This window comes from Rhipicephalus microplus, chromosome 3 (assembly GCF_043290135.1).
Source record: "Rhipicephalus microplus isolate Deutch F79 chromosome 3, USDA_Rmic, whole genome shotgun sequence".
Lineage (NCBI taxonomy): Eukaryota > Metazoa > Arthropoda > Arachnida > Ixodida > Ixodidae > Rhipicephalus > Rhipicephalus microplus.
This window is the reverse complement of record NC_134702.1, coordinates 192,986,923-193,059,011: the sequence shown is the minus strand read 5'-3', so window position 1 is coordinate 193,059,011 and position 72,089 is coordinate 192,986,923. Positions and strand designations below refer to the sequence as shown.

At 45.5% G+C, this 72,089-nt stretch overlaps 1 protein-coding gene and 1 pseudogene across 1 annotated transcript; one reads left to right on the top strand and one right to left on the bottom strand.

Annotated features, from left to right (window-relative positions):
- Nucleotides 1–30,235: 30,235 nt before the first annotated feature.
- On the bottom strand, nucleotides 30,236–52,282 carry LOC119169244 (uncharacterized). Its single transcript, XM_037420361.2, has 5 exons — nucleotides 52,166–52,282; nucleotides 44,037–44,194; nucleotides 40,906–40,979; nucleotides 32,760–32,843; nucleotides 30,236–30,495 (listed from the first exon to the last, which is right to left on the bottom strand). The coding sequence occupies exons 1-5, from the start codon at nucleotides 52,280–52,282 to the stop codon at nucleotides 30,371–30,373; spliced, it is 558 nt and encodes a 185-aa protein (XP_037276258.2). The 3' UTR covers nucleotides 30,236–30,370.
- A 16,178-nt stretch (nucleotides 52,283–68,460) lies between these two features.
- On the top strand, nucleotides 68,461–69,478 carry LOC142803082 (uncharacterized; annotated as a pseudogene).
- The last annotated feature ends 2,611 nt before the right edge of the window (nucleotides 69,479–72,089 follow it).

Below are 72,089 nucleotides of genomic sequence, written 5' to 3'. Positions count from 1 at the left end.
AAGTAACCAGAAGAATAAGAATGGGGTGGAGCACATTCGGCAGGCACTCTCAAATTATGACAAGTAGATTGCCACTGTCCCTCAAGAGGAAGGTATATAACAGCTGTATCTTGCCGGTACTTAGCTACGGAGCAGAAACCTGGAGACTCACAAAGAGGGTTCAACTTAAATTGAGGACGACGCAGCGAGCAATGGAAAGAAAAGTGGTAGGTGTAACCTTAAGAGACAAGAAGAGAGCAGAGTGGATTAGGGGACAAACGGGAGTTAAGGATATCATAGCTGCAATAAAGAAGAGGAAATGGACATGGGCCGGGCATGTAGCACGTAGACAGGATAACCGCTGGTCATTAAGGGTCACCAACTGGATTCCCAGAGAAGGGAAGCGGGGTAGGGGGAGACAGAAGGTTAGGTGGGCAGAGGAGATTAAGAAGTTTGCGGGTATAAATTGGCAACAGCAAGCACAGGACCGGGTTAACTTGCGGAACATGGGAGAGGCCTTTGTCCTGCAGTGGACGTAGACAGGCTAATGATGATGATGATGATGATGATGCACGCCCCCCCCCCCAAAAAAAAAGAAAGGCCACTAAGTGACCTGTACACCTAAAGCCTCATCAAGATCAATCTCAATAGGTCGCGAAAGTCGGAACGAAAAGTGGTCTGAAACATAGTGCGCCCGACATCAGCAACCACGTGACGATTGAAGCGCGACTAGGTGAGGGGGGGGCACAAATAGCGAAAGCTATATAAAAACGAAACATTCATTTTTCAGTTTTATTTTATTTTGTACAAACATTTAGTAGACTACTATAGTAAAGCTTTCCTCTTTCATATGTTGTTCAGCACCCAAACTTTTTTGTTTGGTTTCAGAAACAGCCGGCATATGCAGGCGGTCAGGTCACATGGGCCAACGGGTTTTAAGGCGTATTCAGGCAATATGCTATCAGAGCTTGTGCTTAGTTCAGTGTGCTCTTCGATTCGGCGCATTACCGGGTCAATGAGGCATCGCTCACTTTTCCGTGGTGGTTTCGGACATACCTTAAGTAGTTTACTTAAATTATGTGCATTTATTAGCTCAACTAGCTCGCAGAATATGTAGACAGCCGCTCCTCTTACTGCAGGCTGCTTTCGCTTGCGCACGGCTGGCGTGCCCTCACCTTCGGTGACTATCAACGTGACAGGTTAAGCAGCATGACGCTATAATCTACGGCTGCCAAAGTTATATTTTCAAAACTGCTGTCTTGCTGCAGTGGTTTTCAACAATTGGGCAACATGAGTTCTCAAACTAATATACTATTGTGCCCATGAACAGTTGTCTCACAATTGCCTCTGCTAAGTTTTTTGTGCACATTGAAAGTACGTCATTTGGCCAATAAAACAACTTTCTTTCCTCAATCTTCGTTATTTTTTTCTTTTCTCTCTCTCGCATGCAATTAGTGAGACACAATAAATCGCAATAAAATTGCGTAATAATAAAGGCATGTAGCAGGTCAGCAAATAAGAAACATTTCTATTTCGCACCATATAGGGCAAATGCGCGACGTTGCCACCGTTTCCGGTTGTGTCATCGTATCTTAATTATTTTTTTGCCGTTAGTTGTCCCCTCCTCAAGAAGATGGCGACGGTGGCAACGAACCGCCGATACTGAATCCAGGGACTTTAATGGAAACTATGCTACCAGTTTACACATACCTTGGACTCACGCTGAGTTGTTTCACGAATTTGTGTATCGGTGCCACGACGTTTTGGTAGGGCTCATTCTCATCAAGGCTCCCTCGAATACGTCTGGTACTGCGGCAACGAGCGTATTGCTGCAACTGACTCTGGGTTGAAACCATGCGCGCTGCACTGGCGATGGCAGATGCGAGTCACCTGATGCGTTTACTACGTTACAGCGACAGCATCGCTGGACTCTCGTGTGCTCACTCTTGCTCCCAGTAACCTTTGGCTGTTCTCAAGGCTTCGAAACTTTAGCACGTTTTCGTCATCTATAGCGACATGATGCGTTGATCTCACGTTTGGTAGCGTTGGAAACGGCGGCTCTGGCGTCTTGTCGAGCGCCACCTCCACAGAGCATGGTCTCTGCTGCGCGCGCTTATCAGCCTCCTGGTTCCGAAAGCCATAAAGGTCACTACACCCGCTGCCACTACAGCGTTTACGAACGGAACACGCTGCTCACACACGGAGAACTAAGAATTGTGACAGTCGTTTGGCTTGTCCTGTGCATGGTTCTGCGTTCATTTCGAGCGTCTTTTTTCTGGTTGAAGAGCGTGCTTGAAAGACCAACTCCGACGATTTTTCGATGTCAGTGAATCTGAAACAAATGTACTGGGTGCATTCATTTGCACGTTTTACCCATTCATGCCTAATTGCAGGCCTGAGTCTTCGCAGATTTTTTTGAAATGAGTTTTATAGCTTGCTTCCAAACGCTCACATCCCTTGCCAGAATTATTGACAACATTGTGTGTGGGACATTGAGTTTTCTCTGGCGAAAGTGACGGAAGTAATACGCCACTGCAGCGTCTGCTTGTCTGCTATAGATTTTGTGGGTTTCGCCGGCGTTTCGTTGGTTGAGCGTGCAATTTCCTTTTTCGTTTTGGTGGGAGTGTGATAGCTGGCAAGCGGTGTTGCGTTGCTGGCCGTATATGATTCACCATACATTCACCATAACAGCGTAATCGTCTTAGCCGATCTCCACAGGGAAAAAGTGTGACGGCGCGGACATGTAGTATCATCTGGCTCTCACTATTGCCATTTAATCAAATTCTGGTACATACGTCACATGTAAATGCACACTTGATGGAGTTTTGGTTTTGGTATTGTGGTATTTTGCTAATTAAGCATTATTTACAATTTGTTGAGTATTTCAGCTATTAGGCGCTTGATAAGAATGTCTCAAAAACATTAAAGCGCCATTATCTTAACATAATAAAAAATGACAAGAGTTGGCTTTTCAAAGAAAACTCTGGCGTTTTTGCGACATTCACCAATTCCAACAAAATTTAGAACTTGTGTTCTCGTCGGTACCGTGGTGAAATGTGCCAATATATACAAGCATGAGTCATTTAGTTATTTAGAAGACAAATTTTAAAATATGCTAGCTGATTCTGGTATCACACTTGTAAACGAAGGCCATCCTGTGTATGTGACGAATGGGCCTACTCTTCTTCAAGACCCTGCCTTTCCTAGCAGACGGATGCAGCGCGCGCTTTCTTCTACGAGACGACGACAACGCGAGCACAGTTCACTTTTGCCAGATGCCCACAGCTTGCTATTTGTCGTTGACGCCAGGTCTTACAATATTTAACAACGAGGAAACGAATTCAGGGCATGTCAGATTCTTTACGCGCCGGCGGGTTAAAATTAAAAAGCTATGCTTCTCCGCTCAGAAAGTAGCTGCAATCATCGCTGAACTTGTCAGTGGGGAGTTCACACGAGCTTGCACAGCTTTAATCAGCGTCGGATGACATCACCAACTAGCTTTTTGCACGTCAGAAGAGAAACGTCAGCTATGTTTACACCCTGGCCAGCCGGGGCGGTGTGTAGCAGATTTCATGACGCCATCGGTGACGGACTCTCGTGACGTCATTCGATACCCACCGTGGATAACGAGCAGCTCCTTGTTTTGGTTTCTGTTCTGACTGACCGTCCATTGCTCAATTAAAATGATCAAGGAGCGTTGGTGAAAAATGAACCCCACTAGTTTTTGCAAGACTGTCAATATTATTTAGAAACAGCATTGTCTCATTGCGCTCACAAATGCCCCGGAGATCCCCTTTGAGTGTCCTGCTGTGACTGCTGTTAGTCGACGCTCGTTCTGTGCGTGCTCATTTTGTATCTACTTTATACTTCAGGTGCGCGCTGCAGGTTTTGAGCTACTCGCCATTTTTCGCGTGAGCTTACAATGTCTTTCTGTAGCATGAATTCCTCCGCCCTTGTGATAAATATTACCAAATAAATGTTCAACTACCACTCCGAAGATACGTTTCACTGTCGTGTTACACCGGATCCCAGAAAGAAGAATCAGCCAAGCTCTTTTAAGTATTTCTAGTCTATTATTTTAAATTCCTTGTATAGCAGATATTGGATTTCACTATTAAAAGTAGGGCCTGCCTACCCGTGGCCAATGCCTACGGAAACATGGTAGTTCATATCCCCCAGCAGAAGCTGACATTTTACACCTTTAGCTAGTTACAGAAATACGGTTACCAAATGAGGTAAGACAGTACGGTAGCGCTTCTGCTTTTCAGATACAGTTTATCTCCAGTTTACAGGTGTCTCAATATTGATCCGTACACTCTAAAAATTTCTACACCCATAAAAGTGTATTTGTTTCGTTCCATGGGCAACACTTCTTTAGTGTGTCTAGGAACACCCTAAACAATAAGGTATTTAGCAACACCCTGAAACTGTAGGGTGTAAAGAAACGTTACACTCTACTTTAATAGGTGTTTATAAACACCCCTAAACTATAGGTGTTGGATGAAGCTACACCCATGCGAGTGGGGTGTACACTGAATACCTCCTTAAAACGGTGGCAGTTATATGGATGAGCATACTTGATCAAATGAAGCGCAATCAACAGGCAACAAAAGCAGAGACACCGGAGGTGACGCTTAGACTTGCGTGTTGAGGAGAGCCGTTCACAGCACTTCATTCCATCAAATATGCATCACCAACTGGCCCAAGCCTCCATTGTTCTCAGGGAGAAGCATATATGAACCTCTCTGTGGCTGAAAGGGAAGAAGGAAGATATTGGTGTCTCCCAGTGCACTTATACCTGCATGCATTCAGCTGATAAAATAAGGTGCCCTGGTCTTGAATGAGCTGCATGAGACCAGCGTATATATGAGTACGTAGACTGGGCCGTAAACGACAAAGACGTGGAAGGCCCTTACGCACGCACGCACGCACGCACGCACACACACACACACACACACACAGACACACACACACACACACACACACCACATCACACCACACCACACCACAGTAGTGCAAGCAGTAACCTGTAGCATAAGGTCCAACCGAACATAACGCCGAAGCAAAAAACAATTAGGCTCATATGTGAACATCTATCTGCCTTTATTATAGAGAAACTGCAAATATGACAAACAAGACTCGGATGGCATTCTGCAAAATCTTGAAATATATCACGGGACCAAGTTTCTTTCTCTATATACGAAAAAATCATTGTTTTCAATACAATAAATCTCCACAACTTTCAAAACATTTGCGCTAGTCGGGCAAACGACTGAGACGTATGGCGTTTGATTGACACCTATAGAATAGAAGAAAAAAACACGTAAAAAGAGTAAGCGAGTTTCTGGAGTCACATTTACAGCCTATTACATCTCGCAGCAAAAATTTCGACTTTAAACAAGAGCACATTCAACAAGGCAGTGTAATTGGGGTTGTAATAATGTAATGTCAGTGTTGATATACTTCTAACTGCAAAACCACTCGTCACTGCTGCTTGCACAATCATCTTCAGCTGCTGAAATAACTGGTGCATTCGAGAGAAGTGGGGTGAAGCTCTTCTTTCTGTACAGGAAATTCAATCCCGGAAACCTAAAATAAATACACAAGAAACAGTGAATATAATTTCACAAAGAGTGCAACATAGAGTGTGCACCATGCATAACTAACTGCTTTCTTATGTGTAAGTATAAAGTGAGTGCATAGCAAGCATATTCAGTGGCATCGGGCTCCACTGCAGTGGGAAATGCTAGAAAAGGTATGCTGACCAATAAACGCCATAAATAGCGCGCTGTGGCTGAATCAAAATACCTTTCGTGCCGTAGATATGAACTTTAGTTTATCCTTCCAGCTTGCTCGCGCAGGCAAATAAAAAGGTTCTGCTCCAAGTGGATAATGTTCCATTAGCTGCATGCAACGACCAGTCTAAGTGAATGTCAAGTTCTATGCTTAAGTATGCATCAACACAGCTGCACGTGTATTTCTGCAGATCTACAAAGGTACTCATTCGATTAGTTTTTTAAAAGTAATACAGTACAACGCGCAACAACATATACATATTTTATCTGTATTGCACAAAAGCACAATGCCACTGAGCATATATGACGGTATGCGCATTGAGAAGGTATTCAGTGTAGGTAACTTGTAAAATTAGGTACTGTACAGTTACGTATTAAAATGCGAATGATACTAGTGTTCTTGAACTGGCTTACATTGACACGATTATACAATGGAAGAATTGGCTATTGGGTCGTTCCACATAGGACGTCCCAGTCATTTTGGTTACTACCGCAAATGTATTCGAAAAAAAATATCGCAAAATTTTTGCTGCTATAAAAAAGGTAACTGCTAGAATACTTTGCAGACCAACAATTTATTGGTGACGTGACTGCCTCCTGAACTTCCCGGAATCTCGTCTGTATGTTTGTGAAAAAAATTATTTCATAAGTATCTCTTCTTCCGTGCCAAATTTTGTCTACAAGTTAAGGGCTTGCGTAAAGTTTTTGAAGCTCAGTAATAATATTACCATTTTCCGACCACATATGCCTCAAATGATTAAGCCGAAGTGTGCTATATCTGCATTTATCTATATCAATACTGAACAATGAATGAATATCTGAGGAGTGAATGCTTGATCCACTTAAGGTATAATTGGAGGAAAAATATTTTAGACGTCTCAACCTGTCAAACTCTACGAGAAAAAATCGCAAATTTCACAAAATAATTGTTTTGTCTATTATGAGACGCAACTTGCGCCATGTGGTGGTTGAATTGAAATAGACTTTGTACCTAAATCGAAGCAAATAAACTGTTCTTTTCATGTGCCAAATTTTGTCATAGCAATTTAGGTTTTGAGAAAAAGATCACAGCATATTCACGGAGTGAATAATGATGAGTGGGGCGTAGCGTTCGTCCGACCGGACGCACAAACTGATGGACAGACAGTCTGACGCCAGTATGGACGAACAGAAAAACAGACGGACTAACGGACAGACTGACACACGGAAGCCCGGACGGATGGATGCACAGACGAACGGACGAAAGCACAAACGTACGGATGAACGATTTGCCCCACGAATCATCAATTGGTCCGTGTATATGCTGTGAGAACCACTAACGCCATTGTGGAACTCATCAAGTGGCTACATAATACTAGTACGACTACAGAGGAGGGAATAACCCATGGCCTCGAAAGCTTTGCCCCTATATGATTTTTGAAGTTCCAAGTTTCCAATTCGCCATTTGGTCATACAGCAGCCGACGCCTCAAAGTTCCCATTGCCGTTGATGGGAAATTCAAAAAAAAATATTTTATTCCTTGAAATAGAAATTGTAGTGATGAAACTTGTCACATACAATGAACTGTTTCTTTGCTTTCAATTTAGGTAAAAGGTGATATTCAATTGGACCACCATATGGTGCAAATTGCGTCTCAATACGGACAAAAATGACAATTCTGTGAATTGAGTGATCTTTTCTCGTAGAGGTTAACAGCTTAAGATGTCTAAAAATAATTTTTTATCAAAATATCTTTTCTGTGAAGTAAGTAGTCACAGCTCAGATATTCATACAAAGTGCAGTATAGCAATGAAAAACGGCAATTATAACACACTTTGGCTAAATTCTTGCAGATGTATGTGGCCGAAAATTCATATTAATATTGCTGGGTTTCAAACACCTTACATAACCCCCTTTACTTAACATGTATCAAAATTGATATAAAAAAGATGCGGTACTTGTAAGCTATTTTTTTCACAAACAACACTCAAACAACAGTCTGGAAAGTTTGAAAGGCAACCACGTGACCAAAAACTTTTTTCTCTCCGAAATATTTAAGCACTTCACTGTTTTCAGTGCATTAAATCAGCACGATTTTTTTTCAAACACATTTGCCATAGCCGCAAAATTGCTGGGAAAGGTGAAGTACAGTGACCCCGTTACCTTCACTCAATGAAAATTGCATACTGCTAACTTAGGGCCATTTGTTTCAGTCATGCTGTCAGGCTGAGAAAGAATAACTCCTTCCTGATGCAGCGTAGGCTGTTCAGTGGCTGTGCGTGTTGTGTTCCCAGATAGATATGCTGCCCAGTCTTACATTTTGGCTGCAACACATGCTTAGATACAGTTTGGTATGTATAACATCAAAGTGTTTTTGTGCAACAAAAAAACTAATAATACGCTTCACATAGCGAAAATCTGAAGTACTTAGCGAAGTTAAACGCCAAAGCGAGGCGATGGAAATAAAACTCTAAATAACAAGAATATTTTGAAAGTTACAAATGATGGAAACAATATAAATAAAATGTGCTCGAACGTTAGCAGTTATGATCAAACAAGCGTTTGCGCTGTTCAGTAGGCAATTCGACCACACACAGTGACTAATAGTCTGTTCAAACAAAAGTCCAGCTTCAGTGCTCGATCCGCTATATAGACACGGCTGTAGGCAGTGTCACGCTACGTTGCGGGTGAACTAAAATACCGGTGAAGAAAAATAACGAAATTGAATATATTAGCAAGTAGGCAAACTTAGCGAGGCGCAGCTAACGCGAATCAATATGCTGTGTTCTCACCCGATGCATCAAGCTGAGTTATCACGGTAGTCTTACCACACAAATCGAAAAAGAACCGAAAAGAATGACATGGACACCACGCCCTTGTTTTCCGTTCTCGGTTTTTTTGTGCAATAGGAAAAAAAAAGAAAGTAATTGAACTACCGACATGCCCAAGCATATGCGTCTTACATACGGTTGATGCTTAGAGCTGACAGGCGCCGTCCCCACACATTTATTAATTAGTAAAATAAAATTGATGTGCAGCACGAGCGGGCCCTGGTAAAAACGGCTGCCAACAAGGGCACCGCAAAATCTGTTCAATTTCTTCGCTCAACCTCAGCGGCGCACGCTCACTCTGCTTTGTACTCCAAACAATCCAAACAAACAAAAAAAGTTGCCTACAATCACACCTCGCCATCATCCCCGTGAAACAGTTCGGACAAATATTCTCGCTAAGTAAACAAATGCTGATTTCTCATCAACTAGCTGAAAACAAAATTGTTTGAAGGCGTTATTCTCGTGGTCACGCAGTTAACAAAGCGCTGAACGGAACAAAGTGGGAGCGGTACTCACTATTTCACTTCGAGTGCTCCACAATATGAATCCACAGGTCCAGTCTTCAGGATGGTGCGCCTTCGCAATAATCAGCACTGACAGAAAACACTGGTTGAGCACAGAGCGCAGGCACATTTCAAACTAAACACCGACTAATAAACTCTACCGATCGAAAAGCCACGCGCACCACACGCACACACACGGGAGGGTTTTTCTTCAGCGCACGCTGTGACATGTAAGATGATGCAACCCCTTTCCCGCGCTGTGCGCCCGGCACGCAGCAATACCTGGCAGCCAAGGTTGTCTAGGTGACGAGACTTCCTGGCATCGGCGCGCTTTAAGACCGGCTAGATGCGGTTTAACGCTAGCTCCGGCCCTCTGCTGATAGTGCGGGCGTTGCTTTTCTTTTTTTTTTTGCTGCAGCGAGTTGTTGCGTTATACTCGTTCTTTAACAGTGCATCTGAATGGCAGTGAACTTTGTGACGGTGCAGTGCGGCCAGCACGAGCTACTAGTCATAACGCGCATTTGTAATATTCAGGAGCAACGTTTAGCGCACCTTCACCAACCTGATGTAGTGAATTTTGGTAAAAAAGCTGAGCTGATGCTTTTTGCTTAGCTCTATGGGTCTTTATGGACTGCACAGTCCAGCTCACGCAGGCGATGTTTTATCAGCAGTTTCATTTCGGTAAAGACATTTCAACACTGCATGCATCAGCCGTCACACTATTCGATGAGAACATATTGCCACGTGCGTACTGCTAGAAAGACGAAGACGACAGCGCATACGCGCATCTGCGCGCTGTTATGCAGCAAGCAATAACAGGAAAGAAGAGGAACGCTCTGGCACGCAATAAATTAGAATCCTTCAGTCTGATCTAACCGCTGTTTCTAACTGGTGCCAAACTTGGCTGATGGAATTAAACATTAACAAATGTAAGGTTATGCATGTATCCCGCAACCCCAAGCATCAGTCAACCTATTACCTAAACAACGTAGCTTTAGAACTAGTTACATCATATAAGTACCTTGGAGTGCACATTACAACTAATCTCAGCTGGTCAACACATATTGAACATATCATCAACAACGCTAATAGCATGTTAGGGTATTTACGCCGCAATTTTTCTAGAGCCCCATCGTCACTAAAATTATCGCTTTACAAATCCTTAATACGCCCCAAGTTAGAGTACGCAGCATCAGTATGGGATCCAAGCCAAGAAAATCTAATCGCTTCTCTCGAGCTTGTTCAAAATAATTCCGCTCGCTTTATCCTGTCAAACTATAACCGTACTGCCAGCATATCTTCAATGAAAAGCAGCCTTTCCCTTCCCTCTTTATCATCACGCAGGAAACTTTTTCGGTTAACCATGCTACATAAAATATATTATCATTCCTTCCTGCGCAACGAACTCTTACCCCAACCACTATACATTTCCCATCGCATTGACCACCGTCACAAGGTTGGCATTAACTATTATCATACAAAATCTGCCACTCAGTCATTCTTGCCCCGTTCGTCCCGGGAATGGAACCACCTTCCCGCGGAAATTGCGGGTATCACCGATAACCGACTGTTCCGTGCTGCCTTAGCCAATATTGTATATGCAGAAATATCTGATGTTTATTCTGTGTTTGTGTGACCACATTGTTGCGATAATACTAATTTGTTTTGTCTTTCCTTTTCCTTTTTATGTACACAACGTTTTTTGTAACCATGCTACCTAATGTTATGCCTTTGTTCTGTACCACTCCCCTCTGTAATGCCTCTGGCCCTGAGGGTATAATAAATAAATAAATATACTGACCTGCTGCTACTTTCTCAACCTGTTAATTACTACTTCTGTCTTCACGTTGGGGCGATACATTTGTACTTGGGTTGCAGACCTTGGAACAAGACCACGGCTGAGAATATTTCACTAATGCTGTTTTCTAACTACCTACAAAGTCAAGGCTTCGACCGAAGCACGTCTGCTGGGGAAGTTGCATAAATTAAAAGAAGGAGATCCACAAAAAAAACGGAGAGAGAGAGAACTAGAGAATGCGTTTCGGCTCCCCTGAGGAGAGCTTTGTTCGCATTTTGTCCACAAGGCTCCCGTGAATGTGAGCAAGGCTGCGTCAAGGTCACCGAAATGTCCTTATTCTGCATTTTTCTTTATTGTCAGTGTCCTCTTCCTAATTTCCATGACGCACTCTTATGCACGCATGAAGAGGAACATTTGCTACAGTAATAAAGAAAACGTGCCTGCTAAAGATACATGACGTCAATGTCCGTTTTTAAGAGACCTGATGGCCTGCTGACGTGGTGGTTAATGCTAGACAACCGTGCTGCTGCTCTTTTTTTGCAGGTGGTGGACGTTTTATCTGCAGCTTTAAAAGCTTCAATCTTATGGATGGGGGACGGGGGAGGGGGGGATGTTGTATGTATGGCTACACCAATGCGCGCAACATTACCTTGTTCAGACAAATCAGTGTGCTTTGTGAGTGTTGACTAATTACGCAAATGCAGCAGATGAAAAGAACAGGTACAGGAGAATTGGCCTTTACTCTATTGAACAAGCGTCGCTCCTATTGTATCTTCAACCTTATAGTATTTTGCATGCTTTATCGATGAAAACTGCGTTTCGGTCATATTACTTTTTGCTTCGATTCATTACTAGACTCGCAAGCAGCTAGTAGTGAGAGCCTTGCTGGTATCAAGATGATTAACGTATACTAACAGTATAAGCAAAACGGCCCGAAAATGTTGCGCATTTGTAGCCTTGTAGGCACGTGTGCTCAGATTTGGGTGCACGTTGAAGAACCCCAGGTGGTCGAAATTTCCGGCGCCCTCCACTACAGATTCTCTCATAATCGTATGGTGGTATTGGGTCGTTAAACCCCCCATATTAATCAATTATTTGTGACCTTGTTCCTTACACCCCAAATATAAGGGTGTAAATTGGGTGTTTTAAGGGTGTTTTAAATACAAACACCTCAAATTTTAAAAATGGGGCGTAAAAGGGCGTTTATAAAGGTGCTTTTTAAGCGTACACCCATTTTGCACCTTTTAGGGTGTAAAATTTTTTGGAGTGTAGGTTTACAGACAACAATGAGGTGTAACAAGAACTTGATTTTTTTTAAACGCTTTTGTGGTGTGGGGCCCCTTCCCCGACAAAAGGTAAACGACTAAAAAAGAAGGAGTGGTATGATCAAGCCAAACTGTATTTGCGTTCCGAATTTCGAAGCCTGCTTAAACTTTCCGAAAAAGAACCCAGCCGCCGCCATAGAGCACCAGGCACATCGTCGAAAAACGTTGCCTGTTGGGGCCCTGTCAGCAGCAAGCTGTTTTTTTGGATGCGAAGCATCTTATGGGCGAGCTTGATGTGGTGACGTCCGCCCTCCTCTGCGCAAACGTGTCCCCTCCATGCCTCTCTTCTCTCCTACGCTCCCTCTTTTTCCTCGCAACTTCGACACAAGCAGCGTCTGCCAGCCAACGTTCACTCCCACCCCTCTCTGCTCTAAGTGTCCTTACCTGTGGCGTTCACACTTCGCATTGCGCATGTGCGTACCCTTTCTCTTTTCTCCTACGCTCCCTGCCAATCGAGCCCTTGTTTTCGCCAAGTCTATTACGCTTCGCACTCGTACGTAACGCGTTAGCGTACGCTATTAATTTTCTCGACGTCCATGATGTGGAGAGCAAAGGTGAAAGCGAAGCAAGCCCGCTCATTGAGACACGTGTCACTGTGCTTACCTGCTAAATGACCTTGCATCGCCGCTCCCAATCTCGCTAATGGTTTCGAAATGGTCCTTGTCTTGCAGAAATGGCCCACTTAAAACAAGAATTCATCCAATAAAAATATTGTTACGTGATTTCGGCTGACTGAAACAGGGCATAGTGGGACGTACCCAAGAAAGGTGCCACAAACTGAGAGTGAAGAAGTGGACGGTGTCGGTGAGCTGCGTTGAGGCTGTAGACTGACTACTGTTATTTTCCACGTAACATTTTGGTGGAGGTGCTGGGTACTCTTCTGACAACTGAGCTACGCAGTGGACGCCTCCTTAAGTCTGCTACCATGGCTAAGGGTGAGCATACGGCTTCACCACCTACCTGAGCAACGACAGCGACCTGTTACGTCACCCTAACACAACCCCGTTATCCCGGTACTTTTACTAGAGAGGAAAACGCGATTGTGGACAAGTGGCTTACTGTGTACGAGCGCGTCAGCAAGCAATATGGCTGGGACTCAACCATTATGCTTGCGAATGTCATTTTCTATCTTGACAAGACCCCTCGCATCTGCTTTGAGACCCATGAGCACGAAATCACAAGCTAGGAAATGTTTAAACAACAGCTCCGCGACCTCTTTGACAACCCATTTGGTCAACAGCTTGATGCCTGAAAGCAATTGGCCGTACGTACACAGACGTCCACTGAGCCCTACTTGACTTATATTCAAGTCGTCTTAGCGTTGTGTCAAAGAGCCGATCCCAACATGACTGAGGCCGACAAGATTTCGCAAGTTTTAAAAGGAATCACCGACGATGTGTTCAGCCTGTTTGTATTTACCAACGTAACGAACATCGACGCCGAGAGTGTCGCAGTCTCGAGCAGGCGAAGAGTCGACGCATTTTGCAGCAGTTCCAGCGCCTACCCAACACCGCGACAACGCCGCCTTGCGAAGCCACTACTTGTCATTTGTCTACGACCGAAGACGTGACACGCATCGTCCGACGAGACCTCGAGGCCGCTTACCCAGCTGCCAACAAACCGACGTTGCCCGACGCCTCAACGCCAGCTGTCGCCTTGTTCCAGGCTGTTGTCCGCCATGAATTCGCTAACCTTGGCATCCTGTCCACTGCACCTACCATGGATAATACTGGTCCCTCGATAGCTTCTGTGGACATGAGACATCGCCGTCCGTACTCTATTTGAACCAGGAACCCGTCTGATTGGCGAACAGCTGATAAGTCAATCTACTTCCGCTGTGGTCGCGCAAAACACATCGCTCGTTACTGCTGCAGCCAATGGCCATCTATGTCTTCTGGCTCGTACCCCACTTACAGTAACTCATTCCGTCCACCAAACCACCGTTATCCGACCCGCACTGCGTCTACAGCATTCACTACCCCTGAGGACTATGGCCAACCTGTCCCATCGTCACCACCGCCTCAAAGCCACCCTTCTCGTTCAAATATGCGTCGCCGCTCTCCCTCGCTGTCGTTTAACCGCCGCATGTCCCGAAAAAACTAGGCTGCGCAGCTTCTGGAGGTGAAGCTGCCCTGTCGACCTTACCCAAAAATCCTCTGTTGCCCTTACGTTTGAACCAGAACACCCTAGAAGTATATGTTGATGGCACACCTATGAAGCTTTGATAGATACGGGCGCTCACGTCTGTATTATGAGTTCGCATTTTCGTCGTCGCATGCAGAAGGTCTTCACGCCCCCCTTGACCAGTGTCGTCCAGGTTGCAGATGGCGCAACAGTCCCTGTCATCGGTATGTGCACAGCTCAACTTACCGTAGCCGGTCATCAAGTGGTCGTCCTGTTTACCGTACTTGCAACATGTCCTCACGACCTCATACAAGGCCTCGATTTTCTTGCCGCCAATTCTGCTCTGATTGATTGCTCCACTGGTGTGCTCTGCCTAGAACTGCCACAAATCAGTAACGCCCCGTACCAACCAACATGCCAATTACAATGCAGTGACTTTGTTCACCTGCCCTCCAAAACTGTGGTGTACGTCGAATTTCTGTGCTCACCAGCTGTGCCCGACGGTGACTATTACGCTACGCCTCTCACCGACGTACTCTTTGCGCACAATGTTGCAGTTCCCTATACGGTGCTCAGCATCACAGATAACAAAACTTGTCTACCACTTGTAAATTTCGGCTACATGAGTCATGTGCTTCTACAAGGCATTTTCGTGGCCCACCTGTGTCTGTTGCTCGATTCACAAATTGAAGTGCTTGCCTTAGACACCCTTGTTTCACTGCAGCGCACATCACTCGCAACACATTTGGGCAGCCGTCAAATTGTAGACATGATCGCAACTGATCTTCCGCCTCCGCAAGTTGAAGCCCACAAAATTTTCTCGAGGCCTATTAGGATATTTTCGATTTTGGCGACCGACCTCTAGGGCAGACGTCCTTTGTCCAGCATCGCATACACACAGGTGATGCCAACCCTGTTCACCGCCGTCCCTACAGAGTGTCTGCTTTAGAGCGGAGCATAATTCAGAAGGAGGTGAACAAGATGCTAGCGAAGGACATTATTGAATGATCCTCCAGTCCCTGGGCATCCATTTTGGTATTAGTTAAAAAGAAGGACGGATCGTGGCAATTTTGTGTGGACTATTGCCACCCTAACAACATCACCAAGAAAGACGCATACCCTCTGCCCCGCATTGACGACGCCCTTGATTGCCTCCATGGTGCCGCCTACTTTTCTTCCATCGATCTTCGTTCTGGTTATTGGCAGATTGCCGTGTACCCGATAGACCGAGAGAAGATGGCTTTTGTAACACGCGATTGCCTCTACCAAATCAAAGTCATGCCTTTCGGCCTATGTAATGCCCCCGCCTCCTTTGAACGAATGATGGACTCCCTGCTTCATGAATTCAATTGGTCTACGTGTCTTTGTTATCTGGATGACGTGATCGTGTTTGCTCCCACTTTTGAAGTGCACCTTGAAAGATTGTCGAAAATTTTTGATGTATTCCGTCTCGCCGGCCTTCAGCTGAATTCATCCAAGTGCCGGTTTGGTCGCCGTCGCATTACAATACTTGGACATATTGTTGACGCTTACGGTGTACAGCCTGACCCACAAAAAGTTCGAGCTGTGAAGGCCTTTCCTGAGCCAAAAACTGCCAAAGATGTCCGAAGCTTTGTGTGGCTCTGCTCCTATTTTCGGTGGTTCATCAAGAACTTCGCGGAAATCACTCGGCTCCTAACAGATTTACTCAAACCAGATGAGATGTTTACCTGGGGTCCCTCGCAAGCAGCAGCATTCTCCGACCTGACCACTTTGCTCACTTGTTCTCCTGTGCTCGCTCACTTCGACCCTACGGCACCGACCGAAGTCCGCACCGATGCCAGCGGTTACGGAATAGGCGCTGTGTTGACTCAGCGACAACGTGGGCAGCATTGCGTGATAGCTTATGCCAGCAGGCTGCTATATCCCTCGGAGCGTAATCATTCCATCACAGAGTGCGAATGCCTAGAGCTAGTGTGGGCAGTCGCGAAATTTCGCCCTTACTTATACGGCCGACCATTTATAGTTCTCACCGACCACCACGCTCTTTGCTGGCTCACCTCCTTCAAAGATCCCGCAGGTCGTCTGGCACGCTGGGCACTCCACCTCCAGGAGTATTCTTACACAGTAGTGTATGAACCAGGAAAACTGCACAAAGATGTAGATTGTCTGTCCCGCTACCCTGTGGCCAACTGCGATCCTACGAGCACTGATTATGTGGGTTGCGTCCTTTCCATCTCGCAGATGCTTCATCTTGGAGACGAGCAGCGTCGCGATCCGGATATCAGCCGCCTAATATAACAGCTCGAATCTTCACCGCAAGACGCTTCTGTTCGCATGTTTAGCTTAAAGGACCACACCTTATATCGGCGTAATTTATCTCCCAATGGTCACGACCTACTTCTGGTCATACCGAAGCACCTGCCCTCCAGAGTCCTACGCGAGCTCCATGACGCGCCGACCGCCGGTCACCTTGGTGTCTCTCGCACATATGACCGTGTGCGCCGCCGTTTCTACTGGCCTGGACTTTCACGCTCTGTACGTCGTTTTGTCAACGCTTGTGAATTTGCCAGCGTCGCAAAAAGCCGTCATGACTCCCTTCCGGATATCTTCAGCCCATCGACATTTATCGAAGCCATTCTTCCGTGTTCGTTTGAACTTTCTCGGTCCCTTCCCAACTTCCGCCTCCGGAAACAAGTGGGCCGCGGTGGCTACAGATTACGCAACCCGTTACGCAGTTACGCGAGCCATGCCAACAAGCTGCGCTACAGACGTCGCTGATTTTCTACTACGCCATCTCATTTTAGTGCATGAAGCCCCTCGTCAACTGCTGACAGACCGAGGCCGTACGTTCCTTTCGAAAGTGGTTGACGATATCCTGCGTTCCTGCTCTACCCAACATAAGCTCACAACATCGTACCGTCCCCAGACAAACGGGCATACAGAACGTTTAAACCGCATCTGACAGACATGCTATCGAAATACGTATCGGCCGACCATCGTGATTGGTACCTTGCACTACCCTACGTGACGTTCGCATACAATTCCTCCCGGCATGACACTGCTAGGTACTCGCCATTTTGCCTTCTGTTTGAACGCGAACCAACATTGCCGTCGGATACCTTCCTGCCAGCCACTGAGCAGTCTACTTCTGAATATGCACGCGACGCTATTACCCGAGCTGACCATGCTCGTCAGCTTGCCCGCAGCAGAATAATGGCGTCCCAAGACTCGCAGAAGCATCTTTACGACGAGTGGCATCGCGACGAACACTTTCTAACATGTTCTCTTGTTCTTCTTTGGTCCCCTATGCGACATGCTGGCCTTTCAAGAAAACTTCTTTCTCGTTTCACGAGCCCGTACCGCGTGCTTAGACGAGTGACCGACACTACATATGAAATTGTCCCTGATAATCCATCAACGTCTTCTGCTCTGCTGTCAAGGGACATCGTCCACGTATCAAGGCTCAAGCGTTACTTCACTGCTCCTGTTGTGGCCCCGTAAACTCGCCGGGTCGCCACTTTTGCCGCTGGGTGTCGTGTTACGTGATTTCGGCTGACTGAAACAGGGCATAGCGGGACAACCCAAGAAAGGTGCCTCAGACTGAGAGTGAAGAAGTGAACGGTGTCGGTGAGCTGCGTTGAGGCTGTAGACTGACTACAATTATTTTCCACGTAACAATATTATGACCTCACAAGGCCAACATATTCAATGTGTATACTGCCACCGGAAACGGTGATGTCTGCAAATCCAGTCTCACTTTCTTATTACATACTCACTACATTTCGTCGTCTCATCTTGCCCATGGTGACAGGAGCGGTGACAGGGAGATGGCGTCGCCTGTGGCGTGATGACTCACGTCTCCCGATTGGCTGCGGCAATGCGAAGGTCCGACGTAGCGACGGAAATATCTGTTTGGTGTGATGCACGCCGCGCGTGCGAAGCGATGATGCGATGCGATGAAACGTCACGGAACATCACCCGCTTTATAGCGCGAGTAGCCCACCAAACTTCAATGCTTTTCTACTTGTGACTAGCCCAGTATTTCCAACGTATTTTCTTCAAGGCTGCACATAACAAAAAAGAGTTTTGCCTTAACTTGAGGAGCCTTCACTTTTGCTTCAAAATGCAAAAAGAGTGTTTACTTACTTTCAGAACTTGAAAAACAATCTCTTTTGCTTAGAGTGATAACTGAACGTGACCTGAAGTTTTTTGGAAGCAATCTCAAAACCGATCAAAGTGTTGTATTTTTCTTGTGTCCTGTTCATTTCGCGCTATTTTTCTTGTCATGTAGCAGGAGAACCTATGTCAGGGACGAACACGCCAAGCTCCGCTCGTACACTTTCCGAGCTTGGAGAGGGGCTCCTGAATTTGGATAATATTTATTTGAACTTATTTACAGCGCAACACCAGAAAAACAAAGGATAGGGAAAGAGCAAAAAAGAAAGAAAAGACGGCGCTGACTCACAACTCTTGTTTACTGGTAAAATTGAGGTGAAATGTATATATATATAGGTACTGGCAGCCTACATCACGACATGCGAAGAACAAGAGGTGCACCGAAGTAGCGTTTTCACACTCATGACAATATTCAAGATTTGCCTAAAAAATAATTGTTTTTCAGGCAATGTGACGAATGGTTCACTAATGCACTTGCTACCCCTAATATTTATATAGTATGCCTCAGCGATTTCTCTTGTTAGTTGGTTAGGATGCTTGAATATGAAGGTGGTTCTCTCAAAAATTGGACGACAACCGCAGGACCTGCAATGTTTCGGTAGATGAAGCCGTGCGACCCCTTGAAGAGATAACTCATGCCCCCTTAAACGAACATTCACACATCGTTTAGTTTGTCCCACGTCCTCCCTACCACACGATAATGGAGTTCAATCCACAGCTTTTTTTTACGCATGCGATGTACTTTTTTTTATTATACACAGCGCAACTCCTTTAGGCTTGTTTGTTCCTCTGCGCATTATGAACCATCGGGCAAATGCGACCCACCGTATGTTTGGCGGAAAAAAGAACGTCAACGCCATACCTTCAACCTACGTTTTTCAGCCCATGCGCCAATTTGTATGCATAAGAAAAAAAGTGCTCTTTTTCTTTTTTCATCCCAATTTGCTTGAGCTCCTCTGTATTTCACGAGCTTAACACTCCGAACCATCGACTCACACACAAATGAAATCGCCTTGTCAGGATACCCAGCGTCTACTAAGTGTTTTACCTGATTATGAAAAGCAGTATTTGACACGTGCACACAGGATTTCCTGAGTGACGCATTACTTATTGTCTTTGCAATTGTTCTATCCACAATCTTAGAACGGCCAGACTTGTAGTTTAATATAGGCTTCACTGATCTTGGGTCATATTTATGACACAAAGAGAGAACCACCATCATCTTCAAGCATTCTAACGAACTAACAAAAGAAATCTCTGAGGCACATCTTATAAAGATTACGGGTAGCAAGTGCATTAGTGAACCATCCGTTACACTGCATGAAAAAGAATGAGGTTATTCAGGCCAATCTTGATTATTGCCAAGAGTGTGACAACGCTACCTCGGTGCACCTCTTCTGCGCATGTCGTGATGTAGGCTGCCAGTACCAATATATATATATATATACACACATTTCACTCCGTTTTTTCAATAAACAGTTGTGAGTAGGCGCCGTCTTCTCATTCCCTGTCCTGTGTTTTTTGGTGTTGCGCTCGAAATACGTCCACGATGGGTTGTAATCAACTGGCCCAACTTACCGTCTTATTGGCAAATATTTTATATGAATGTGATGCTTTATGAACCAGTGTTTTATGCTCTGCATGGAAAGAAATATTTTTGCTAAAGGTGCTTCAACTTGTATACTCCTACCAATTCGACATCTAGCGATGTAAAGATCCTTTGCGAAACCATGACGATCATTAGTTAGGACATTTGTACACAGCGTAATTTCTCGTTGGCGACAGCGGTGACCTGCCATACCCAGATGAGAAGCAGCCGAAAAAATAAACATAAAATCTGACGATAAATACCTACTTCAATATTGACTCCCACATATGTTCAGTAGAGGCTTTCTGTAACATTCTGTTGAAATTGCTATGTCGAACTACGCACCACGCGGCTTAAGAGTGTTTATAGTTTACAATGGGGGCTTCATGTGTTTTCCAAGGGAAATGCTCAACTGTACTAGAAAATCCAATGCTCCGTAGTGTAACGCTCTAATTTTGCTCAGTAGGGGTCTGCTGCATAAATACGGGAGTTGTTTTTGATAACAAGCTTTTTTGAAGCTTGATCGACAACCTTTTAATTGCTCGCGCCTTGTGCGGTGGCGGTGACTGGCATGTAAACCAGTGTTAGCAGTGTAATCTCCAGTCGGTGCTCATCGTCACTGCTCAGGTCGCCTCTTCAGTATTTACGAAAATGCTCGCTAGATGGCGCACCGCCACACAAGGCGTTTGTGTTTCGATTCAGACTGTCACGATGGGTGGACGAGTTTTTTGAGCGCTCCTGATCGACTGCGCAGATAAGTGGTTTTGCATGTTCTGAGCTTGTTTTTATAATTATAAGGCAGCAGTTAAATTCTTTGTAGCACTTATCACATTGTACGGCTTTTTCGTGGGTCAGTCACTAGGTATTTATTAGTTTGTGCGTTTGTGTGTGTGTTTGAACTTTTGTTTTTTGTTTTTTTCTCTTGCCACCCTGTGGGGGAGGTGCACGTACATAGAACACGCAAACTTTTGTAGCAGAGTTTAGACTTTGTCTTTTTCGTAGGACAGGGCTTTAGTTTTGTATTTATCGAGTGAGACAAGCTATAGAGACAACTGGTGTGAAAAAGACATGGTTGAAACGACTGTAAAGTGCTCAGGATGCGGGGTGGGTTTGAAAATGGACCTAAGTGTAGAAGCTGATAGAGAAGAGGCTGACGCGAAGTGTAGGCAACGCAAGGTCGAGGAAAAAATGGAGAAAATGATAGTTGCCCAGAGTGAACTGCAGGTGAGAATCACTGAGCTTGAGAGTGCGTTGGTGACAGTGCAAGAGAAAGCGAGGGCAATGTGAGAAAGGCTTAAGCCCGCCGAGGAAGCACTAGCCAAGGTGAACAAAGGAGCGGCCCACAGAGAGGACAGTAGAGAACCGGCAACCAGAACGGTGGAGAAGGAAAAGCAAGCAAGTTTAGAAAAAACAGGTTCAGCCGGTTCGATTGTCGCAAGGCCCAGCTTCAGCGAAGTAGTGGTGGGGCTGGAAGGGGACAAAGCTGGCGTCACAGGTTCAAGTAACCCCCAGGTGCATGATGCTCCAGCTGAAATGTCACAGCTTGTGATAAATGCCGGGGACTCTGATTTAAATCGATGCACAAAAGCAATTCAAGCAAGGGTAAGAGGTGACAAGAGGGCGGTAGTGGGGGCGTTCTTAAGACGCAATCTGGAAGCAGTCATGAGGCAAGCGAGCGCAAAACTCCAAACTACAGCTGATAGATGAAACCTCGTGATGATTTCAGGCGAGTTAAACGATGTCTTAGATGAAGATACAGCAGGACTATAACCCACAGTGGCAAAAGGGGTCGATGACATGCGCACCACTTCTCCTCAGGTACAGTTAGTGATATGGACAACAGCGGAGGAACCGGTGCGTGATAGCAACCTGCAAATAGCGGTTGTCAACGCAAACCAAGAGATATGGCGGATGAGTCACGAGAAAGGCTTTGAGGTGGTGGAAATAAACAGAGAGGTGCATTGGTGGGTGATTTTCAACGAGACAGAATTCACTTCGATGGGCGGCCAGGTCATGAGGTGGGTTGGCGACTCGCAAGACGCACAGTAGCTTTTATGGTGGGCACGCGAGCTCTTCTGGGTGCAGGGTAGCTATTAACGAGGGAAATCACCATAGAGATTCTTTGACAGGTGGTATGGACACATACGATTCCAAAGTGCCACCAGTATCTAAGATAGGTAGAGTCCGGGGCCGAAATAGACGTAGTCACGAGAGCCGAGCCAATTCAGACATCATCATCATCGTCATCATCAGCCTGACTATGTCCACTGCAGCACAAAGGCCTCTCCCATGTTTCTCCAGTGAACCCGATCCTGTGCTTGCTGCTGCCAATTTATAACCACAAACTTCTTAATATCATCTGCCCACCTAACCTTCTGTCTCATCCTAACCCGCTTGCCTTCTCTGAGAATCCAGTTAGTTACACTTAACGACCAGTGGTTATCCTGTCTACGCGCTAGATGCCCGGCCCATATCCTTTTCTTCTTCTTGATTTCAGCTATGATATCCTTAACCCCCGTTTGTTCCCTAAACCACTCTGCTCTCTTCTTGTCTGTTAAGGTTACACCTACCCATTTTTTGCATTGCTCGCTGCGTCGTCCTCAATTTAGGTTGATCCCTCTTTGTAAGTCTCCAGGTTTCTGCTCCGTAGCTAAGTACCGGCAAGATACAGCTATTATATACCTTACTCTTGAGGGAGAGTGGTAATCTACCTGTCATTTTTGAGAGTGCTTGCCAAATGTGCTCCAACCCATTCTTATTCTTCTAGTCACCTAAATCTCGTGGTTCGGCTCCGCGGTTATTACCTGCCCTAAGTAGACATAGTATCTTACAACTTGAAGTGCACTATTACCTATCTTGAAGCGCTGCTCTTCAGACATAGGGTATATTACCATGCAGGGTGGCAGGAACAGGCTGCACTGGGAAGAGATAGGAGAACATCTAAGGGAGGAGAGGCCGATGGTATAAGGTTTTGTAGAAACACATCCTAGGGACATTGAGCAACCTCCTAACAATCCAAACTACGCGTGGGAATATTGTATCAGAACAGAGGGCTGCAGAAAGGGGGGTGGTATTAGGGCATTCATTCATAAAAGTACAGACGGGCATAGGGTTAAGCAGGAGTGCAAGGAATATTTATGGCTAAAAGGGAAAGTGACAGGGCAAATGAAACTCTTTGGTTTCGTGTACTTGTGGCCGGGAGGTGCGGCGATGGCGTAGTGGTTAGAGCATCCGCCTCGCATGCAAGAGGTCCGTGGTTCGAATCCCGGTACCGCGCAGTTCCCAACGGGATTAAAAAAAAATCCGCGTGTTGATGGAACTGCATTAAGAGGCCTGGGGTGCGGCCTCACCGGCTAACACCGCCGAGAACGCACTCCCTCACCAGAGAAGGATTGGCCACGCTGGTGCAGTATCTGGCCACTACCTCCCATATGCTTACGTCAAATAACTCACGGCCCTCAGTCCCCAGCAGCTGCGAAGCAACTGACCACGGCGGCGGTCAGATCTGCAACGCAGCAGAGGGTGCTAAGAATCTCTGGATCCGGACAGGCCGCCATTGGAACCTGAACTTGGCAACGTTTAACGCTAGAACCTTATCTAGTGAGGGAAGTCTAGCTGTACTATTCGAGGAGCTAGAGGGTGTTAAATGGGATGTAATAGGGCTCAGTGAGGTTAGGAGGACAGATGAGGCCTATACGGTGCTACAGAATGGGCACGTCCTTTGCTACAGGGGCTTGACAGACAGAAGAGAACTGGGAGTGGGGTTCTTAATTCACAGAAACATAGCTGGCAACATAGAGGAATACTATAGCATTAATGAAAGGGTGGTAGGTATCGTAATTAAACTGAATAAAAGATACGAGATGAAGGTAGTACAGGCTTACGCGCCTACATGCAGCCATGATGACGCTTCAGTTGAAAGCTTCTATGAAGACGTGGAATCGGCAATGCGTAAGGTAAAAACACAGTATACTATAGTGATGGGCGACTTTAATGCGAAGGTAGGGAAGAAACAGGCTGGAGACCAGGCAGTAGGAGATTATGGCATCGGTACTAGAAACGCCAGAGGAGAGCTACTAGTAGAATTTGCAGAACGCAATAATTTACGGATTTTGAATACCTTCTACCGAAAACGAGAAAACCGCAAGTGGACATGGAGGAGCCCTAATGGCGAAAATAAGAACGAAATAGACTTTATAATGAGTGCACACCCTGGAATCGTGCAGGATGTGGAAGTGATTGGCAAGGTACGATGCAGTGACCATAGAATGGTACGGTCTCGAATTCGCCTAGACTTGAAGAAGGAACGACAGAAACTGATACGCAAGAAGCCAATCAATCAGCTAGCACTGAGAGGGAAAGTACAGGAATTCAGAGTGTCGCTGCAGAACAGGTACTCGGCTCTTAGTGAGGAAACCAACCTTAGCGTAGATACAATGAATGATAATCTGACGAGTATCATTACGGAGTGTGCAGTGGAAGTTGGAGGCAGGGTAGTTAGACAGCACCCTGGCAAGCTTTCCCAGGAAACGAAGAACCTAATTAAGAAGCGTCAAATCATGAAAGTGTCAAGTACAACAGACAAAATAGAACTGGCAGAGCTTTCGAAGTTGATTAATAGACGTAAGGTATGCGATGTTAGAAGGTATAACATGGAGAGAATCGAACACGCTCTGAAAAACGGAGGAAGTGTCAAAGCATTGAAGAGGAAACTTGGGATAGGCAAAAGTCGGATGTATGCACTAAGGGACAAAGAAGGCAAAATAACTTCCAATATGGATAGGATAGTTAAAATAGCGGAGGAGTTTTACAGAGATCTGTACAGTAGCCGAGACAACCACGACCTTAATACTATAAGAACTAGCAGTAACCCAGACGACACCCCACCGGTAATGATAGAAGAAGTCAGAAAAGCTTTGGAGAGCATGCACAGAGGCAAAGCTGCTGGTGAGGATCGGGTAACATCAGATCTGCTGAAAGATGGAGGACAGATTGTGTTAGAAAAACTAGCCACCCTGTTTACGAGGTGTCTCCTGACGGGAAGAGTACCAGAGTCTTGGAAGAACGCTAACATCATCTTAATACATAAGAAAGGAGATGACAAGGACTTGAAGAATTACAGGCCGATCAGCTTGCTCTCTGTAGTATACAAGCTATTTACAAAGGTAATTGCTAACAGAGTAAAGAAAACATTAGAATTCAATCAATCAAAGGAACAAGCAGGATTTCGAACAGGCTACTCAACAATTGACCACATTCATACTATCAATCAGGTAATAGAGAAATGCTCAGAGTATAACCAACCACTATACATAGCCTTCATAGATTACGAGAAGGCGTTTGATTCAGTAGAAATATCAGCCGTCATGCAAACACTGCGGAATCAGGGCGTAGATGAAGTATATATAAACATTCTGGAAGAAATATACAGAGGATCAACTGCTACGATAGTGCTTCATAAAGAAAGCAACAGAATACCAATCAAGAAGGGTGTAAGGCAGGGGGACACAATTTCCCCAATGCTATTTACCGCGTGCTTACAGGAGGTTTTCAGAAGCCTAGAATGGGAACAGTTAGGGATAAGAGTCAATGGAGAATACCTTAGTAACCTGCGCTTCGCCGATGACATTGCATTGCTGAGTAACTCGGGGGACGAATTGCAACTCATGATTACGGAGTTAGACAAGGAGAGCAGAAAGGTGGGTCTTAAAATTAATCTGCAGAAAACGAAAGTAATGTACAACAACCTCGGTAAGGAGCAGTGCTTCGAGATAGGTAATAGTGCACTTGAAGTTGTAAAAGACTATGTCTACTTAGGGCAGGTAATAACCGCAGAGCCAAACCACGAGATTGAAGTAACTAGAAGAATAAGAATGGGGTGGAGCACATTCGGCAAGCACTCTCAAATTATGACAGGTAGATTGCCACTATCCCTCAAGAGGAAGGTATATAACAGCTGTATCTTGCCGGTACTTAGCTACGGAGCAGAAACCTGGAGACTTACAAAGAGGGCTCAGCTTAAATTGAGGACGACGCAGCGAGCAATGGAAAGAAAAATGGTAGGTGTAACCTTAAGAGACAAGAGGAGAGCAGAGTGGATTAGGGAACAAACGGGGGTTAAGGATATCATAGCTGAAATCAAGAAGAAGAAATGGACATGGGCAGGGCATGTAGCGCGTAGACAGGATAACCGCTGGTCATTAAGGGTAACTGACTGGATTCCCAGAGAAGGGAAGCGGGTTAGGGGGAGACAGAAGGTTAGGTGGGCAGATGAGATTAAGAAGTTTGCGGGTATAAATTGGCAGCAGCAAGCACAGGACCGGGTTAACTGGCGGAACATGGGAGAGGCCTTTGTCCTGCAGTGGACGTAGTCAGGCTGATGATGATGATGATGATGACTTGTGGCCGGGAGCAAAGGCCAGAGAGGAAGAGCAGGCAAAGGTAGAGTGTATATCAAATGACAATCAGGAGTAAGGGGGAGAGTGCGAGATAATTATACTAGGAGATATGAATGCGCACATAGAAGATATAGATGTGTACACCAAATTGACAGGCCAAATGATCATAGATATTAGTGAAAGGCATGATTTGATCATTTGTAACAGTACCGAGAAGTTTGAAGGGCAAATAACATGGGAGATAGGAAGGCTGCAGTCAACGATAGACTACGCACTGATGTCACATAGGATGTATGATAAGCTCGGGGGAATGTACATGGATTATGGTGGCTCCAGCAGTAAGGGTAGTGATCACAAACATATCAAGCTTAGTTTTGGAGACAAGATGAGCAATTACAGGTAAATTTTTATTCAGAAAAGCAAATAGAAATAGCTACTAAACAAATTCAGGAAGTAATCACTGAGGATAATAAAACAGTGTGAACATACACGATTGTAAATAGACTGTTTGAGCTAGAGCTTGCTAAAACACGTGACAAGTCACCCCGGAAAAGAAGACACAAACCCAAAAGTTGGTGGGAGGAGGAAGTTAAGAAACCATAGCAAAACGTCAGGATGCCTATAGGGAACACAAACATGCTAAGCAGCGTGGTGAACCGACAGATGATGTTGAAGAAAAATGGGAAATCTTTTTAAGCTGTCGAAGGTATGCATCCCTTCTGATAAATGAAAAGTTTAGAAGAAAGAGAGCTCAGTGGCTGGCAGAAGCACATAAAAAAGATATAAAGGCAGCTGCGAAATTTTGGAACCATCTAAACTCCCTAAGAAATGAGACGAGCCTGAGCAGAGGTTTATAACTACCACCCAACGTGCTTGGCTAGAAGGGGACAAAGCTATTGAATATATAAGAAGAAGGGTAACAGAAAATTTCAACAAAGAAGTGCTTTATGCACCACAATAGACAAGGATGAATCAAGTGGCACAATTGGTCTATTTTCACAACGAGAGTTGGAAAGGGCTGAGAAGAGGGTGCCTAGTAGTACATCAACACGCCTAGATGGTATTTCAAGTATGGTGATAAAGACATTAGGTCCGTAGTCTAATCAGGGTTTGAAAGAGGCAATGAGCGAAATAATAATCGATGGTGAAGTCCCCGATGTATGGAAACTTAGCAGGATAAGCATGATCTCTAAAGGAAAGGGGGACAAAGCTGACATAAACAACTACCGCCCTATAACAGTGACTTCATTGGTCTACAGGCTGGCGATGCAGATTATAAGGGAAAGACTGCAGGCATGGATAAAGGATGAGAGGGTGTTGGCAAACTGCAGAATTGGTTTCGGAAACACAGGAGGTTGGAAGACAATCTGTTCTCACTGACGCAGTGCATCGAAATAGCAGAAAAGGAACATATGTGGCCAGCATTTTTGGATATCAAGGGAGCATACGATAGCGTGGTTCAAGAGGAATTGTGGGGAATACTGGACACACTAGGCATGGAAGATGGAGTCACTAATCTTTTAAAGGGTATCTATAAAGGTAACAAGGTAGTTCTAAAGTGGAAAAAACAGGTATCCAAGCCTGCAGAGTTAAAACGGGGGCTTAGACAGCGGTGTCCTCTGTCACCTTTATTATTCATTATGTACCTACAAGGATTAGAGGCCAAATTAGAAGAAAATGGACTGGGCCTCAACCTCTCTTTCGTCAAACAAGGAAACCTCATTGAACAGGCACTACCAGCATTGATGTACGCAGATGATATAGTGCTGATGGCCGAAAAAAAGGAATATCTGCAAAGATTGATGGACATCTGCGGTAATGAGGGAGAGAGGTTAGATTTCAGATTCACTAACAAAAACACAGCAGTCATGTTTTTAATGACAATTAAGGTAGTGAGCTTAGAATACAGGAGGTCACGCTAGAGATAACAGATGAATAAAAATATATAGGCGTATGGATAAGCAATGGGGCCGAGTACCTAAGGGAATACAAGATACACGTGACGACTAAAGGTAACAGGAATGCAGCGGTGAGGATAAAGAGGGCACTGTGGAACTACAATAGGTATAAGGTTGTGAGAGGAATAGGGAAAGTGGTCATGGTTCCTGGTCTGACGTTGGGCAATGCGGTCTTGCGCATGAGATCAGAAGTTCAAGCAAGATTAGAAATTAAGCAACGTGGAATTGGTAGGCTTGGATTAGGAGCTCACGGGAATACACCAAATCAGGAATTACAAGGTGATATGGGATGGGCATCAATTGAGGGCACGAAAGCTAGCAGCAAGATCAAATTTTAGAAGCGATTGTGAGAAATGGGGGAGGAGCGTTGGGCTAGGAAGGTATTCAGCTACTTGTACATGAAAAATGTCGATACAAAACGGAGAAAGCGAGCCAGAAAATTGACTGATAAATATTTAGAAAATAGCAGGGGCAAAACCAAAAAGAATTATCAGTTAAGTGGAAGGTGAAGGAACTGAGACTGATATGTGGAGAATTGGCCTGGTTAAGAAGTCCGCACAAGAGATCTGTCGAACTTTTAAGCACGAAATTGCCAAGGAAAGGATCTATGATAATACTCGGGGTAGTTCTCTACTGTTTGAGGCCAGGACGGGAGTATTGCGAACCAAGACATAACGGGCCATATACGAAGGGGTAGACACGGCATGCAGTGCTTGTGGAGAGGAAGAGGAAAGTGCCGAACACTTAATATTGTACTGTAAAGGGCTTCACCCTATAGTCCAGGATGATGGTGCAGAGTTTTTCAAAGCACTAGGGTTTAAGGAGAGTGAGGGCAAGATAGACCTAAAGCGGGTAGAATTAACTAGAAAGAGGTTATCCAATTGGTGGCTAAAGTCACTGCACGAGTGAAAATTAAACCCTTCACTGCAAAGTACGAATCCTGAACCTCACTATTTAAAGGAAAAATTCATCTAGTTTTTCGTTCAATAATTATTATGGCTTGGCGGCGCTAGCCACTGCCCGATGTAAAAGGTACAGCCATATGCATCCATCCATCCATCCATACATCCATCCATTCATTCATCCATCCATCTATCCATCCATCCATCCATCTATCCATCCATCCATCCATCCATCCATCCATCCATCCATCCATCCATCCATCCATCCATCCATCCATCCATCCATCCATCCATCCATCCGTCCATCCATCCGTCCATCCATCTATGCATCCATCCATCCATCGTCTGTTTTTGATGGCCCGCGCCACGTTGACTTCGTTCTCATGATTTCGTAGTCACGATATCACGCGACAAGTTCTTACAATACGTGTTACGAGCGGGTATAATAACCTACCAAGTGCCCTCACCTGCCTGCTCTCTACCCCGTCGAAAAACGCCCGGTATCTGCAATCTGCCATTTATGACCGTTAGGCAAATGACTCTCGGCAGCGGCAAAAATGGCATAAAGGAGTAGGTGGTTAACGTGCCGATCGACGTGACCAGCATTTGGCAGTGCCGCCCTTGGAACGTGCCCTACAATACCTTGCCTTTGACGTATGCATCATGCGCTGCTCGTTAACAAGCCTTCCTACAGTAATTTTCTTGCCAAGAAACTCCTCGTGCCCCTTTGAGCAAGCTACTCTAACATTATTATAATCTAGCATATGTTATCTAACATTAAATAGCGGTGATTTTTTTTTCAGATATGATTTTTTTCCGCTTCCCGCCAACTAAATTATGGAAAGACGCCGTTGCTTCCGCCGAGAGATGGCGCAACATACATATTTTCAAAAGTCATTGGAATGTTTAAAGTCACTTTCATATCATTGTTTATCAGCGAACTTTTTATTTTAGGTACATGCACTGATAAGTGAACATTTCTCTTCAGCAGGAGTTGACAACACCTCTTCACCCACTCATGCGTAAATAGGTTCATTCGCAGCTGTCGTCATAAATAATGTGTTTCTCTGGGCCACACAGAAGATCGTACACAAATGCGCAGCACGTGTCCTTGTCGTCAAGCGCCTCGTTGGTGAGCCAGTAGCTGCAGCCAGCACCTGCGGAATAGGTTGTAAGCAACTTCAGTTGGGAAGGTGCAGGTGACAACGTGTACGCTTTCACTACGTCATGACTTAGGCGCAAAAGAAGCCATAGTGTCCGGTACATGTTCGGTCTGGTAACTTGCTTAGTACGCTACTTACATTCCATTCCTGCTGTACTAGACACGCGTCTTTGGAAGCAAAGCGATCTTGCTTTGAAAACGTATCTATCAGTAATGGCTGAAGTGAAACATAGGGCTTGCCAATTTCTCAGGATCATTTTCATGGCTCGCGATCTGAGCTCACGAGTTTTATTAGAATTGTTCCCTGTAAATTATTCGTTCGGCTCTGACATGCTGTAAGCAAGATATGATATAGACGCTGACTTTAATAGGAAATTGTGATCAAATTTTGACTATCTGCGGCTATTCAGTTGGCACCGAATTCTGTTCACATAACTTTCCTTGCACATCAACCCGATGTGAATACGGCCACTTTGGCCAGTAGCTGAAAACGCAACCACAAGCTTGGTAGCCTGAAACACGTCCAAAACTACACAGGTGGCTGTACTCGTTTAAAGGGCTGCTTGCGCTGACGCGTTTTTACGATGACTGTTTAATATTAGGTACGTCAGGCCCCTTTATTTTTTTAGCCAGCAAGGCGATCTCAATATTGCTTTTCATTTCCTTTCGGAGTGTTTTTAAATTGAAATGCCACAAGTGTTGACAGCGGGGAAAAAACAATTTTTATGTATGGCTATAGGCTACTCCCTCTGTGCCTGAAAACTCAAACAACAATTACGCTCTAGAGCAACGTTACGTCTTCCATTTTGTAAGCCTGATTTTGCATTTGCACTAAATAGCACTTTTTCTTTGGACAAATGACCCAATATGTAAACAAAAGTTTACTTGTTAGTCATTTCAATTTAACGCCTACAGCTCATCGCAACCACCGTAAGACTTAGCTTCTCAGAATACATTGCCATTGTGGCTACCGACGCAATAAATTTTTCACCCCTTCCTGCTGCCAGCAACTGCAAACGACAGAATATACCGGCCTCATACCAATTAACATGCATGTGGCCATCCTCTCAGCAGCTTTCTGAGCTATGTGCGGGCATTTCAGCATGATGAAAGAGGGTGTTTAAAATTTTTTGTGGTTCGATGAGCGTAATAAAGCACGATTTTTTGTTTATTTTACTACCGTATTTTGCACATGAAATAGCTTTTCCGCTCTTTGCATTCAATTCGTCTCTCCCAGCTACTGTAAGTGGAACCCCCTACCCGTTTTCACATGTGTATTTCTTTGTCATTCATTTCATTTTCTCTCTCTCTCTCTATTCTTGTTTAGACCCTCTTTTTCCCACTACTTCACATGGTAGCAAACAGCTGCTTCTAGCCGTTTAACCTTTCTGTCTTTCTCTTTTGTCTATTTTTCTCCATATGCCACTCTTTATCGTCGTCATCTGCAGCACACGAAAATTGCACCAGATTTCTTGCAAATGGGCAGCAGGTACCACGCTTTACCAAATAAAGACAAAGAATGGCATAGTGAATGTCTGCCTACTACACAATCTTCAATTACGTTGTGGGTAACCTGCAAGTGTGCCCGATGAAGCTACGCAAAGAGTGCTAAAATGTTCTTAAAGGCCGATCTTGCCCCGCCGCGGTGGTCTAGTGGCTAAGGTACTCGGCTGCTGACCCGCAGGTCGCGGGTTCGAATCCCGGCTGCGGCGGCTGCATTTCCGATGGAGGCGGAAATGTTGTAGGCCCGTGTGCTCAGATTTGGGTGCACGTTAAACAACCCCAGGTGGTCGAAATTTCCGGAGCCCTCCACTACGGCGTCTCTCATAATCATATGGTGGTTTTGGGACGTTAAACCCCACAAATCAATCAAAGGCCGATCTTCTAGCTTTCGATGTGACAGTGCTGCACGTTCAGCGCAGGCCTGGTGTTTTTTTTCGTCAGTTGACTACTGAATTCAGTAATTGCACAGATCATGTCATCCGCATGACTTTTAGTAAAGCAGGTAAATGCTATCAGCAAACTTATTGTATTGTTTAGGGTGCTGTCTATGCTACGAAATCTGACACAGTTCCCCTTTTCACGTCGCCACCACTTGTGGCATGGTACAACTACTTGGAGTGGGTGTTTGCGTGATGAGGGAACCGCTGCCACAGAACAAGCGGTAATTGAAAAAATAATTCAAGGTGCATGCCTAGTCGGGCACAGTTGGTGTTATGAATTAAAAGAAGTTAGCGTGCCGTCAGCACCTCTACTCACCATTATTTATGTAGTTGTGTCTGAATACTTTGCAGTTCTTGCAATCTCTGTAGGCTACTGTGAACACAAAGTCTCCAAGGTCACCTGCAGAAGTTAACAAGAAAAGATATGGCTGTCAACATTCAGTAGTTAGCTACGCCCGCAACAAAATTTTTTTCCCACTAATGCAACATGGTATATACATTACATAGTGAAAGTGCACCCATTGCCATTTTCTTAAGCTTAGGCAAAGTTTGTTTAGCAATTCCTGTACGTGAGCAAAAAATGACGTGTGATGCAGCGAACGTGGCATGTCGTTTACAAATGAATACTTTTGTCGTGTACTCTTTTAAGTGTGGATGTAAAATATCTTAAGTCACGCCTCCTGTCTAGTAGCTGCCTTGACGCCTAATAGTCATTGATATCAAGCTAAAAATCTTTCGAAACTGCTCTGGAAGTACATGATGAAATAACCAATATTTGCAGGCGCACAGATCACAGAAATACGGTCGCACAATTTCACTTGTGTCGTCGGCACAAATAAAAGACTTTCACGGCAATAAATACCCGCAAGAAAATTTGTTTAGGCCTCATTATGTGGTCTTCACAGAATTGTGTTTGAACATGCGCATTTCACAAAAGTGCAAGCAAAGTATCATAAACATTACTGCGTTTAACTATGAAGAAAAAGCCGTACATTGCGTTTGTTGCTACAAGCACTCATGATTTAACAACTGTCCTCACAATCAGAAGGGGTGATATGCGCTGTGGAAAAGCGGCCGGTTGATACATGTTGATTTGTTTTTATTGATGGAAGGGTAAAGCGTGACCAAAGAGAGCCCGAACAGGCAATATGATGTTATCTCTGACCATTGTGATACGATGACATGCTGTATATGACAGTGTCATAGCATAAAGCTATGGTTAGTGCTGGTGACGCAAGAAATGTTAGTGTGGTAAAGGCGTGATCATCACCTCAATGCAATTTAGCCTGAAGACTAGTAAAGAGATGTCTTTTTTTAAATGAAAGTGCCCCACTATCAACCTCTTTAAGATGCCGCTTTAAAGACTGCATTATATTATAATTTAAAAACACTCTACACCTTTTGCAAATAACGAACAACTCTTGGTATCTAAAAATAGGGTTTATGTCTCAAGTATTTTTAAGTACGCAATAGATCTGGGTGACTGAATAGTATACCAAGAAGCTTTTCAAGAAGCCTGTTATATTGTAGGTAATCGTATTCCAGGATAAGGTGTCTGTGTATGATAGAAGTGATGTCTATCAAAAGTCGATATAGTAATTTCTCCACGCTGCACTTTTCTTGTATTCAATCAATTGCCTAAGTAACGCGTGATCACGTGTACCTTATGTTTTTTTTGGCATGCCCCTGCAGCTGTCATTAACTCATTAGTTGTTTTTTCTTTATAGAAGGCTTCAAGTGTGCGGTTGAAAATTGTGGTGTTGTCTGGCTGCATACAGTCATTATCCATCTAGTTTTTGTAATACAATGGCTTCTTCTTCAAGTAAGTTTCAGTATTATGCCCTCCGTCTAGGTATCTAATACATCGCGATAATATGGTTTAACGTGTACGATGAATATAGCACTATACAAAATTTATTTATTACCAGAAATTCTATTTAAGTATTTATTTCAAACCATTTACAATACTCAAAGATTCCGGAAGTATCATCAATATGCATAATTACTTTTCTATTATTTTCTAGAATTTATACGGCGCAGTCTTTGGCCGTAATTGCATTTTCTCCAATTACATGACGTAAGATTCAATCAAAGACGGCCCGAGTGTATGCGTGCTTGCGACTTCGATGTACGAGTGTGAGGGTCTTATCAGGTTTATTTGAAGAGAAGCCTGTGGCATGCAGACTTTTTACCCTGGAAGCAGTTTTGATTCTTAGCGTAGAAGATGCACCACACTATTTTTGAGCAAACTATGATGACGACGCTTTCACTGAAGAGATCAGGCGCTTTAGCAAAGTGCAACATCTATGTCATCGTAAAGTCTACTCACGTGGAGTGATAAGGACAATACAGGACCACAGGGCACTTCTCGTGCAGAGTGGAACTCCTGGTGTCGTTGGTTATCAGCATGGTTCTTAACAATTCGTGCTTCAGGCTAAACTAAGATGCTCGACTCAATTGCGCGCTTTCAATCTCAAGTCACCACTCACTGGACTAGACGTTGAGAGAGTCTAGCAGACCAGTTCAAAACGAACCGTTCATACGGCGCATACTGAATCATAAACAAGATGTAGCATGTTAAGGGCGCCCGGTGTAAGTGCGTGGCGTACTCTAGCGTCAAGATAAAGGCATAAATATATGAAAAAATCTCACAGGAAGTCGACACTCATCTAGTAAACATTTCTGTACGAGGACTAGCAAAAACATTGGGTAGATTTATAATCTCGAGAGTTTTTGCTTCAAGATGTTTATTTGGTGAACAAAGTAAGCTTTGAACATCAATGAGTGTCTAGAAACTTATGCTCAAAGCATACGTGGTTGTTAGCCATCGATATTAACGATGACACTTTGTATTGCAGATCTTGATCTTGTGGTGTGTGTGAAAAAAAATACAAGTGTTCTTCTGAGGAGTGAACTTCTCTCTTTTCTTCTCACCTATATTTCTAGAATTTTGATGTGATAAACCGTACTTCTGACACGTAGATGCAAAGGTTGATGATAAATACCAATGTGGATGTCACAGAACAAGCGCTAAAGATGGGCGCGCCACCAAATTCTTGCGATAACTGGCGGGAGAAACGCCGCGAAGTCAAAAGAAAAAAAGGAAAGAAAAAGAAAACAAACGGCCAAGGCTCCCCGGGCGCGCGCTCTCCCCGCAGAAGCGTGGCTTCATCGACGAACCTCCTCTCCCCACAACGGCGGCCGAGCAAGCACTCGATTTTTCCAGAACGAAAGGGGCGTGGTCATACCGAGTTGACTCATGGGCCGGAGAGGGCATTCCAACCGTCTCGCCCTCTTCCCAGCCTTCGCTGCGAATCGCGCCGACGAAATGACGAGAACCGTCTGGAATGTCGCGTGCAAGGTATTTAACCGAGCAGCCGAGATGAGAGATCAGGAGGACACGGAAGTGAGCGCCAGAGTGCGTAGGGATTCCGCCGTGTAGTCGGCGAAGGTATTTGGTCCGTAGGGACGAAGCCGGAGATGAAGAGGATTTCCACCTGAGGGGTGAAGGCTCGGGCTACAGGCAAGAGCGTGTGTTTACCGCTATCGAGTGAAGACCCGTGGCAACAGCTGCGGGTGTGAAGCCGACGTGTTCCGGCGAAGAAGTTGAAGTTTGAAGAGTGACCAATTGAAGACGCGAGGTTTCCTGGAAGAGAAACTTCAGTGGGCAGCGGAACGACAACAACGCTGGACTTTGAGTGAGTGATTCTCGGAAGAGTATCATTCTGACTTTTGTTCCAAGGACTTTGGACTGAATAGGTTTTCTATCTCTTTAGTCTTTAAGTGTCTTGGTTGTTCAATGCATGCGACTGCATTGTGGTGCGTATTGTTGTCTGTGTCTGTTGTTTCGAGTGTGGCCGATTGTACTGTGTAGTACGTTGTTTGATTGGTGACGTGTTGTATGTAACTATTGGGGAGTGTGCATTCTTGTGTATTGTTTTTGATCTGCCAATTTTGAGAATATAATATTTGTTTTGTTTATCAACCTCGGCTCTGACTTGTTCTTTGGGCCACAGCCGGCGTCCGCTGGCGCGCCAAAAGGGACCACTTCTAAATTGTCCACGCTTTCGTGGTGCGGTTCGGGGGGCCAATACTTCGGCCCTTGGAATTAGCCCGGCGATCGCCTCCCTAATTAACGGGACCGGTGTGACAATTAATCTGGCGTCCGCGACATAGGACCTTTTGGTGCACAGTGTGTACAAAGTAGTGAGAAAGAGCCTCGAGTTGTTGATAGTGCTATCGGAACGACTTTGTGCGTTGCTCGGTGTTCTCGTTAACGAGTGCAGGGGAGCAGGGGAGTGTTTCGATAGACTGATTTAGGCAGATACTTTTTGCACGCGGCAAGACTTTATTTGCGAGACACATTGGATCTCGAAAAGTTTGTAGCTCTTGGTGAGAAGATGGGTCTTTCTGGCGCCGAACTACGGAAGTGGGTTAGCCAGAAGGAGAAAGAGGCAGCGGAGAGAGCCAAGGAAGAAAAAGCCGCTGAGTTAGAACGAGAGAGGTTGGCAGCTGAGAGGGCCAAGGAAGAAAAAGCAGCTGAGTTGGAACGAGAGAGGTTGGCAGCTGAGAGAGCCAAGGAAGAAAAAGCAGCTGAGTTGGAACGAGAGAGGTTGGCAGCTGAAAGGGCGAAGGAAGAAAGAAAGCAACAATTGAAGTTGGAGTTGGAGAGAGAAAAGCTTGCAGCTGAAAGGGCGAAAGAAGAAAGAGAGCAGCAATTGAAGTTGGAGCTGGAGAGAGAGAAGTTGGCAGCCGAAACGGCGAGAGAAGAAAGAGAAGCGAGGGAGCGACAGCTGAAAGAAGAAAGAGAAGCGGAGATGGCTGAAAGGGAGCGGCAGCGGCAGCACGAGATGGAACTCAAGCGGCTCCGTTCGCAACAGCGAAGTGAAACTCCCGTCCAAGCTAGAGTGGAAAGCAGCGAACGGGAAGATCATGGCTTCAGCTTGAACCCAAGCAAGCTACTCGTAGCGTTTGATGAGAGGAAGGACGACCTTGACGCGTACCTTCACCGATTTGAGACGATTGCGAGGAGCCAGAATTGGCCGGAACATCAATGGGCCACAGCTTTGAGTACTTGCTTGAGTGGTGAAGCGCTCAATGTGTACGGTAGGCTGACGCCGATCGATGCAGCCAACTATGCAAAGGCGAAAACTGCTTTGCTGAAGCGATTTAGATTTACCGTGGAAGGATTCCGGGACAGATTTCGGACAGGAAAGCCAGCTGATGGTGAGACGGCTACGCAGTATGCCGCCCGACTTTGTCATTATTTCGACAGATGAATTGAACTTTCAGGGACTGCGCAGGAGTACGATGAGCTTAGAGAGCTCCTAATTAGAGAACAATTTCTTACTAGTTGCCACCCAAGCCTGTCGCTGTACTTGAAAGAGAGGAAGGCTGAGTCACTTGAAGGAATGCTTGAATTGGCTGATCAATTCTTGGAAGCGCAAGGTGGCACTAATTTGGCCAAGGTAAAGAAGGAGTGTCCCAATGACTCGAAGAAATTGGCTCCCGAAGAAAAGAAGCGTGCACCAGAGAGCATTCCGCGATGTTTTCTGTGTAACCGAGTGGGTCATCGCGCGAAAAACTGTCGAACAATCTTTACGAGCCCTACGGCAGAAAAATGTTTTAAGTGTCGTCAGACTGGGCACAAAGCAGATGCATGTCGACACGGAGCGAGTCAAACTCACCAGGTATCCTGTGTTCAAGCGGCACCGAAATCTGATAATAATGCCGTCACTGATGGATTCGTAGAGTTGACAAACGGGGAGAAAATTCCTATTGTGGGTGCTGTAATGTCAAAACAGCCAACCGGTGTTACGAAGGGAATGCCAGCGCTGCCTGGAAAAGTTGCGGACAAAAAGATTACGGTGTTAAGAGATACCGGTAGCTCCACTGTTATCGTGCGGAGAAACTTGGTACGGGAAAGTGAGTTAACAGGCAAAACGAAACCGGTTTGCCTAATTGACCGTACAGTTCGCATGCTTCCCGAAGCAAAAATTGAGGTTGAAACCCCGTACTTCAGCGGGAAGGTTACTGCTTTATGCATGACGGCCCCCCTGTATGACCTTCTCATCGGAAACATCGACGGGGCGCGAGGGCCAAGTGATCCAGAATGTTTGGAAGAAGACCCGAAGAGAGAGCCCTCGCCAACACAGCGACCGGGAGATACAGTGGAGGAGCATTCCGTGACGGATCTCACTAGAGCCCAAGGTAAAGCCGCGGCGCAAGAGACAGCGAATGAGAAGATGATCGAGTTGAATGAGTTCACGGGCCGAGCAACTGGACTTACGTCGGCACGACCTCAACCGACCGACAGTGTAAAGGAGACGGAGTTGGCCAGCCGGGCAAAATGTAGAGGCATGATCAAGCGGGTAAATAAACAGACAGGACCCGCCGAATGTAATGACGCGTTAACGGTGTCGGAGGAGACAACGATGGCTGAGACGACGCCTCAGATATCGTCGTTGGAAAGGGCTCGCCGAAAAAGAACGTGGAAACACAAGAAGAGATCGAGCGAGCACCGCAGAAAAGGGCGCAAGCGCTGCTCGAAGTACACAGGATAAGTGTTTAAGTCGAATCAGAATGTGTTGGGCAGAGCTGAGTGACATATGATGTGTTAATGTTGTGTTATCCTGTGTCACAAGTGTCGAAGTGTTGTGCTGTGATGTGATGTATAGTATTGTACCATTGTTCTAATGAGAGAACTTTGTACATTTGTATTATTGTGAATGTGTGGTGCAGTGTTGTACTCATGTGCTTGTGGTTGTGTTTTCACGTGTTGTGTAATTGAATTACAATGTACAATTGTATTAAGTGATCTATTGTGAATGTGAAGTGTCATGAGCGACTGATGGTGTTACAGTCTGTGAGAGTGTGTGGTGACTGTTCGCGCTCGTCTGTGGGGTTTTGAATATTATGAGATAATATTCCTAAAGTGGGGGGCAGTGTCACAGAACGAGCGCTAAACATGGGCGCGCCACCAAATTCTTGCGATAACGGGTGGGAGAAACGCCACGAAGTCAAAAGAAAAAAAGGAAAGAAAAAGAAAACAAACGGCCAAGGCTCCCCGGGCGCGCGCTCTCCCCGCAGAAGCGTGGCTTCATCGACGAACCTCCTCACCCCACAACGGCGGCCGAGCAAGCACTCGATTTTTCCAGAACGAAAGGGGCGTGGTCATACCGAGTTGACTCATGGGCCGGAGAGGGCATTCCAACCGTCTCGCCCTCTTCCCAGCCTTCGCTGCGCATCGCGCCGACGAAATGACGAGAACCGTCTGGAATGTCGCGCGCAAGGTATTTAACCGAGCAGCCGAGATGAGAGATCAGGAGGACACGGAAGTGAGCGCCAGAGCGCGTAGGGATTCCGCCGTGTAGTCGGCGAAGGTATTTGGTCCGTAGGGACGAAGCCGGAGATGAAGAGGATTTCCACCTGAGGGGTGAAGGCTCGGGCTACAGGCAAGAGCGTGTGTTTACCGCTATCGAGCGAAGACCCGTGGCAACAGCTGTGGGTCTGAAGCCGACGTGTTCCGGCGAAGAAGTTGAAGTTTGAAGAGTGACCAATTGAAGACGCGAGGTTTCCTGGAAGAGAAACTTCAGTGGGCAGCGGAACGACAACAACGCTGGACTTTGAGTGAGTGATTCTCGGAAGAGTATCATTCTGACTTTTGTTCCAAGGACTTTGGACTGAATAGGTTTTCTATCTCTTTAGTCTTTAAGTGTCTTGGTTGTTCAATGCATGCGACTGCATTGTAGTGCGTATTGTTGTCTGTGTCTGTTGTTTCGAGTGTGGCCGATTGTACTGTGTAGTACGTTGTTTGATTGGTGACGTGTTGTATGTAACTATTGTGGAGTGTGCATTCTTGTGTATTGTTTTCGATCTGCCAATTTTGAGAATATAATATTTGTTTTGTTTATCAACCTCGGCTCTGACTTGTTCTTTGGGCCACAGCCGGCGTCCGCTGGCGCGCCAAAAAGGACCACTTCTAAATTGTCCACGCTTTCGTGGTGCGGTTCGGGGGGCCAATACTTCGGCCCTTGGAATTAGCCCGGCGATCGCCTCCCTAATTAACGGGACCGGTGTGACAGTGGAGAAATGTAGAAGAGAAGTTTTTTGCAGTAAATATATTGTAAATGGAATTAAAGGGAAGTGCATGAAACGATAACTTGCGGCCGGGTAAGCATGGGACCTGCAACCTGCAGCTCGCGCAATACAGATCAAATTGGAGATTATTGTGAAAAGGTGGCGCCTAGCAGTGAACAAAACTAACCGTAACTCATCGCGATAATATTGCTGACAGCTAAAGCAGCTATCACGTGCGTGCCTGCATTTCGGGTCAACTCCAGTATTCAATACACGCAATGTGTTCACGTAATAAACAATCACAGGTTATATAGAGGACTAGGAAAATTCGGTAGTTCCTTTATCTTCTACCAGTTATTTTACAAATTGAGGAACCTACTTACTGTTCCTTGGTTGATAGTAGATCACATTTTTAGCCGTGTATCCGGGTGACGACATTAAAGTAATTGTGACATCTCTGCAAGAAAAAAAAAATATGTGTAACAAAGTGTATAACTCACATGAGCAAAATAATAAATGCCTTACCTAAGTATAACCTTTTATTTGCGATGTTTGAAAAAATGGGTGTCATGGATTCAGAAAACACACTAAGCCTAAGCGACACACTGATAACATCCCCCGAAAATAATGTACAACGAACTCGTAAAGACAGTCGTGAAAATCGGGTCTAACATAACAAATAGTGCTCTGCAATCTGTAATAATGCATTTCTGTATCGTAAGTGGTCGCTCTTCAGTCGGCGCTATTACCAGCCGCGTCACAACGACATTCAGGGGCATTGTTGTTATAACTGGGTGCAGCTCGCAATAAAATGTTTTGTCAGAGATAACACTAGCAAGTATAAAATCTCCAGTAAAAGGGCTTTTTATCGATTGTTTTAATCAGCATACTAAGCAGCATGACGCAGTCGCAAAGCGACCACCGAAAATGAAGAATCAGGCGTGTAGTGCGCTAACGATTACCATCACTGATGGTTAGGAGACTCGCTTCGTATTGTATAGACCAAACGCGAGCCAGCAATGTGCTACCCTAATGCCAAAACTTGCAAGCTCCCGCAGCAGCGTTTACTTTTTGCGTCTGTCGAGAGTTTCAAATATTCGCTGTTAAAAAACACTAATAATGTATATCGTTTTTAGCTGTGAATACTTTGATAAAAATTATTCTGCAAGATGGAAATACAAGATATGTATAAAAAACACGTCGGTTGGCAAAAACTATAATACCTTCAGCAGAAATTTGGGACATCAAAAAGCATTGTTGTCTCGTTACCAGAGCAGAAACCTCACAATGAGCTCACTAGCATAACGACACGCCACCGTTGACACTGGCTTCGGCAGAGCAGTTCTGTCAGTATAGCAAACACCGCTAAGCAGTATGGCGTAAGTTAACTCCAGTCACACGTGCCAACCAATGCATGGATGGCAAAACTAGAATGCGGCCCCTCGAAAAGCTCTCTTGTCCGCTTCGGGATAGTCACTCGTACGAGCCAGTAGAAACGGAAACACCAAGTCTCTTCTGCATCGCTGGCCCTTTGAGCTATAAACAGCAGTTTACCATACATTGACTATATCCTTGCGCAACGAAAATGCACTGGCGGTGCTATTTCCAGATATATATTGTGCGGTAGCGCGGGGTTTAAGTGCACTTTGACGTGAAGCAACCTGAATATCAGAGGCTATAGCCTGCTTAATTTTTGCTCTATTGGAGGGTACTTGGCCCTACCCAAATGTGAGCTCATTGTACGAGACTGGGGGGTCCCGACTCTCAACTCAAAAACCTCAGCCTCCACCACCGCTAGCTACACAGCCCACTAGTCCTGCTGCAGATAAAGCAGACTCACCCGACTTACTGAGGTCGTGCAAGGGGGAAGGGGGGGGGCGTTTTGAATCCATTGTATTTGAGCATTGAACCAAATGAGTATGCGTGACTCGATATTCTTGTCCCGACGGATCTCTAAGGGCGGTTGTGAGATTGCGCCCTTGGCAAAAGCTCTGACGGCCTACCTCAAGTAGCTTTAAATCCTGGACCTAAACTTTCCCCGCAAGGCCAACGTTGCCGCCGCTTGCTTTGCCATTACGGCCTCCATAGCCCGGAGCAACACAACTGCCTAAATAGCGATACTCATTACACGACGTCAAACAAAACCTTGTTTTTTAGGCAAATTGAATGGCGGGTACGTGATGTTATACGAGACGTCTGTCCTTTGGACAGGTGACACGCAGCTGTGCTACGGAAGTTCTAACGCGCTTCGCCATATCGTGTCAGTTCAATCAACCGTAAATGTGCTATGATGTAAACTTGTGCGTGACGTACGGCCAGGCCTGCGCGGAACGCCTAGCACAGTCACAGCGACAGCTGGAACAGCCAACTTTCTTGAGCTTTTTTAAATACACTGCAGGAAATTATTAAAAACACACTTGTATAGCATCCACTACGCCGTATAGATAAAATAATATGTGTACTATTAAAAGAGAAAGGCGAAAAAGATGAAAGCCCGAGATGTTAACTAGACGAACGTTCGGTTTGTGACCCTGCACTGGTGATAAGAAATGAGAAATAAAAAAGAGGAAAGTGCGCCTTGTGCTTTTATTTGTCATTCGTCACACAAGCACAGTACACGATAAAAATTTTAGGAGATTGTGCTCGCTTTGTTGAGGCTGTGACTGTGTTCTCTAAGAATTATACTGAGGCTCTTGTAAGGAGCTCGAGCAATCCACTGTGCTATTACTTGTTATTCGTCACACAACCATTGCACACGCTAAAATTTTTAAGAGTCAATGCTCACTTTGTTGATGCTGTTACTGTGTTCATTAAGAATTATACTGAGAATCTTGTAAGGAGCTGGAGCATTCCACGTTCACTCATTACCTGATTGACATTGTCTGACGTGTGGTTGTTACGTAACAGTTTTAAAACGGTTTAATGCACATGTGAACGCATTTTCTTACGCAGGTCAACGCTATTCCATAAAGCCTTCACAGGGTCAGTTTTCAACTGAGTTTTGAGCACCGGTGCAGCTCAATGGTAGAATGCTGAGCTGCCATGCAGAGTGGATGGGTTTGAGTCTCAATGTATTTTCGGTGCTTTTTACATTATAGCTATTTCGCGCGATAGTTGTTATGGAAAAAAATCAGCTGACAACTAAACATATCCCTGTGATCTCGCAACAGCTTTCACTCTGAAACTGTCATAAAAACCTATAATCAGAAAATTTCGCGTCACACGACCACAATTTTCAGAGATTTATTATTACGCTGCTTGAAGACCATGGTATCATTCGCATAGTAGAAACACTGGCTTAAATGGGCTAACTTATACATGTATTGGTCATTCTTAGTGGTCTAGTCACACAAAGATGTAACACGGCTAACCGTATGTACGACTACATGCAGCACCATACGCTCAGTCCGTTACGTGCTTTGAGAATTGGTATGGAGTCTCTTTTGCGAAATTCTCTACAACCTTTGTTTGCTATAACCTTCAGTAGTGCTCTCAAAGAGTACGTTTTGCTTACAGTAGGCCTTCAGTGCCGTATGCGAAGGTGGTATTCAGGGACGAGTCGACGAGATCTCCAGTGGAACCTGTTCTGACGCATTTTGCATCTCCTCCAAAGTATGGGTCATACTCGAAATTGCGGTAAATCTGGTGCAGGGTCGACTCAAAAGGGAAACACTGAAATGAAAGTATAGTCACAGAAAATTAGGCGAGCTTGTAAGTTAACACGAATAGCGTACATGTGCGGCACGAAATGAAAGTAAAGGCTCGGGCCGCCATGCACATACACTGCCGAAGATGCCACACCCACACGGTTAGCCGCTACCTAGTGTTAACGTCCTGGACGGGGTCATGGAACAGTCCAAACTCACCTTTCCAATAAAATGCAATGCGCATGATCGTGCAAACTTCATTGTACGATATCCGAATTTCTTATGCATATAAAGCTTCATTATTATAACACAATTGATTTCTGTATTGATACGAATCAATTATCTCTCCATAACATACACTGAACAGAAAAATGCACTTAGATTGACTGGCTATTTGAGAAAGTTATTATGTTGAGACAAACTCCACTATAACGGAGAAGTGACAGAAATGTAAAAGGCAATAAGGGTAACCAAGGTTGCGTTTCGCTGGCTATCATACATATAAGAGAGGACATGGAAAACGATCACCTAGCTAAAGTCTGCTAAAAGTGCTTTCTCTTCTTTCGACAAATCACGGAATTCGCCTAAAAATCACTCGTAGTAAGCCCATCTATTCCGAGAGTATCAGCCATTGGCTGATTTGAACATGGCGCGCTCGGTCGTTGCACAGATCGCTGCGGGAGGCCGCGACTTGTCCACGCAAGTCGACGATATATTACGCACTGTTGTCCCATAGGATGTATGATAAGCTCAGGGGAATGCACATAGATGAAGGTGGCTCCCGAAGTCTGGGTAGTGATCACAAACGTATCAAGCTAAGTTTTGGAAGAGCAGTGAAAGTGGGAAGGTGACAAGATGAGCAACTACAGGAAAATTTTTATTCAGAAAGGCAAATTGAAATAGCCACTCAACAAATTGAGATAGTAATCACTGAGGATAATGAAACAGTGCGGACATACACAAATTTAATTAGACTGAGCTAGAGCTTGTTCAGGCACGTGGCGAGTAACCCCGGAAAAGAAGACATAAATTCAAAAGTTGGTGAGATGAGTAAGGTAAGAGAGCCATAGCAAAACGTCAGAAAGCCTCTAGGGAACACAGACATGCTAAGCAGTGGTGTCAACCGACAGATGATGTTGAAAGAGAATGGGAAATTGTTCTAAGCTGTAGAAGAAATGCATTCCTTCTGATAAATGAAAAGATTAGAAGAAAGGGAGCTCAGTGGCTGGCAGAAGTACATAAAAAAGAGAGAAAGGCAGCTGCGAAATTTTGGAACCATCTAAACACCCTAAGAAATAAGACGATCCTAGAGCTGAGGTTCATAACTACATCTCAAGGTGCTAGGCTAGAAGAGACGAAGCTATTGAATATATACTAACAAGAGTGACGGAAACATTTTAAGAACGAAGTGCTTTATGCACCACAAATACAAGGAAGAATGAAGTGGCGCATTGGCACCGTTCTGACAACGAGAATAGGAAAGGGCTGAAAAGAGAGTTCCTAGTATTACATCAACAGGCCCAGATGGCATTCCAATTATGCTGATAAAGACAATAGGTCCGAAGTCTAAGCAGGCTTTGAGAGAGGCAGTTAGCAAAATAATAATCGATGGTGAAGTTCCCGATGAATGAAAACTTAGCTGGATGAGCATGATCTATAAAGAAAAGGGGGACAAAGCTGTAATAAACAACTACCGTCCTATAACAGTAACATCAGTGGTCTACAGGCTGGCGACGCAGATTATAAAGGAAAGACTGCAGGCATAAATAGAGGATGAGGGGGTGCTGGGGGAACTGCAAAATGGGTTTCGGAAACACAGGAGGTTGGAAGACAATCTGTTCTCACTGACACGGTGCATCGATATAGCAAAAAAGGAACACAGGCCCCTGTGGCTAGCATTTTTGGATATCAAGGAAGCGTACGATAGCGTGGATCAAGAGGAATTGTGGGGAATACTGGACACACTAGGCGTGGAAGATGTAATCACTAATTTTTTTAAGGAGAACTATAAATGTAACAAGGTAGTTTTAAAATGGAAAAAACAGGTATCTAAGCCCACAGAGGTGAAACGGGGGCTTAGGCAGGGTTGTCCGCTGTCACCCGTGTTATTCTTGATGTACCTACAAGGATTAGAGGCCAAATTAGAGGGAAGTGGACTGGGCTTCAACCTTTCTTTCGTCAAACAAGGAAAACTCATTGAACAGGCACTACCAGCATTGATGTACGCAGATGATATTGTGCTAATGGCCGACAACAAGGAAGATTTGCAGAGATTGGTGGACATCTGCGGTAATGAGGAAGATAGGTTAGATTTCAGATTCAGTAAGAAAAAATCAGCAGTCATGATTTTTAATGACAATGAAGGTAGTGAGCTTAGAATACAGGAGGTCACGCTAGAGATAACAGATAAATACAAATATCTGGGCGTATGAATAAACAACGGGGCCGAGTACCTAAGAGAACACGAAATATACGTGTCGACTTAAGGTAACAGGAATGCAGCGGTAATGAACAACAGGGTACTGTGGAAGTACAGTAGGTATGATGTTGTGACAGGAATATGGAAAGGGGTCATGGTTCCTGGTATGACGTTCGGCAATGCGGTCTTGTGCATGAGATTAGAAGTTCAAGCAAGATTAGAAATTACGTGGAATAGGTAGGATTGCCTTAGGAGCTCACGGGAATACACCAAATCAGGGAGTACAAGGTGATATGGGATGAGCATCATTTGAGGGCAGGAAAGCTAGCAGCAAGATAAAATGTGAGAAGCGATAGAGAGAGATGGGGGAGGAGCGTTGGGCTAGGAAGGTATTCAGCTACTTGTACATGAAGAATGTCGATACAAAATGGCGGAAGCGAATCAGAAAATTGACTGGGAAATACTTGAAAAACAGCAGGGGGCCAAACCAAAACAATTATCGGTTAAGAAGAAGGTGAAGGAAGCTGAGACCGATATGTGGAGAATTGGCATGATTAAAAAGTCCGCACTAGAGATGTATCGAACTTTTAAGCAGAAAATAGCCAAGGAAAGGATCTATGATAATACTCGGGAAGTTCTCTACTGTTTGAGGCCCAGACGGGAGTATTGCGAACAAAGACATATCGGGCCAAATACGAAGGGGTAGACACGGTATGCAGTGCGTGTGGAGAGGAAGAAGAAACTGCCGAACTCTTGATAATGTTCTGTAAAGGGCTTCACCCTGTAGTTCAGGTTGATGGCGCAGAGTTTTTCAAAGCACTGGGGCTTAGGAGCAGTGAGGCCAAAATAGACTTTAAGCGGGTAGAATTAACTAGAAGGAGGTTATCTGATTGGTAGCAAAATCAAGGCACGAGTGAAAATTGAACCCTTCGCTATAAAGTACGAATTCTCAACCTCACTATTTTAGGGAAAAAGTAAATTAAGTTTTTGGTTCATTAAGTAATAGGGCTTGGTGGCGCTAGCCACTGCCCGATCTAAAGGGTACATCCATCCATCCATCCATCCATCCATCCATCCATCCATCCATCAATCCACCTATCCATCCATCCATCCATCCATCCATCCATCCATCCATCCATCCATCCATCCATCCATCCATCCATCCATCCATCCATCCATCCATCCATCCATCCATCCATCCATCCATCCATTCATCCATTCATTTAGAGCGCGCGATCACACTGAAAAACCCGCGCATTCGAAGAAAAAAAAACGAAAATTTGCTCAAGGTCCGGAGGCGCGCGTGACGTTTTTGATAATCCTCCCATCACTCCCTGCTTAGCTTCCAGCGCTTTCGTCACGACGAGAAAAGGGAGAATGCGATTGAGTGTGTGAAAAATCTTTGTAACTCCGCTCGTACCGGACAGACTCTTAAAATTTTTGCGGCATTGACTTTTTGAAGCAATACGCTTTTACAGTGAATTGATTTCATGGTTACACAAAAAAAGTTTTTCAGGGCCCCTTCAAGATCTACGCCCCGCCACGGTAGTCTAGTGGCTAAGATACTCGGCTGCTGACCCGCACGCAGGTCGCGGGATTGAATCCCGGCTGTGGCGGCTGCATTTCCGATAGAGGCGGAAATGTTGGAGGGCCATGTGCTCAAATTTGGGTGCACGTTAAAGAAAACCAGGTGGTCGAAATTTCTGGAGCCTTCCAATACGGTGCCTCTCATAATCATATGGTGGTTTTGGGATGATAAACCCCACTAATCAATCAATCAAATTGCCCTTAAGACCCACAATTATATGCCACGTCAAATGAAAGGAACATATAATTTTCCAGTATAACATAAGAGCAGGCATGGCTGGCTTCGCAAGCTTTCAATAAAATGAAACGAATAAATCTTTGTAGCGGTAATACATCTGCACATTTATAAATACGAGCCCTTGTCTTCGCGCATCTCATTCAACAATTTTATCAGCGTTTCATTTTTCTTTTTCTTGAAAAAGTACCACTTGTGTGCACAAGTACAAAGGCCACCTTGCCGTGTGTAAATGCATGGACAACTGAAGGAATAAAGCAGTTGGTAGTCACCAACCACGCGTATCGCTTATTTTTTTTGGTGGGGTATCCAGTGCGTCGGCGCTGTTACTTATATCTCGGGGCTTGCGGAAGAGATTTTTGTTAAAGAAATCAATAAACAGAATACTAACACGCCTATTTTCTGGCATCTCCTCTTCAGTACACATAATGAAAATGTTACAAAGTATTAATTTAAACACTTGGCAATGTCTACTGCATTTAGTTATAATGAACACTAAAATATACATCGTCTTATGCTTGTAAAGTTATGCTATACGATAGTTGTGAATTTTGTATGATGACTTTGTTCCTTTTAGTTTACAAGTTATTTTATCCTCCGAACATGAAGGCCGCCGTACAGGACGGGTATAACACAACAGGTCGATACGCGCGGAAAACAAAAAGGTGAACAAGAGGTAAAAGCAAAAGCTCAACAAAAGTAGAAAACAAGCTTTCCTGCTGAGCGATTCAGCTTTTAGCAATCAACTATAAAGTACACAGACATCAAGACACGTGTTCAGGAACACTGCTTTCAGCAATTAAATTATAAAAAAGTAAAATAATGAAGTGCTCTAGCAGCAAAGTTCTTTGAATCGTTAATTATACACAGAAAAATGAAGGCACTTGAACAGGTTAGTTCGGAAAAATAGGGGGTGAGAGCACTTAGGTGTTGTTGGTGTAAGTTTGTGCTTTCTTCCCGTTTTTTTTATTCTCTTGTCTTGAAGGAATAAATATGAAATACCCGTTTCCTTAACACAACTTCTATATGTATGCCCCGCCGATGTGGTCTAGTGGCGAAGGTACTATAGGCTGCTGACCCGCAGGTCGCGGGATCGAATCCAGGCTGCAGTAGCTGTATTCTTATTGAACGCGAAAATGCTGCAGGCCCGTGTACTCAGCTTTGGGTGCATACGGTGTCTCTCGTAATCATATGCTAGTTTTGGGACGTTAAAACCCCATATCAATCAATCAAAAAATTTATTCATGTATTTGCATATCTATTCAAACAGCCTATTATATCTAATAGCACGTCTAACTAGCATTTTTCATTTTGCTGCACTTACAGAACTTGAAGTAAAAGAAAAATGAGGGGACCTTTAAGCTTCTCCTTTAGGAGTTGAACGTGATAGCGAAATCCGGCCCCTAGTCACCCTTCAACTGCTAAGTGCATACCTAATAATATGTTTTGTTACATACACACGTACGCACACAAACACGCATAGCGTGGATTGGACCAGCGTGCCCTATTATCGCCGAATGGGCTCGTTTTCGTCGCAACACATGTCGAACAAAGTGTGTTAAAGGGGACCTGAAACACTTTTTTTTCGAATAACCATGGAGTGAATTCACTACAAGAGTTTATCGCTGCACGAATGCAATGCCACATAAACTTGAATAATTCGTCCAGTGCGAGTGGATCGAGTTACAAAGGTGTGTCGCATGCTGCAATTGCATTATCTCTTCTCTCGTCCCGACAAAAGCGCTTGAAGCTATGCAGAGAGGGATGGCAGGACAAAGAAACTACCCCGCCTCGTAACATTCATCACTTTTTAGATGCGGAGCATCTAATACTCGAGGCTTGTAGCGCGGCGCCGTCCGCAAGCTTCCTCCTCCTTCTTCCACCATCTGTGCATCCCTTCCTCCTCTACACACCGCGCGCGCTTCACTCCTCCACCATCTGTGCACCCTTCCTCCTCTACACACCGCGTGCGCTTCTCCTCTTCACGAACATTCGCTAGCTGTATAATGTAGCGCGCATGCGCCGTCACGCTTCGAGAACATTGACAGCTGACGCGCGCGCATGCGCCGTCGCGCTTCGAGAGCATCGGCAGCTGACGCGCGCGCATGCGCCGTTGCGCTTTTCCTCCTTCTCGAACATTCGACAGCTGACGCGCGCATGCACCGTCACCCACCATCTGTGCCGCGCGCGCTTCTCCCCTTCGAGAACATTCTACAATTCTCCTGATTCTCCAGTGGACGCGCATGCGCCGTCGCGCTTCGAGAACATTCAACAGCTGACAGTGCATGCGCCGTCGCGCTGTATATATACTCAAGGTCGGCGCTCGCTCGCTCAGTTGCCGCTCGTCGGTTGGTTTGTACGGCGCGTCGACGTCCAAGGTTGCGGTGAAATGAATTCCAACGAATCCACTAACACAATGATCGACGTCCCTTCGACCAGCGCCGCCCTTTCGCATACGTGTGTACGTGTTTACTCATTTAACACCCCCTCCTACAACCACGTTAACCAATTTAGCCATCGACCCAAGTAAGTCGCAATTTAACACCCCATTTCACAACCACGTTAACCAATTTAGCCATCGACCCAAGTAAGTCACACTTCAACACCCCGTTAACCAATTATATGCTCCGCATCCTCCTCAGTGTTCCCCCGAGGGAAGCTGCGGGCAATTTTTTTTTCTTCGAACGCGCGCCCTTCTCAGTGTGATCGCGCGTGCACGCGTGGACAAGTAGCGGCCTCCCGCGGCCTTTTCGGTAACTTGAACTTTCGGTCACAGACGCACAGATGATTTCTCGCTCAAAACCAACGCGGCCGACGCCAGCGGCGGGTTTTCTGTGACACAAGCTCTCTAGCACCTCGTTCAACCCCTATCACTGGGCAAGGTTTCCCTTGAGTCTGGCGCCTTAGACCACTCGGCCATTCTGACACTCTCTAGCGCTATCGTGTTAAAACTATGAGGATTCGGAATGAGAATAGCGCCTCCTTAAAGGACAGTCACCATTCTCTACAAATAGGGACTGTGACTATTTTGTTAAGCCCTAAATTGAGCGAAACCAACCATCGATCGAGCTCACTAAGACATCGTAGTCTTGATGAGTTCAGCAGCATGGACTTTTAGCAAGACACGTATACCTGTTAGACGCCACTCATTAAGGGCTGTCATTGAATAAGAAAGGATTGCAAAAACAATGGATTGCAAGTCTCCAGGTTTCTGCTCTGTATCTTGCCGGTACTTAGCTATGAAGCAGAAACCTGGAGACTTACAAAGAGCGTTCAGCTTAAATTGAGGACGACGCAGCGAGCAATGGAAAGAAAAATGGTACGTGTCCCCTTAAGAGACAAGAAGAGAGCAAAGTGGATTAGGGAACAAACGGGGGTTAAGGATATCATAGCTGAAATCAAGAAGAAGAAATGGACATGGGCAGGGCATGTAGCGCGTAGACAGGATAACCGCTGGTCATTAAGGGTAACTGACTGGATTCCCAGAGAAGGGAAGCGGGTTAGGGGGAGACAGAAGGTTAGGTGGGCAGATGAGATTAAGAAGTTTGCGGGTATAAATTGGCAGCAGCAAGCACAGAACTGGGTTAACTGGCGGAACATGGGAGAGGCCTTTGTCCTGCAGCGGACGTAGTAAGGCTGATAATGATGATGATGATGCAAGAACAATGTTCATTGGCTTCTCCTGTGAAAGTTCTATCGGTTGTAGGCTGGCAGCTTGTTTTATATTCATGAGCATTTTTGTCCCAGAAACTTACGGTGGTTTCGTCCTGATAGATGCCCAGATCCGGATTGATGTCGGGCCAGCTAGAACTCGCCGCTGCGCTGGCAGTTGCGAAAGTGACCGTTGTGAGGGCAAGTGCGACGTACTTCATGCTTATAGCTTTGCCGGAGAACGACCGTGCCATTTATTGTAAGCGCGTGTTCTTTTATAGCACAAACAACACTTTGTGAACGGTCGCCACGTGGCTCCTGCTAAGTGTACTGGTTTTACGTATACCCGCTTTCACATCTGCACAGAGGAGGTCATTGCCGAACGGAAACGTGGACGTCGCTCAGAAAACATCACAGCGATAAATTGAATGATGAAAGGATGTGCCCTATGTTTCTTTTTTTAGTTTGGCATGCAGGTACACATGCGTGCACTGCACTGACGCACACAGGTGATGTTTGCATCAGTCATTTAAAACTAGTGAATCTTTCTTCGGAAGAGTTGCGATAACTATGTGTCCTGTGCCCTACTTAACTTTTAATTGCAATGTAGGAGCTTTGCTGCCGTGAGCATAGTGCTACCAAACGCATTGGAATCGAGCACTCTAACAAGTGCGATTGCATCGCTCGCCTTGATCGCAGTAAAAGTGTCTTACGGCTTCTCGGTGCAAATTGCGTACGTGTGATGAATGTATGGCAAAATTTATGTCCTCTGTCTTTTCTGAAATTTGATACAACGTAGATTTATGGGATTAAATTGAAAATTGAAAGCATTTGTAGGCCTGGTATTGTATGCCGAGACTCTGAGTATTTCGGTCGAAGAGCCACAAAAAGGAAGTTAAGATGATCGCTGAAGTGTTAGCTCTATTGCATACACTTTCACTTGGAGGAAGGACTACTTGAAATTATGTACTATCAGAGTAGAGCCTCCGTCTGCCTTAACCACCTTAGCAAAGCAGCATGCAGTAACTTGGATGTTTACTGGCACCGTCGTGTAAACATTACCTCAGCAATATAACCTGAATTTTTTCGCACAGACTTTTCAGCTACTTCGATCGTGAACCTCTTGCTATGCATTAGGGAAAGTTATGGGAATGTGTATGCTTTTCAGTAGCTCAGATCTATACCTGCGATGTGAAGTTAATTTGGTGTACTAGTATTTTTGAGAGCTAGAATACCTTACAGCTTCATGTGAAACAATGCATAATGAATTCCTGTAATCAAATGCTACCTCCTCAAACTTTAAAAACACCCTGATTATATTATTCAAAAGCTCCTATTCTGACATCCATCTCACATGCATTTCTTTTAATTTGGCTTGCTTAATTAGAAAATTATTCTGAAATCAACAACCAGGTATATAATGCTCACAATTAAACACAAATCGCATTTTAAATACAGAACAACACGTAACTATTGCAGACGGTAATATTACGTCATTGTTCTCTGTTTACAACTTTTATGTTCCTTTTCAATGCTTTTAAAAGGTGCCGCCGGTGACATCCACGAAAGCGCGAGGCCGTTTACCCACCACATTAATTGATACACTGAAAATAGGCACTCAGTTTACTGACGTGGAATTAGCCCTACACAAATAGACCCCGAAATAAATCTTAAAGGCGCCATGCAACACTTTTTGAGCATAGTCAGAAAACGCTGCCGATCAGTAGTGGAGGCTACCGAGAACACGCAAGCCAAATAATATTGCGCAACAAGCGGCCCGTAAGTCACAATGACTTCTCAAAGTCAGCTAAAAATAGCTTTCTCTTCTCTCGACAAATGACAAAAGAAACTCAAAAGCGCCTCGACACAAATGGCTTGCTTGAACGTGGTGTGCTCGGTCGTTACAGAGATCACCACGGGAGGTTGCGAATCGTCTCGCGTATCGCACTGAAAAAAATCACGTATAGGAAGAAAATATAATACCAAAAAAAAATGCCAGGACTGCGTGGAAGGCGCAGCACGGTCACAGCGAAAGCAAGAAAAGTGGCCTTTCATAGCCTTTCTAAACACTCATTGGGTAACTACTGCAAGCACACTTGCTTGATACCCACAATGGCATTGTTAACAAAAATGTTTGGTAGTGGGCCGGCATTCATTATGCTATTTTGCACCCTTTGTCTTAGAAGCATGGCATACGCTAAAGTATTACGAGGAATTTTGTGCCCATTGCTCATGCAGTGGCTGACGATGATAAAGAATTATGCCTGAAGTGGTTATGCACCACAGTTTAGGCTAAAGAAAAATACGATTTTGTAATTGGATGGAGCATTGTACTCCCCCTACTCATTACGCTATTTGCATTGTGCGATGACTGGTTGTTCTTTCGCTGTTTTAAAACGCTTTATAAGTCGTACTACCGCGATTGCTTTCCTGACAGCAAGCATGCCTAAGGCAAGTTTGCCAACAAGTCCCAAGCGCCAGTGTGGCTCAGTGATACAATAGTGGTGTGGCACCCAGCGGACCTGGGTTCGAGCCACGCTGTGTCATTGGTGCTAGGTTTTCTTCTTTATTTCATGCGATGTGGTTACGGACATGGCGGTGGTGGTGACGGTGGACAGCTGGGCGTGACTGGAGTTGTGACGTAATAACAACAGCTTTCGCTCTTCTTAGATCACCAGCTACCAAACGTATCTCACTGTAAATCTCCACTTTAATCGGTGCTGTTGGGTCCAATAAAAAAACAGCATATCCACGGAGTGAATAAAGATAAACGGGGCGAAGCGTCTGTCAGCCCGTCCATGCTTCCGTCCGTCCATTCGTTCTTGCTTCCGTCCGTCCGCGCGACCATCAGTGCGTCTATCTTTGCGTCCGTCTATCTGTCCGTTCATGAGTCCGTTCATTTATCTGCCTGTCTGTCGATCTGTTCGTGCGTCCATCCGTACGTGCGCCAACGCGTCTATTCATTAGTCCGTCCGTCGGCTGGTCTGTGTGTCCATCCGTCATTGCGTTCATTTAGTGAACACTCCAAGTACCGACATCTCCCATCTCGTATCCTCTGTGGCACATACCCGCTCTCGAGCGGGTATGTGCCACTGGTGGTTACATACTGCTACATACATACATACGAGGAATGAACAGACCCACGCCTAAGGAGCTTGGCCCCTAAAAGTGTTTCAACACGTAGATTTTGAATGGTAAATAACTGAAACTCAGCTGTGTGGTCATCTCCAAACCCCAAATCTCAAAACTCTCCTCACTATTATTCCGTCAGAAAAGCCCCAGCGTGCCGGACTCCGAAACAACGCAAGCATCTCGAGTTTTCAAATTTAGCAGTTTTGGGTGTATGTAGCCCCACGCACTTTTGAAACGTACTATCTTGTTTGACATGTTGCTGAGAGTGGTTGAAGAAAGCGCATGGTTGAGATCTGACCCTATCTGTTTCTAAAATGTAATCCCTGTTGATGTTAGTTTCTACCAAATATACGGTTCTATGAAATGGAACCTTTAGCCCAACCTATACCATCTACTTTATTTATTTGCTTTTCATGATGATTTAAAACACGGCAACGCGCTTGATTTGGGGCCTCACAGGTGAGAAAAAGTCTCACTTTTAGCTCGTCTACCATTAAAGAAACTGCCGCACATTTTCGGCAGATACCCGTTATAAATAGTGCTAGCTCGAAAAAAACATGACAAAACGGAACATTGTACAAGAGAGCAACTACAATATTTTTAATGAAATTGTGTGAACACAAGCGTGAACTTGAAGTCATGTCTAACTTTGGCATTTTTTAGTGAAGAGACAGTGAGAGCAAGCAACGCCAGAGTCGGTTGCAGGCTATATATTTCTGTACAAAACAAGTTCAGGAAAAAATTATTCATGTCCATGCATAGGTCTTCTAGGTGCAATGGTGCATCAGTGCGTGTTAGCTTAAGATCACAAGATAATGAAGTTTTATTAAGATATCAATAATTAGGCAGCAGCCATGATACAGTGAGTTGAAAACACAAGCAACAAGACCCACTAGTTATATTTATCATGAATACCATAGGTTTGCAGGCTCGGCCAGGAAATTTTTATTGATTGGCAGCATAAAGGAATCTCTATGGCATGTGTGGATCTACTTTGTATATTCGCTGAAAACATACTGAATGCTACGCGTCCTCAACATGCTTTTATTCCTCGCAAGCGATACTACCATAACAACATATCGGCTAAATCAACCCACGTGTGGCGCTCTCCTCATGCGTAAAGAAATATGAGCGCATGAACACCGGTATGCTGATCGTAGGACTATATAGTTTTCCTTTCTTACGTCACTTTCGCATACAGGCTGTTCTTACATAACAGGACATTTTTGTTTGTATTGACCATGTATATAACGCTGCAGGTACAAGAGAGGAAGGAGCACTGATTTTCAAATACACAAGTCATGGAGTGAAACGCGACTTTTTATGGTATGATAAAATTATACATCGGATGTAGGTGGTCTTGATGGTTGTCTTGCTCATAACTGTAGCTAACGAATAAAGCCTTCCAAATATTCTTGTTTTTAAGCGAAGCCACAAATAAAACACAACGAACGTTTGAAATTGCATCCTCGAAGTCAGTCATTTATATGCTATCTATCCAGCATTATAAATATTCATGCGGAGTTAAAACGCAAAAAAGAGCCGTTTTATTGAGAAGCTGTCAGCTAGCACAGCACGCACGTGGTGTGCTCGATTTTTTGCTTATATTGTCGGCGAGGTCCTTGTGTCCTTTAAATGATTTGAATAGAACAAATGCGCAAAAACAACACAAGTAGTATTTCGCAGATTGTTTCCGCCGACATGATGTTCGAACTTGCAAGGGGACCGTACTTTTTTTTCTTTTCGGGAAGTTCATATGTGCTTCATGCGTTACTCTTGCGTGGGTTATTTCTCACTCTAGTGTTTTTTTTACATAAACTAAGTGCTCTATCCAATGGTGAAGTAGCGAACTTCGGACCGTCATAAATTCATATTGTGTATTTCACAGAACGCAATTTTGACTATACGAGATGTGCAGGTTCCCTGCAGGGCGCCCAAGCTTCTCACTTCAAGTGACCTTTGTGGCTTTTTGAAGCTCAGGAGAAACTCCAGTTCAGGCTGGAACTTAGGCAAACACGCTCTCTGTACAGCCTTTAGTGGTGGCTGGTATCTCTTTGTTAAGGCTACCTAGACCGCTTACTAAGCGGTAAAAAGAAATACAGCATTAAAACTGCTTTGCTCCTCGGAGCAGCCGTGTTCGCTTACACTAGCGTTTCATAATTACGTGAGGTAAAATTAAAACTAAATAGTTACCAGCCTTGCTTCGCATAACGGTGGAAATTGTTGCGATGGCATTTATTTTTTTGCCTTAGCAGCTGGGCTTGTTTTCTTTTACTTTTTTACGCCCTTCTTTGTGAACATATTTTGCAACCGCGTGGAACACTTTTCTCAGATATGAACCGTCGGTAATCTGTTTTCTTCTTCTCTTCCCCTTAGCTTGCTATTTTTATCAATATAACACATCTGAATTAGTAGATGCAAAAGAAAAATACATGGTGGTATCGTCATATAGTGAAAAATTTCCAGAAATACATATTAATTATCGTGACCCATGGACTTCTCTGACAGAGTTTTACGTATTCACATAGGCATTAATGACCTGGGCGAGCCACGCGCAACGCGACCAACTGTTGAAAAATGAGGTTCCAGTGATTTTCGGCGCCATTCGTTGGAAAAACGCCTAAATAAAGCCACTTATTTGACACAAAAAAATGTTGCAACTTCATTCAGCCAATCTAACCAAAGTTTCAAAAAAAATCATCGTAACACTAAAATTATGTGCCGAATCATTCACGGCAAAATGAAAAAACAAAAACTTCGCGTGTAATATTGTCTCTCCTAATGAAGCTATTGTAGAAAGAATAGGTCAGGTTCTGCAATCATCATATTAAGAAACTGAACAGCTGTATAGCTGCATTTCGCCACTGCTCTTTTAAGTGCGTTCACACTGCGATTTTAAAGTGCTTTAGTCACTTATTTTCCACTTTTATTGACCGCACAGCGAGCGTCGACGGGGGCAAACTCAATTATTTGAGGCACAGGAAGAGGCAAGGGGAAGGTTTTATTTTTAGGTAATCGAAAAAAGACACCAGTACGAATGTCATAGCATGTGCCATCGTAGTCATACCAGCTTCCTAGGTCAAGGTGGCTTTGGGGCCTGGAAAATAAAAGGCCTGAAAAAGTGTTGAAGCTTCAATAATGGCACGCCATTATATTCCTGGATTGTGATCCACACCGTAGTTATCGCCGTAAACTGCGCGTTTATTTTCTATAGCAGCATGGCGCTGGATACTGCCACAAATGGTCAAGTATATGCTTATCTACTAACACGGCTGAAACCAATAGCGCTGATTCAGCAGATTTTTGTGGCATTCTGCTTACCTGCAGTGTGCAGCCCGTTCAGCTTTTCAGTGTTTTTTGTGCGTAGCAAAAGTTGCGCTTTGGACTTAAAAATACCGAAACAGTGAATTGTAACAGGCCCAATTGATCGGCTGTATTAACACAGGTCCTGATTGTGGCCGCTTCCCAGAAACGCTCGAACTTATATCTGCACCTGTCTAGCGTACGTAAGAGAACGTCAGCAACTCATCTCTTCAGTGGACGATATATTAGTCTATCATTAACCGATGAGGTAGTGTTAGACCCTTGCCCTGACGTCAGCAGTAGAAATTTGGTTATATAAACTGTCGCAGCATAGTTAAAATTCTCAGGACCCCCGCGTAACACGACCATATTCTCACCTCCCTACCTCACCATCGTCATTCATCCCTCTTTCCATTCCCTATCACGCTTTCCCAGTGTAGAGCACAGCAAACTGTAGCTGAGGCTGGCCTCTCTACCATTCTGTCAATAAATTATCTCGGTTTTCTCGTTTTTATTCTCGTAATACACGTGTAGTTCAGATATAACGCAGAAACTGCATAGGAATTTGAATATAAAAAAGAATAGTTGTGGCGTAATGTTGTTAACCTAATGCAGTTCTCTTTTATTTTTTACCAACAGTTGAAATATGTGGAGGCTTCCGGCACGACAGTTTCTATATTCGAAGGCCTCTGAAGCACACGTGCTGGTGAGGTTAGTGTGGCTTTAATGGTGATGCGATATGCCCTAAATAAAATACGCTGAGCACTAGTTCAGGCGATGTTGCAATGTAAAATATAGTAACGTTTGTAACAAGCCCCGCCTGCTGTTGAAAAAAATAAGTTATGCACTTGTGCACGTTTCTCACAAATATCCCAATATTTTGACTAGCTCTAAGGTAGTAAATACGTGATCTGATGAACCATCTGCAGGAATCAAAATGGTGCTGTGTCATCAGGGTTGTTGGATTCGTAGTAGGCTTTTAAGTATTCACAGTCAAGACGTTCAAGGACGCTGATCAAGACGTTAGCAACACTTCGACACCCTTCTGGCATATTTCATCAACCACTGATGTGACACACAAACTTGACTAACGATTTTTACACTTCAGACCGTTTAGGGCCTTTTCCGCGCGTGTTAGCTGAACGAGCTTCGTTAAAAGAAACCAGTGCCCCATTTTTACTTATTCCTCTTTATGCTTGTTGAACACAGCATCACCAATACACGCTTGCTGAATACTTTTAAGAAATCGTGTTCGCGCAGAGCTGCAGTTAGTTTCTTGAAGCATGCTGGCCAACTAGAGAATGCAGGCTACACACAGAATTTTCAGTTGTTCGAGACGGAGACAATGGTGAGGAAATTGCGGAACGACTACATAAAAGAAGACCCACTTAAAGTAAACTCAAAGCTGATGGTTCTTCGTTAAGAGCACCACGTGTCCCATATTATCAAATTTGTAGCCAAATATGCTCAAGTTAACGTGCTCTTCCCTGCCCTACTATGACTGTCCTGGTTCTGGAGGATAATACGCCATTGCCACCAAAAAGCTCCGGCCTGCATTGTGAAGCACGAAAATGAGTTCATCAGCTGTCATACGGGTGTTTTCTACGTATTCCTTTTGTACGCTGGTCTAACAGCACCAATGCCTGTACGATCGAATAAAGCAGCATAACAACGGCGTGAAAACGGCAGGCAAAGACACCACGCCATTGATTGTCGCGATTTTCGATGTATTATTGAATTTCTTGCCTGCTTTGTTTTCTCGAAAATATTCAAGAGATAGGCAAGAACAATCATCGTGGCCAAAAAATTTATAAGCATGGGTTAGCGGGGCTGCAATTTTATTTTTACCTCAAGGGTTGCTTTACTTGAATGAGACTGGGCACTCAGGTCTTGTCACAGTGCGTAGTGCATATTTAAATTGCCGTCATTTTGAAATAAACTATGTTGGATGGAGAAAGAAAGTGTGGTATACTTGTGTATTTTCTTTTGTCCGTTGTCCCCATCGTTACTCAATCTTCGAAGATGCTAAAGACGAAGTGTTTCTTTCATGGAAAGCTTGTGCTTGTGTCTCAAACATTAGGTGTGTTTTTCCGCAATTCGGAGAGCTACCACTCGCTCCTTGTGAGAATCAATTAAGAAGGCTTCGATGCAAACAACCGCTACGTCCGTCAGTGGCAAAAAAATTGGAACCAGCTCAAGTGGCACAGACAGTACGGCAGAGGAGTTCTATTTGGATAGCTTCAAGTCATCGGGTGACAAGTACACAGTTGGCACGAGCCGCAATACAAAAATAAGACTACCGCAAACATCGTCAACGGCGAGTGTATTCAACGTGTGCTGGCCGCACACAATTCTCTTCATGGCTGTGGACCTTCAGCCAATTTACGACTGCTTAAGAGGCAAGTCCTCTCTGCATAACTCGAAGGACTTAAGTGAAATGAGAATAAAGGCGTGATTATCCACTCAAGGAAGAACGTTCTGGCAGTTGATGTTTTGCACCATAGTGGGCTGCCAAACCTACAAACCATAACGGAAATTGACAAAGTCAAAGTGAAATCAGTGATCTCGACACGATGTAATGGCAGTGTTGGCGCAATTAAGATGTTTACATATCTATCCCCATTAAAAATTTCCCAATCTTCGTGAATCCAACTACAAAAAACATCCTCAGCAGGCACATCACATGGTTAGGTCATTTACACTGCTTGAAGCTTGTTTTTGAAAAAGACAGACTGTTTGCTTGCAAGGACTTCCTGCAAGCAAACAGTGCCATCATCGACTTTCTCTCTCTACAGAGGACGCTGTTGCCGTGTGTCATGCGGAGCAACCAATTGTTTCGTCTCTTCGTATTGTGGATGAAGGTGTGACAATGCCGCCAGGTAGCAGCGTGAGAGTTTCTGTGAAAAGCGACGTTTTTCGTGAATATGCCGGACTAGCTGATGGAAATATCGAACTGCTACTCACAAAGGGGATACGCATAGCGAGAGGTCTAGTGAAAAAAGACAGTCTGCCATCGCACGTCAAAGTTAGGCACACTTGCCACCAAACCCATTCATATATACCGACGCTTTTTAAGTGCTACAAATGCTTCAAGATCGGACATGTAAAAGGTGTATGTACAAGTAATATTGTGCGTCCACGATGTGCTGAACCTAAATCAGAACACAGAGTTTCCCAAAATTAACTAGAGGGCACTCTGTTTCTGCGATCGTTCAGCGACCATGGGAAGGATGGGTAGTACACACACTTGCCTAGTCTTCGTACTTGCGGACGGCGACCCGTACTTGTGGCTTCGTTTATTGCTGGTTACGGCTTTGTTTCGAAAAAATAAACGAACCCTTTTGAACTTAGTGACTTAAATCAAAATTGTAAGCCTAAAAAAACAAGGTTGCGAAGCGCAAGCAGTGAACATTTGCTAATTTCTGTTTTCGTGAAAAAACAGCTCCAAGCCACACGAACACACACGGAGCCAAAAGCAGGCCAGAAGTACAAAAATTATACAAATGTGTGTACTACTTATCATTCCCATGCTAGCTGAAGAGCCATGCGTTGCAGCTCCCATAGACACCAGCGCCATAGTTTCCTCTAGTGTATATTGCCACATCTCGACCATCGCAGAAGACGCGTGCCACAATTCGCGTTCGTAAAAGCCGCCAACCAAGTAGCAAAAAAGCCGCGCCATGGAACGCCGTCCTGTACGCGCCACGATGCTACGGCACGGCGCCGGCACGAGACTTGAGGGGCAGAGGAAGAGACCGACGAAGTTGTAGACAGTGAGCAAGAGACATTTTTGGCTGACTATCTTTAGTTTTGAGTTTACGGGCACAAGTTCGCCCGAAATAAAGATTCTTTATAGTGGCAGGTGCTATTATTATTCGTAACAATCTGGTGGAGGTGCTGGGTATGATTACAAGCTACCCACAGGCAAGAAAGAGAAGCCCAGATCCCAGAAGATTGGAGCCAGCAGAATTGACACCTGTGCACCAACGCACGAGTCGCCGACTACGTGGTGAGCAGCCTGAGTTCGGCCTCCAAATTGACCCACCAAGACCTGTCGAGACCTCAAGCACAAGCATCACTGCGATAGCCACCCAGTTGATGCCATCTCCATCTCACCTCATCGTGGATTCTTCACGTACACCAGAGGTCTTCTACGGTGAAACCTTTGAAGATGCCAAGGACTGGCTTGAAGGCTTCGAGCGCGTTGCACGTTTGAAGGGTTGGGACGAAGCCCGAAAACTTCGTTACGTTTACATCGCCCTGCAAGATTCGGCACGCACGTGGTTTGAGAACCACGAAGCGTCCTTGCTGCCGTGGGACGACTTCTGACGAGAGCTAATCGCACCTATCCGAACATGGACCACAAAGAGAAGACGGAGGCTGCTCTTCACGCGAGGAACCAACAGAATAACGAGAGCGTGGCCATGTACATAGAAGACATGTCGCGGCTCTTCCGCCGAGCCGACCAAAACATGGCCGAGGAGAAGAAGTTGCGGCACCTAATGCACGGAGTAAAAGAAGAACTTTTTGCAGGCCTGGTGCGTAATCCACCGCGAACTGTGGTGGAGTTCCAGTCCGAGGCATCGACCATGGAAAGGACACTACAACAACGTGTGCGACTGTACAACAGAGACTTCAGCGTCTTTTCAGTCAGGGCGGAGTCAGCAAACCTCCCCACCAACGTTGACGTCCTTCGGGAAATGATGAGGGCTATTGTTAAGGAGGAGCTCCAGAAACTGCAACTCCCCCAAAGTCCTCTAGCGATGCCCTAAATTGCGGAAGTTGTACGAGAAGAAGTATGGCAAGCAATTATTCAACCGCAGCCTCAGGTGCCACACTACACGCAACCGAAACCTCAGCCACAGCTGTCGTACGCGCAAGTAGTACGCCAATACATGAGACGCCCGAGCTTCGCATAAGCTCCCGTTATGCCACGGACCTTTCCTCGCAGTACGCCACCGCCAATGCCAGAAGCGATACCCCGCAAAAGTGATGTATGGCGCACGGCAGACCGGCGGCCCCTCTGCTACCACTGTGGGGAGGCAGGTCATCTATATCGGACATGCCACTAACGTCGGGTCGGGCTACGTGGCTTCCCATTGCATGCACTCTGCCCTCGTAACGGTGAGCACCCTTACGAAATCAAAGAATATTTATCTTCGCGCTATGCCTATCCAAACACTCAGCGACATGAATCGCGGTCGATTGCACAAATGCGCAATTGGTCTCCGAGTCCACACCCATCATCTACTTTGCCGAGGCGTCGTTCACCAAGCCTGCGACGGGAGAACTAGAACCAGTGACCTGTGGAGGCAGGGCCGCTGATTTTCGGAAAACCGAAAACCCTTTATCGCTAACCAAATCAGACGACGACACTGACACAATGACGGACAAGCGCAGTAGTGGCGACGTGACATCCAAGCTACAAGTCAGAATCGACGACATCGAAACCATAGCGTTAATGGACACAGGTGCAGATTACTCAGTAATAAGTAGCATGCTCGCAAAGAAGCTGAAGAAAGTGCTCACTTAGTGGACCGGACCGCAGATACGCACCGCCGGAGGGTGGTGCGTATCTGCGGTTTAGTCAGCCCCTTAGGATTGTGCACAGCGAGAGTGGGAATAAGAGGCCATGTGCACGTGTGCAGTTTTATTGTTCTCCCCGAATGTTCCCATGAGGCATTTCTGGGCATGGACTTCCTGCAAGCAAACAGTGCCATCATCGACTTTCTCTCCCTAAAGAGGACGCTGTTGCCGTGTGTCATGCGGAGCAACCAATTGTTTCGTCTCTTCGTATTGTGGATGAAGGTGTGACAGTGCCGCCAGGTAGCAGCGTGAGAGTTTCTGTGAAAAGCGACGTTTTTCGTGAATATGCCGGACTAGCAGATGGAAATATCGAACTGCTACTCACAAAGGGGATACGCATGGCGAGAGGTCTAGTGAACATGCGGAACGGATATACTGATGTGCTATTGACTAACTTTACCAACAAGGTAGAGCATGTGGCGGAGGGAGCAGCCATAGCATCACTTCATGACTACGTACAAGTCTCAGATGTTTGCACCATAGAAGAAGTACCCACAACGCCCTCAACAGTGGACAGTGTCCTCGAGAAAATAGATATTGACCGAGAGCTTTCACCTCTGCACAAAGACCAGATTGTGGAGTTGATCAAGGAATTCGCAGAGTGTTTTTCCTCTTCATCGAAAGTCGGACGTGCGCCTGTAGCAAAGCACCGCATTGTAATCGAAGGGCATGTTAGACCAGTTTGTCAGCATCCATACCAAGTAGCTCTGAAAGAAAGGGAAGCGACAAAGAAGCAAGTACAGGAGATGCTCGACGACGATGTCATACAGCCCTCCAAAAGCCCATGGGCATCGCCGGTAGTACTGGTGAAGAAGAAGGACAACACCATGCGGTCCTGGGTTGGTTACAGAAAACTCAACCTCAACACGAAGCGAGACATGTACCTACTCCCACGAGTCGACGATACGTTGGATAATCTGCGCAATGCTCATTTTTTTCATCGTTGGATCTAAAGAGCGGGTAATGGCAAAAAGAAGTCGATGAACGAGAACGTGAAAAGACGGCGTTTGTGACACACGACGGACTCTACGAGTTCAAAGTATTCCCAATTGGTTTGTGTTCTGCTCCCGCTACCTTCCAGAGGATGATGGACACTGTGCTCTTAGGCCTCAAATGGCAGTCATATCTTGTCTATCTTGATGACGTAGTAATTTTTTCCACTACGTTCGAGCAGCACGTACAGAGATTGAGAACGGTACTGGACGCTATTCGTATGACTGCACTTACGATCAAACCAGAAAAGTACCTCTTGGTTTCCGGGAGCTTCGGTTCCTCTGGCACATTGTCAGTTCTCACGGCGTCCGCGCAGATCCGGATAAGTTCACTGCGGTTGAAAATTTTCCAAGGCCAAGAGACGTTTCCTGGGGCTTTGTGCCTACTATAGGCGCTTCGTTGAAAACTTCTCAAAAATTGCGGAACCACTGACACGGCTTACGAAGGAAGGTGTGGCATTCATCTGGAACCAAGAGCAAGAAGACGCCTTCTCTGAGTTACGACGGCGTTTGCAGTCACCTCCCAAACTCGCTCATTTTGACGATGATGCCAAAACAGACATTCATACGGACGCCAGAAATGTTGGCCTCAGTGCTACTTTTGTTCAATTGCAGAACAGGGAAGAAAAAGTTATTGCTTATGCAAGTCGCACTCTGTCGAAAGCTTGGTATAATTATTCAGCTACGGAAAATTAATGTCTCGCAGTTATATAGGCCATCAGTAAGTTCCGTCCATATTTATATAGTAGACCATTCTGAGCCATCAGTGACCATCATTCATTGTGCTGGCTTGCGAACCTCAAGGATCCTTCCGGAAGACTTGCTAGATGGAGCCTGCGTCTACAAGAATATGACATCAGCGTAGTCTAGAAGTCTGGCCACAAGCACAATGACGCGGATTGCTTGTCACGAGCAGCAGTCCAGACCTCGTCTCCTGAGCATGAAAATGACTCCGCATTTCTTGGAGCTGTGAATGTGTCCGAGATGGCTCATGATCAGCGAATGGTCCCAGAATTACTTCTGCTCATTCAATACTTAGAGGGGCAGCAAGTCGAAGTACCGCGAGTTTTCGTCTGTGGGCTACGTTCCTACGTCCTCCGCAACAACGCTCTCTACAAGAGAAACTTTCAACACACCGGTGAAACGTTCCTTCTGCTGATACCATCATCACTGCGAGCGGAAATTTTAGAAGCGTGTCATGATGACCCATCGGCAGGTCACTTGGGCATTAGCAGGACTTTGGCAAGAATCCGCCAGAGATATTACTTGCCAAAATTGATGGATTCAGTACTGCATTACGTACGTTAATGTCGAGAATGCCAAAGACGCAAAGTACCACCCCTAAAACCACCAGGTCTTTTGAAACCGATAGAGCGACCAAAAGTTCCGTTTGAGCAGGTCGGAATGGATTTGCTAGGATCATTTACTATGTCATAGTTTGGGACGCGCTGGATAGTTGTAGCAACCGACTACATGACCCGGTATGCCGAGACATCATCTCTCACAAAAGGAGCGGCCCATGAAGAGGCTCAGTTTTTTCTGACGCAGATAGTGCTGCGACATGGCGCACCTAACGTCCATATAACTGACAAAGGAACTGCGTTCCTTTGTCAGTACAGTCTGTCATGAAACTAACGCACACCGACCACAAAAGAACTACCGCATGCCATCCGCAAACTAACGGGTCAGCTGAACAGGACGCTTGCTGACATGATCATGATGTATGTGGACGTCGAGCATCGAATTCGGGACACCATATTACCGTATGCTACATTTGCATACAATACCACAGTACAAGAAACAACCCACTTCACGCCATTTCAACTTGTTTTTGGTCGGACAGTAATAACGACACTAGTCGCGATGCTGCCTGTCAACAGCACGAATGAAGAGGACCCTGACATAAGCGAATATAAGGAAAGGGCAGAAGAGGCGTGAGAACTAGCACGGAACCGCATCATTCAACAGCAGGACGTCAATACCCACCGTTACAATCTAAGGCGAAGGGACGTTCAGTACTCCCCTGGAGACCAAGTGTGGGTCTGGACGCCAGTACGTGCACATGGCCTATCAGAAAAGCTTATGTGGCGCTATTTTGGCCCTTACAGGGTTCTTCGTCAGCTAGGCTCAATAACCTACGAAGTGATCCCTGAAGGTCTAGTATGGACAACACGACGCAGGAAGCTCCCGGAAGTTGTACAAGTAGTATGGATGAAACCGTACTACGACAGGAACTGAACAAGTGAACTGACTCACGTCGTCTAACACAAGGACAAGTTCTATTGTTTAAAAACTGTCAGCCGGCTCTACGCATCGGAGCGATGCGTGCTAGGAGGCGGACTAATGCCACAGCTCGACCATCGCAGAAGACGCGTGCCACGATTCGCGTTCGTAAAAGCCGCCAACCAAGTAGCAAGAAAGCCGCGCCATGGAACGCTGTCCTGCACGCGCCACGATCTCGTGCCACGGGACCGGCACGAGACTTGAGGGGCAGAGGAAGATGTGACGTCATCCTGCTGCATTCCGTGGCCGCCTGCTCCAGAGACAAGCGCCAAGACACGCGTTATCTTGGTTTCCTTTATCCGGTTATAACGGGAGTCATGTGATCATTTTGACTGTACATATTTCACGACGAAACATTAAAGAGGGCTTTTTAGATGCGGAAGCATCTTATACTCGCGCCTTGTAGTGCGCCGTCCGCGCCGTCCGCGCCGTCCGCACTGCTTCTCGAACATTCGACAGCTGACGCGCGCGCATGCGCCATCGCGCCGTCGCCCACCATCTGTGCCGCGCGCGCTTCTCCTTCGAGAACATTCGACAGCTGACAGCGCATGCGCCGTCGCGCTGTATATATACTCAAGGTCGGTGCTCGCTCGCTCAGTTGCCGCTCGTCGGTTGGTTTGTACGGCGCGTCGACGTCCAAGGTCGCGGTGAAATGAATTCCAACGAATCCACAAACACAATGATCGACGTCCCTTCAACCAGCGCCGCCCTTTCGCATACGTGTGTACGTGTTCACTCATTTAACACCCCCTCCTACAACCACGTTAACCAATTTAGCCATCGACCCAAGTAAGTCGCAATTTAACACCCCATTTCACAACCACGTTAACCAATTTAGCCATCGACCCAAGTAAGTCGCACTTTAACACCCCGTTAACCAATTATATGCTCCGCATCCTCCTCAGTGTTCCCCCGAGGGAAGCTGCGGGCATTTTTTTTCTTGGTCACGAGGTAACGAGCGTCTGTCGGTCACTCTGACGAGCTTGACATGGTGTCAGAAGTGGTTCCGATGTAGCCAACTAGCGCTTCAACGCTCCGTCAACAAGCGAGTGACTGGCAGTTGCGTCAACGAGAACAAGCCGTATCGGCGACAACGCTTCAGAATGGCGAGAATCAAGCCTCCTAGGCCCTTCGGCTTCCAGAACGCAGCGAACTGGCCCGCCTGGATGGACGAATTTGACGACTACAGATTCGCGTCTGGGCTACATGAGAAAAAAGACGAAGTTCAAGTAAGGACTCTTCTCTATACTATGGGCAGAAAGTCGAGGGAGATTCTTCGGTCTCTAAACCTAAAAGACATGCCCCGCCGCGGTGGTCTAGTGGCTAAGGTACTCGGCTGCTGTCCCGCAGGTCGCGGGTTCAAATCCCGGCTGCGGCGGCTGCATTTTCGATGGAGGCGGAAATGTTGTAGGCCCGTGTACTCAGATTTGGGTGCACGTTAAAGAACCCCAGGTGGTCAAAATTTCCGGAGCCCTTCACTACGACGTCTCTCATAATCATATGGTGGTTTCGGGACGTTAAACCCCACATATCAATCAAATCAATCAAATCTAAAAGACGAAGAAATGAAGGACTTCAAGCTCGTAAAGTCTAAATTTAACGACTACTTTGCCCACACCAAGAACATAGTCTACGAAAGTGCTCGCTTTAATCTACGCCGCCAACAACTGGGAGAAACAGTAGACGCAGTTCGCAACCGAGCTTAGCAAGTTAGCCGACAGATGCGAGTTCGCAAGTATGAAGGAACGCCTAATAAGAGACCGCTGCGTAGTAGGACTACGGGACCAGGTTCTTTCGGAAGAACTGCAGATGGACCCCAAGATAACGATGGCCACTGCTTTGGCAAGAGCGCGTACGAGTGAAACCGTAAAGCAACAACAAGCAGAACTAAAAGAGCATGAGGGCACAGTCCCGGAAGCTTGCGTCGCCGCAGTAAAGCCCAAGAAAGCCGCTGCAAAGAGTACGTTTACTCGCTGTCAGAAGCCCGCTTATCATCAAAATAACTGCAGTTATTGTGCCGGACTATTTCACCCACGAAACAAGTGTCCAGCGCAAAAAGATACGTGCAGATTTTGCCGGAAGTTGGGCCACTTCGAAAAGGCATGCCGAAAAAAGAAGTAAAGAGACACAAATCTCGATAGCATCGCCGAAGCTGATGGCAAGTTTATAGGCACGGTCGAGCAGTGCGCGAACACACAATCTGAGCATTTCGTGAAGGTAAAGATAAACCACCAGACGCTCCGCATGAAAGTAGATACGGGAGTCGAAGTGACAGTCTTCGGTGAAAATTATCCTTTTCTTCCGCCTTCTCTGGAAAACGCAGCCGATCTTAAAGGACCTAGCAATACTAGCATCCGTACGATCGGAAAGTTTGACGCTAAGATATCTTGGAAAGACAGCTGTTCACAACTAACCATTTACATCTTGCAGAACTTGCGCATGCCCTTGTTGGGACTACCAGCCATAAACTCTGTGGGAATTGTTCGCTTCCTAGATGAATTAGACACTGCTGACAATATCGGAAGCAAGTATCTAAAGATATTCCAAGGCACGGGTACCATATCGGGAGAACACACCATACGCCTTGTGCCACATGCAATCCCGTACAGTCTGTCCACACTGCGACGGGTTCCTATTCCCATGAAAGAATAAGCCAAAAAAGAACTGGACAGGCTAGAAAGAGAAGGAATGATACAGAAGGTCGAAGAACCGACAGAATGGTGCGCACCTTTCGTTCCTGTAATGAAGCCGTCTGGAGCAGTAAGGATCTGCGTTGACGTAACTCAATTGAACCAGTTCGTCAGACGAGAGTGTCATCAACTGCCAACAATTGAGAAAGTTATGGGAAGCTTCCAGGACGCCAAAGTCTTCTCTAAACTAGATGCGCATTCTGGTTTCTCCCAGATTAGGCTTTCCGAGGAATGTCAAAAGCCCACGACGTTTATTACGCCGTACGGGCGGTACTGCTACCGCAGGTTGCCGTTCGGGATTACATCCGCACCAGAAATTTTTCAAAGAAAGTTCTCGCAAGTCCTAGAAGGCCTAGACGGCGTACTGAACTACATGAATGACATTCTGGTGTACGGCAAGAACCAAGTGGAACACGACAAGCGGCTTTGTAACGTCCTCGAACGACTTCAACAAGCAGGCGTACCTCTCAGCAGAGAAAAGTGTAGTTTCTCAGTTAAGCAGGTCGCATTCTTGGGGATGATCTTCGACGCCAACGGCCTGCGTCCAGACCCCGAGAAAGTTAGAACAATCAAGCAATTGCCCAGACCCCAAAACGTTGCTGAGGTTCGATCCTTGTTAGGTATGATGAACCATCTCGCAAGGTTTTTACCTGATGCAGCTTTAATGTCTGCTCCTTTACGCAGCCTCCTCAACAAGGATAGAGACTGGTTTTGGGGACCTCAACAAATACAGCTTTTGAGAGGATCAAGACCACTTTCAGTTCAGACAGATGCCTGGCGAGGGATAACCCGCGGTACTCGACAATTGTATCGGCGGACGCGTCTTCACTAGGTATCGGCGCAGTACTCCTCCAGGATCAGCCATCTGGTGAGAGACGTCCTGTTGCATATGCCTCCAGATCGCTCACAAAAACAGAGGAGAGGTATTCACAGATCAAAAAAGAAGCATTAGCTTCAACTTGGGCTGTGGAACGCTTTGAGAAATTCCTAAGAGGCCTCATGTTCCTATTTGAGACGGTTCACAAGCCTCTCCTCCCGCTACTGGGTCGAGATCTTCTTGGTTCTCTACCGCCAAGAATTGAAAGGCTCAGAATGCGTCTGATGCGGTACTCGTTCACGCTAACGCACGTCCAGGGGAAAAGCATTGCTACGGCGGACACACTTTCTCACGCGAGAGTGATGAACACTGCGCTTTCGGTCGGAGAGTTGTCTGAAGCAGACGTTTCGGCTCACGTGGAGGGAGTCATTCAGTATGCGTCCTCTGGCGACATGCTCGAACGCAGACGCTCAGGGGCAAGCAAACGCCCCGAATGTGGGTCGTTGCTCGAAGCTTGTAAGGAAGGTTGGCCCGCTAAGCACTACACACCACAACTTCTCAGGCCATTCTGGGCGCATCGTGGTAACATCGCGGTATGCAAGCAGCTGCTTTTGAAGGACTCAAGGCTGGTGATTCCACAAGCGCTGCGGAAAAAATGCTTCGGAGGGTTCACGAGGGACACCAGGGAATTGCACGCTGCTGCGCGAGCGCTAAAGAATTTCTCTGGTGGCCATGAAGTAGCAAAGATACTGCACAAACCGTGGCCAACTGCCATGCATGCGACACAGAGCGTACCCAATTTCCCGAACCAATGATTCCATCGGAAACAACCGAGCTGGCATGGCAGAAAATCGGAATTGATTTATTTGAGATGAAAGGAGCTGTCTCTCTTGCCGTTGTTGATTATCATTCTAGGTATTCTGAGCTGGCCCTGCTGGGTCGAGAAACGTCGTCGAAGGCGGTCATCCAGCACCTGAAAAGCTGCTTTGCCAGACATGGGATACCGCAAACGGTAATATCAGAACACGGACCACAATTCATCTCATTCACGTTTGCTGATTTTGCAAGAAACTACGGCTTTAGGCATTTCACAACAAGTCCTCGTTACCTTCAAGCTAACGGGGAAGCTGAGCGCATGGTAGGGACTCCTAAAAGACTTTTGAAGAAGGCAGAGGATCCCTACATCACATTGCTGAACTATAGAAACACGCCGGGTCCAACCGGC

What these genes read in the sequence shown, in the direction of transcription:
- LOC119169244 (XM_037420361.2), bottom strand. Translation starts at nt 52,282, where the DNA reads ATGAAGTACGTCGCACTTGCCCTCACAACGGTCACTTTCGCAACTGCC. An exon ending in CTACTATCAACCAAGGAACA is followed by an intron (nt 32,844 to 40,905) that starts GTAAGTAGGTTC and finishes TAACTTCTGCAG; the next exon opens with GTGACCTTGGAGACTTTGTG. An exon ending in ACACAACTACATAAATAATG is followed by an intron (nt 30,496 to 32,759) that starts GTGAGTAGAGGT and finishes CCTATTCCGCAG; the next exon opens with GTGCTGGCTGCAGCTACTGG.